Consider the following 72,089-nt stretch of genomic DNA (forward strand, 5'->3'; position numbering starts at 1 on the left):
ATATATATATTTATTTGTAATTGTTTTAAGACTGAGGGATAGGAAAGAAATAACAATAATAAAGATTAGAATTGGTGTGATGGATTAGAATTAACGATCGAATAACACACAAAGATAAAGAAGACTAGGTTACATCAACAAACATAATAGTTCACCATCAACATGTTGACTATATTAAGAGACATAAATGGAGAACATATTTTATTGAGGAGTACTAGGTTACATATGACGGAGCCGAGCCGCTTGACCGGTTGTTAGAATGGAAATACATGCCTATTTATAGCATAAACTTGTACCAATGATATCCAAATCTTATCTCTATATCTATGATATAATATTTAATATCCAAATCATATCTCTATATTTAAGGCATATCAATAAATCTCGATCTAGATTTGAATTCTACTTCCAGATGCATCATTAAAATATCAGATAAACAGGTAACAAACTAGTTTCAAGGCATATTAAGAAGAATTTATCTTCTTCCTCCCCCATAGCTATGAATTATTTTTGATCTAATTTGATTTTTTATTTGATATTGATTATAGTTTCTGTTAATCTAAATTACACTTGAATTTAAATTGGATTAAAAATGTTGTAAGACTTGATATATGATTTGCATTTAAATAGCTTTTGTTTTTGTTATTATCGCTCTATTCTCTCAATACCATTTTGCAGTTACGATTTCTAACAAATAATAAAAAATACAATATTTTATAAAAAAAATCAAAAAGTCAAAATATTCATCATAAAAAATAAAAAAATTATTACAAGAAATAAGTCAAATATTCAATTTAAAATAATAAATTTTATATTTTTGACACAATTTTTCGTACCTCAAACCAATAAGAACGGAGCCTATATTTTTATATTGTTTGAATTTTCTCCTACCCCAAACTGATAACATATGATAAACAATAAAAAAAATTCATTAAATTCTTTTTGTTTTTCACATTAATATGTATGAATTTATTTTAAATTTATCTTAACTTTTATTCTTATACGGACTATAATTATTTATTTTTAATTCAACTTAAGTTTAAATTTCAATTGGGATATAGATTTTATGAGATTTTTTATTTATGTTTGACATTACTTGATATTTTATATTCTTTTTCTTTTTTTTGTTATTCTATTATTTTATGTTAGATATTATTTGTATATTTGTAAAATGGTAGATGATAGGGAAAATTGATGATGATATATATATGAATTCTTCTTTCTCATCTATAGTAATGAATTCATTCAAATTTATTTTGATTCCTAATTTAATATGAATTGTAAAGAATTATTTTTAATCTAAATTAAGTTTAAATATAAATTAGAATATGAGTTTGTGAGACCTATTTATATTTGAATTAATTAATAGTTTATATTTGCTTTTATTTTGGTTAAAATAAACAAACTTAAAATGAAAGTATTGTCAATATTTTTTATAAAATATTTTAAAGCAAATATTATATGTTAATCGTACAAAAATTAAAATTACAATATAAAATAAAATATTTTATTATAATTGTATATAAACTTGTCTTGCAAGGTTCTCCACAAGTTAATATATATATATATATATATACATATGAATATGTATTTGAACATATGTTATCTATGTATATAAAACCATCAAAAAACACATTACACCATATTACTGCTACCAATCATACTTCTTTTGAAGGCTATTGCCATTCTCAAGAAAGAAACCATTCGGCCTCACATGCCAAAAGCAATTTCCATTTTTTCCACAATCCGAATACACCAAATTTTCATTATAAACTTCGAAAGCACGAGTTTTCGACCCCCACCAGAAGCGGCAAAAGAATAGTGTTCTGCCAAAAATATTATCACAAAATGACCAATGCCAACTGTAGGTATGGTTGCCAAGATCATTATCGCCGGAGGCACAATGATATACGACTCTTTTGGGATCTGCAAGTTCAAGATGTATCTCAACAGTATGTTTAGAACTTGATGAACAACATCTTGATTTAGGAATGTAGCTAAGAGAAAGTAATGTAATGATTATAAGTGATTTTATTGCTACTATATTGTCCATAATGTTTTGTGATTTTGTCCGGTGGAAAATGGTATTATATATAATGTACAAAGTTTTTTCGTAGCATACACCTAATGTAAATTAGAATTACATAATTAAACAACGAGAATCAAATTTTACAAGGATTTGTTACTTTCTTAAATAATCTATTTTTATTATTTTCTCTTTTTTTTTTCCTTCTTTTGCGAATTTTTCACATCTATTTTAATAATACTTCCTTCTATTTTGTGGTATATAAAGTGTATTATTATCTTTATAACAAAATTTCAATCAACTGTAAATATTATTAGCCCCTTTTCATGTCTTTTTCTTGTGGTTTTGTGCTTTAAAATGTTTTAAATAGAAAATTTTTTAATGGGAAATAACTATTTGATATAATATAAAAAGATGATTATTGGAATATTTTCAATAGAAAAATTAATTTTAAACATAATATATTGAATAAAAAGTAGGTGCTGTATGAATAATATTAAGAGGAGAAGAAAAAGATAGATCTTGTAAATGAAATAGTGAAAATATTATTATATAAAAAGCATATACACAAAAAAATAAAATAAAATAACCTTTTCCAAATCTAAAAGAATAATGTTTAAGACCATTTGATGATAAATAATAGAAAAATAGATTTAAAAATAGTTTTAATGTAAATTTGTCATGTTAAATATCAATAGTCCATGTCTATTTAAGACGGTGCAAATAGGACCCTTCTTATTGAGAGGCAAGAGTTATAACTTGCAATTTCCACTTCAATGGCTTTGGCTCATTTCTCAACCTTCTCTTGAAGTATTTTTCCTTCCCTTGTTATGTGTCCCCCCCCCCCCCCCCCCCCCCCCCCCCCCCATCTTGCACATGCGGGTCCAATCACATTCGAGGTTGTGGGAATGGTGTATGGATATCCTTCGTTTACTTATATATGATTCGTGTTCTGTGTCATACTTTTCAAGTTAAATATAGATCCACACGAAATAAAATATATTGTTTTTTCGGGGTTGTGGGAATGGTTTATGGATATCCTTCATGTACTTATATATATGATGCATCACTATTATTCGACTGTTACTTTTTTGTGTCATACTTCTCAAGTTAAATATAGATTCTACTCAAAATAAAATATATTGCTTTTTCAATGTTGTGGGAATGGGTTATGGATATCCTTTGTGTACATATACATGATGCATAACTATTATTCGACAGGTTCGATTGTTATGTCATACTTTTCAAGTTGATCCTACTTGAAATAAAGTATATTGCTTTTTAATTAAATATTTTACTGATAATTTTATTAACATAAAATATATATGGTTGCGTTGAGCATCACAAGAACTTACCAGGCGAGGATGAGTTCTTCGATATGTCTATGTTAAAATTATTGCAGTTAACCTTATCAGGATCCCTTGCAATTTTTCATAATGAGATTCTTATGTTGATTGTTTTCATGGATCTTGTTTGACAATTTGATTTTCAGACCTTTTTGGTATGGGATATATTAGCCACGGTGACAAGAAACTTGTTAAGTAGTTTTTAGTTTTGTTAATTATTTTAGGACTTCATTATTTATTTATTGGTATACCATGTGAGATTTTTGGAAAAATATATTTGTATTATTGAGACATAAGTCATTTTATCGGATCAAGATATCATAGAGTACTAGATGAACTATATACATATATATATTGAAATCCCATATTTCATACTAACTTATTATTGATCAACATGATAACTCCAATGTTTTTTGGATGCAAGTAGTATCTATTGTATTGGAAAAAACATGTAAGCATCGATTTGTTTCATATGTATATCAAGAGGTATATGCCTGCGATATTTTCTGCGCTAATATCATATTTTTTGCCCTGAGTTTGTAGTGACCTTATGGTCACAAATCCAACCCCTACACCACCAGACCATCCTTTACGGGACCACTAGGTTAAATTTTGGTTATTGGTATTGGTGAGGGAGCTTGTGATAGAGAGTTACATAAATATATATCTATGGCACGATTTGGGCCTGTTATATTCAAGTTGCCAATTTTCCAAGATATTCAATGAGCTAGTTTCAGGGTTTCCATTAGATGGCTAACTAAGCATTGCATAACCTGCGACATCCGAAAAAACTGTCTTCTTGATCCACATTGGGCACTTTATGTTCCTAATGATCATGAGAAGTAATAATTTAAACAGTTATGTCAAGTAAATTAATTAAACAATTAACCAAATGCAATATAAATTCATGTATAAGCAACACTTTCACTAATTTTGTGAATCCAAATCTTTTTCACCAATATGCAAATTCAATTAATTAGTGATTGATCTCAATTCAAAAACCATTACAAGGTAAACTCAATGGCAGTGCGATTGAAAATTTACCCACATTGCCTAGAATTGGGAGCGATGGGCAGACAAACGGTTTGTCTGAACATGAAGAAGAAGAAGAAAATACAATGCAAGAAAGAAAATTGATATATAAAAAAAAAAAAAGCAAAAAATAATCACTACAAAAAGAATTACAAATTACTACGGAAAAATTCGGTCACAACTGACAAAATTTCTGTCATAATTTTCAATTACAACGAAATTTGCCACCAAGTGGAAGTTGTAGTAAATATTATTGTAGTAATCCAATGTGAATTAAAATTTTCCGTGCAGAGAAGTCATTTCTATAGCAATTTTTTGTTATGGAATTTTACTACAGAAATATATTGTTATCATAGTGCAATGTAATGAAAAAGATCTGTGGCTAATTCTGTTACAAGTTTTTGCGACGCATATTTAAAAAGAATATATATGTTGCAAGATCCGTTGCAAATAGAATAGCAAATTTCGAGAGAATATAACTATTGCTAATTCCGTCGCAATTTTTACAATTTCTTTTTCAATATCTATCTTAAAAATATTAATTCAATCCTCCATAATCAATAAATTTAATGATTTGATTAATATATATTCTCAAAGATACAAGAACTAGTTGAAATCATATAAAATTTTCAAATTTAAACACTATCAATAGACAAAAACACAATGTATTTAGTATGAGTACCGCAAGTAGCACATATCAGAAAAATGTATAAATCTAATTCAAGTTACCATAATATCATACCAAAACAACTAAGGTCGTAACTAAAATATTTGTAATAATAAAATATCATAATATCGGAGCACTATCACCATATGAATCGGGTTCGGACCTATGAATGGATGGTGCTCCCATACGTCGTAATTGCTCCATAATGGTCAAGTTCAAATCGTATATGGCTCGTTGTTGGTTCTCCATATTTGTGACACGTTGTTGCATCACTTCCCATTGATTACGTCCCTCGGCAAGATCTGTCCTCAACTCACCCAACTCACACTCCATCTTTGTCAATCGTTCCTCAAGAATAAATGTCCCCGGAGTATAACCATCGCTGCAGAAGGATGATGGTCGAGGAGGAACAGTCGCACCTAATGACCCCAACCCATAAATGCGATTTTTCTTGTCACGGGGTACTACGGTGAGGAACACATTATCCGGATTATATAACATATTTCCTTGTTGAGTCAGGTGTGCTTCAACAGCATCCACCTCATCCTGAAAATAATTTAGATGAATACCATGTTAGTTTTCCAAAACTCTTTCAGACATGTGCCATACATAATACATGAGCCTCAACCCATGTAGATGAGACAAGAAAGATATTGCAGTTCAAAGAGACATACCAGGAAGAATACTATCCGTCCAGGAACGTACACACTAATGTTGTTCACTTGTTTTAGAAAATGACATTTCATTTATCAGATAACCATTCCATATTCAGAGACGTGTAAATATAAAGTATGGAGTGCATTCAGAGAAGAATTTAGATCGGTAAGATAAACCACATTTAAACTACGGCTAGTATTCGATACATCCAAATGCTAGGAATATAAATCAACATTTTCAAACCTATGATGTTTCCTAGAGTTCCTCGATTGAGATGAAATTGCAGGAAAGGCAAATCGATTTAACTGCAATGCTTGGCAAATCAGCTTAACTGCATTGATAGAGTTCCTTTCACAATCGTTACATGTTTATGCAAAATAAGCAAAGATATGTTGAATGTAAAACAAACCACATCATCTAAATAAATAAATACAGAGTCATCCATACCTACCAAACAAATGTCAGATATGCCTCTTTGAACCACGCAGAAAAGGATTTCCAGCCTCAAGTCGAGTTTTGTGCTACCTGGAAGGGCGACGTCAGAGCAGATGATCGGCGGCGAGCATCGGGGAGTTCGATTTGGAGAAATTAAAATGTCTATGTGGTGAAAAATGTGAGAAGCTCAAGGCTTGTTTGCGAGTGAGTAGCGTCGAGTGAGAATTAGGGAGTGAGTATCGCGAGTGAGAATTAGGGCAGATTTGGTAAAAAATCAAAATTAATAAAAATATATAAAAACAAATTTAAAAATTAAAAATATTTAATAAATAAATAAAATTAATTATTAAAAATTAAAATTTTAAAAATTAAATTAAAAATTTATAAAATAATAATTATTAAATTATTTATAAAATTAAAAAATTAATTTTTTTTATTTGAACTCTGCAACAAATTTAATTTGTTGTTATTTCTGTCGCAATTTTGCAACGAAATATTATATTTGTTGCATAATTTTTGGAAAATCTGCAACAAATTTAATCTATTGCTATTTCCATAGTAATTTTGCAACGGAATATTTTATTAGTTGCATAATTTTTGGGAAATCTGCAACAAATTTAATATGTTGCTATTTCCGTCGCAATTTTGCAACGAAATATTATATTCCTTGTGTAATTTCAAAAATATTTGTGACAAATCTATTATATTATTCTGTCACAACATATCGCAATTGGGACTATTTCTTTGTTGCCTAGCAAATTCCGTTGCAATTTTGTAATAGATTGTATTCCGTAGCAATATTCCATTGCAATTTCTAATTTTTTTTTTGTAGTGAATATCAAGTGTAAATATCAGAAAATGTATATATTATTAATATATACATATATGTATATATACTTATATGTATATTTATTTTAAGAGCCATTTAAGTGTGAAGGAGGTTGGGGTAAGTAAAAGAGATTCTCATAATCAATTTCTTAATTTTCTTCGTGTTCTTCGTCATAGAAAACATATTAATAGTTAAAGAACAAATTCATCTATAGTATCAAGTAAGACAACTAAATATTTATTAGATTATTTTGAATCGTGTAAATTTTACTATGTTAATTAGAACAAATCCAAATTTGTTGTGAATTGTATTGCATGAATAAATACATAACACTAAAAAAAAACAGTATCTTTGTAACGGAATTCCGTTCTTAAAGTTCACGTAGCTAACATAATTTCATCTCTAATATCATTAGTAATTGTTGAGATATTTTAGATATTCAGATTTAGTAGATTTATATCTAGATTTGATCTTATTCATAGATTAGATTACTTAGATTTGAGTCTATCGAGTTTATTTTGTATGGCCTATTTATAGGCTCCTTATTTTGCGATAAAAATACAATCTCATTATTTTCTCCCAAAATTTCTAACATGATATCAGAGCCTATTTTTCTCATGCCGTAGATATAGCCTACCAACCCGTGTTTCTCCGGGTACATTCAACCTGGATTGTACCCGGAAGTCTTGTGATTTTGAGATCATGTCTTTGCAAGTTGTCTTTTTGCAAATCTGTCTCGCCTCGTCTGCGCTGATCTGTCCGATGTTTGCGATTTGTCTGTTTTCGGCTCCGGTGGAGTCATGTCGTTTTCGGCTTCAGTGGAGTCCTGTCGTTTTAGGCTCCGGTGGAGTCATCTCGTTTTTTTGACTCCGGTGGAGTCATCTTATTTTCAGCTCCGGTGGAGTCATATCGTTTTCGTCTCCGGTGGAGTTATGTGGTTTTTTGCTCCGGTGGAGTCATGTGATTTTCGACTCAAGTAAAGTCATGTCGTTTTCGGCTCCGGTGGAGTCATGTCGTTTTCGGCTCCGGTGGAGTCATCTCATTTTCGGCTTGTTTTCGGCTCCAGTGGAGAGTCATCTCGTGTTCGGCTTCCATGGAGTCATGTCGTTTTCGGCTCCGGTGGGGTCATATTGTTTTCGGCTCCGGTGGAGTCATCTCGTTTTTTGCTCCGGTGAGTGGAGAGTCAACTGCTAATTTTATTTATGTTTTCTTTTTATGTTTATATTCAAATTTCTCATCAAACTCAAGTTGGTTTCTGTTATACCACTTGAGTTTGAGGGGGGATGTTGAGATATTTTAGATATTCAGATTTAGTAGATTTATATCTAGATTTGATCTTATTAATAGATTATATTACTTAGATTTGAGTCTATCGAGTCTATTTTGTATGGCATATATATGGGCTCCTTATTTTGACGATAAAAACACAATCTCATTATTTTTCCTCAAAATTTCTAACAGTAACAAAAAAAATAAATTTAAGAACGAAAAAATCTCGTTACAAAATTAATAATTTATTGTGCGAAGATATACTCTATCTATGTTTGGATTGAAATCCTTGAAACTTAGATGATGGCCGAATTAAATAAAGCAAATAAAATGTGTGTAATATTTTCAATCTTTGTTGACATGTAACACAATCTAATTTTTATATATAATTTTTCAATTTTCATGTTGACATGTAACACAATCTAATTTATATATATATTGTTGAAAGTGTATTATAGTCTACTGCAGTTTTATTCAAAATTGAATTTTTTATATTATATTATTTTTCACGTTTTAAATTGCTGAGTGTTTCAAATAACTAAAGGGCGAGGTAGATTTTGTGAATAAAAATTTATTTTTCTGTTACAAAATATCACATCATCATGTATATTTTAATATTAAATCAAAACTAATTTTTCTTAAACCCACCCAAATGAACCATACTTGCTAGTCATGTACTCTCTCCATTTTGATCGTATCTTTTTATTATTTTCTACATCCCATTTAAACATATTCATTTTCAATTATAGTTAAAATAATCATATATAAATACCAAAATAATTTTTCACTTTTACAAAAATATTCATTGTTTTGTAATTTTAAGGCCAAAAAAATCAAAATCATCGTATATATTTGACGGTCCCACAAGATATATTTCTACACCTTAAACTCCAATCCTGATCACTCTTGAACCATGCAGCGGAATGGAATGCAAACTCAAAATATTTGCTGTGTTCAAAGTGATGTTGTCTGCTTGAGATTCGAACAACAAACAAACAGCAAAAAGTGCAGTGCAGAGTGAATCGAAACAAACAACACACTAGCGTTTGTTGACCCAGCTCGGCCCTCAACCGGCCTACGTATGGGGAGTACCAACCCAGGGCAATTCCACTATGAGTAAGGCAGGAACAAGATACAAAAGCTCCTCACACACACTCCACAAATCAACAGCCACAAACCCAACTTAAATGCATTGGTTTCCCTACCACATACAAGTGCATCTTCCTTTCAAAAGGCAAACATGCAAGACCTCGACCTCCATTGGTTGTGCTATGAAATGGGACATTGTTGTAGGCAGCATGTTACCTCCCCCTCATTCGACTTTTCTTGGAATCCCCTTTGAACCAAAAAAACACTCGGCAGTTTGTCGACACAGCAGACTGCTGTAATTCCTTCAAGATGTGATTTTGGCTTCAAATCTCAGCAACTTCGACATGGTTCAGACCCAATGTAATAGATAAAGATCCTCCCAGATCTTTCTACTCAAAATATGGTCTAACCTCCCACAAAAATCCCTCAAAATAAAAGAGAACACTTCCCTCAACTAGAAGTGAAACTCAACTATTACACCATGAGATTTGGGCTTTCCTTTTGGTAAAGATAAGCAGAACTCTTCAAGTTCTCACTATCTAATTAGAACATGAAAGATATTACACTTTCTCTCTTAGAAAATTATGAAAGCTTCCTCTCCACAATTCCATGGAAAGTATATATATACACATACACAAACCCATTTCTTCCGATCAAAACTCGACAGCACAAGGACACCAAATGGTCAAATATGCCAACATACATCTCATGTCACATATTAGACCATATGACATGAAATTGACTTGACACAACTCTTATAAATGACATAGAAAAGAGAGAGTCAAAAGTTACCATTTTTTGTTTTGTGATTACGAGGCTTTTTCTTGCTTCCTCTTTTACCATCCATTTTGATGCAAGCACGATGGACAATGTTTTTTGTCTTTGACTACAGTCAAGCATTGAGATAAACAATTTATCTCATGTTGGAGTTTTTCAAAGACCACTATACCAGGCCATGAACCGAGCATCAAGAACAGATTTGAAGACATGCAGGCAGCAGCTTGGTCTCTGATATGTCTGCGGATCCAAAAGGGGTAAAGTATCCCTTCCTCTTTCTTCGTCTCTTTTTTTACTTTCCAAGTCAATGCTTGCACATTTTTCTTGGTGCATTTTGTCAATAAAATAAATAGAATTCCAATTGTCTTTTTATCTCTTAAATTTTTTTTTTCCAACTCAAAAAATATATGAAAAAATATTCAACATCAGCAGCTAACGTGAAAAATTTAACAGCCACACATACACTAGTTGATTGTTTGAATATTCTGCGGATATATGATACATCAAACAAAATTGAATACCAACAATTTTTACTAATCAATAAATTACTATTTTTCTTAATCTATTTAAAAAGAACAAAATAATTACGTTGGGAGAGAGAAGTATTTCATTTAACATAAACATATGATACTTGCGCAGAAAATTATTCGTATTATTTTTCTTCTATTGCTAAAAATAAAAACTTAAATTCAATATTATTCTATTTCCATTAATCACTCTAACCACATATTTCATTTCCACTTTTGACGAAAACAGGACCTATTCGCAATTTCTAACAACTATCGTACTACTTAACATGTTTCGGCAATAATAAAACATCAATATATATATATATATATATATTTATAGAGCAATGGTGTTTTTTGATTATAATATATAGTATTCCCTCTAACACCCTACAATATTTTTTAATTTAAAAATAATTAATAATATTTATATACATATATTAATATACATTCCATTTTATTCTATCACATCATTGAAATAAAAAAAAAAAAAATAATCATTTTTTTTTTCCAATCATATAACTTAATATTCAAATTATCTCAAATTACCATACCTAATACTCCATATCTAAATTTTTGTGCCAAACACAAATGTTATACGATATTTGGGACGGAGGGAGTATTATTTTAATAGATTATTGTATAAAATTTTTAATATTTTTCTAAAATATTTTTAATTCTATGATATAAATTAATATTAAAAGTTAATTATTAATAAAAACAAGTTTTTTTTAGCATTAGTAATATTCAGTGTTCTCTGGTTCATCAAATTGTGTGCTCATTTGACTATGCACAGATTTTAAAAAACAGTTAAAAATAAAAATATTTATTTTAGGGTAGAGAAAAAGTAGAAAAAATAATATTTTTTCATTCAAAAATAAAACGTGATAAATTTAGATGATCATAAAAAAAAAAGTAAAAAAGAATTTGAATGACAGATCAAATATTATTGAATCCTACTTATAAAAATAATGATTAATAATCTTTAATTATGCTATTATTATACCCAATTTTACTTAATTACGGACTATAATAATATAGGATAGGATAAACTGTTTTTTTAGTCCCGTAACTGACCCCTTATCATTTTAGTCTCGTAAGTGGAGCCTGTCGCAAACTAGTTCCATAAGTAAAAACTTTTCGCTGTTTTAGTCCTCCGGCGCCGGAGACGCCCGCGTGGCTCGCCGGAGATGACGTGTCCGCCAGGTGTCCCGCCAGGTCAGCGACACCTGGCGGACACGTTGATTTATTTATTTATTTTCATTTTTTTTAATTTTTTTAATTTTTTTATTGGACCAAATAAAAAATAAAAAATGCAAATAAATTAAAAATAATTTTTAAAAAAATTTTAAAAAATGAAATAAAAAATAAAAAAATCCATGTGTCCACCGGGTGTTGCTGATCTAGCGGGACACCTGGCGGACATGTCACCTCCGGTGAGCCACGCGGGCGTCTTCGGCGCTTGAGGATTAAAACAACAAAAATTTTTCACTTATGGAACTAATTTGCGACAGACTCCATTTACAGGACTAAAATGATAAAGAGGTCCATTAGACTACAAAACAGTTTAGCCTAATAGGATAATAGGATAAGCATATGGTTAGATCTCATAAAATAACATTATCCACTAATCATCCAAAATAACTCCTAACTTAATAGAATATATTATCTAAAGAAGTATATATACTTATGGCAAGCATATAAATGACTTCAAGTGAAAATAAGTAACGATAATTAATCAATGTGCTATTTATATATATGATTATTATATAATAATGTATATTTGTAGCGAGTTTTCATCCGCAATAAATATTTTATTGTAAAAATTATTTTTTGTACCAAATATTTTTGTATCAATTTTTTTTTTATTTGTTTGGTCAACCATTTCTTTAGTTGTTGCGGTATTTTTTCGTAATTACTATAATTATTAAAAAATATAGTCCTATTTATATTTGTTATATCCGCTGAACGATTACAAAATAATAAAAATTAAATTAAAGAGAATATTTTTGTATTTATTATAAATTAAAATTTTAAAAATTATATAAAATATTTTGAAATATAACAAATTAAAATAAAAAAGAAGTATGATTAAAAAAATAATATATAAAAAATATTTTTTTATTCAAAAAATTAGTCAAAATTAAAAATAAAAAAAAAATTAATTAAAATTTATTTACTAAAATAATAATTTTTAAAAATTTTAATTATAAATATATTATTAAAATTTTTATAACTTTAATTAGGGCATTGACAGTCGCTTGTCACGGTCGGACTTTCAAGCGGTCGTATGGCGGTGGTTTTTCCATACTTAAAACTTTTTTATTATGCCAAAGATTTCACTCAAACTCACTAGCATCTTCTAGAAGGTTCCGGAAGGTGGTAGAACTTGGCATTAATGTGGTAGTTGGAAAGTTGATGGTTGATTGTTGGTAAATTGCATTTAATTCGGTAGTTGGAGAGATAACATTTACTCATTTGGCTTGTATAAATAGGTGCTTGCACCTCACTTGTAAATCATCCAAGTCTTAGCAATCAAAAGCATTTCTCTCCCCACGTTCTCTCTCTAGTTTCTCTCTCTAGAAAGCCTTTGGCTTTTGTGGTGCTTGGCCGAGTTGGGAAGCCTGCCTTAGTAGCCGACGGGAGTGAGTTGCTAAGGGGCACATGGTTACTTCGAGTGAAGGAAGTTAGCCCGTGACACGTGGTATCAGAGCAATGATTTTGGCAAGCGGCGGGAATGTCGGGAGAACACGACGGGTACGTGTCGGACGGAAATGCTACGGTCTTGGATGGACGCAAGGAGAGACGGAGTAGGTCTTGGGAATTCATTACACAGTTTGAGACACGGACGGTCAAGCTGGAGCTTGCCGTGGGGGAGTCCATAGAGCGGTTGGACACCTTGGAGACGAACGTGGGCGAAGTCGAGAACAACGCCTTGGCGGGACTCCACGAGTTGAGGAGTTTTGTGTTGGAATCTATCAACGCATTGAAGGGTACCATGACGATGTCCCTTAACGAGTTGAGGGTGGAATTCAAAGCCATGACCGTGGTGGAGTTAGGCGAGTTGCGGGAACACACGGCTTTGAGGTTGGAGCGCCTTGAGGAGGATCGAGTCTTGTTCAAGGCGGCCTTGGAGAATGGAGGCGGCACCAAGGTGCGGGAAGGTTCACGGGTTAGAGCTCCGGAACCTCCGAAGTATTCGGGTAAGCGTATTCCTAAGGAAATTGATAATTTCTTTTGGTCCATCGAGCATTATATGGATGCAGAGAGAATACGCGATGATGAGGACAAAATCAAGACGGCGGTCTTGTACTTGTCGGATGATGCGGGTTTGTGGTGGAGGAGGCGCCACAATGATATTGCCCGAGGGGTAGCCCGAATCGATACGTGGGAAAAATTCAAGTCCGACTTGAAGGATCAATTCTACCCGAAGAATGCCGAGGAGATGGCCAAGAAGAAGTTGCGCGACCTCAAACATACGAGGAGCATTAGGGAGTACATCAATGAATACACATCGTTGATGCTTGATCTTCCCGAGATGGTCGAGAAGGATTGTTTGTTTAACTTCATAGAGGGGTTACAAACATGGGTGGCGATCGAGTTGAGGCGCCAAAAGGTCCAAACATTACAAGAAGCCATATCGGCGGCCGAGGATCTTTTGGAGATCCGACGGGACTTCGTGCCCAAGAAGGTGATCAAGTACAAAGGTGGGGGAGTGAAGCCCTACAAGCTGGTGAACAAACCTTTCTTTAAGGGTCGGGAAAGAGCACCCGAGACCGGTGCGAAGGACCGGAGTTGTTTCACGTGTGGAGAATCACACTTTGTTAGGGATTGTCCGAAAAGGAAAGCTCTCAATGCTACCACCGTAGTCCACGAGGAGCGGGAGAAGCCCGAAGAGGCGAGATTGGGAGCAATGAGAGTCCTCAATGCCGTAAAGGCAAGCGATGAAATGTTCACGGTGCCTACGGAGGAATGACCCGAGGATGAACTTATATATTGCGAGGCCAAGGTAAACGGGGTACCTACGAAGGTCTTGATGGATTCGGGAGCGTCTCGAAACTTCTTGTCCGAAGACAAGGTGACGGAAATGGGTGTAAAGGTGACGAAGGGAATCGGGTGGATGAAACCGGCGGATTCGGAGTCAAAACCAATCACCGGCATGGCCAAACAAGTCCCGGTTCAAATTGGTGGATGGCACGGAAAATTGGACTTCATGGTGCTACTGATGAGCGATTACAAAGTCATATTTGGTGTAAAGTTCATGAGAGAAATGACGGTGATCTTCCACAAGACCAAGTCAATGAGCTTCACGGAAGGTGACGTAAGTGTTCATGTTCCTTTACACGTTCAAAAGGTTAAATCGCATGTTTTATCGGCTATGCAAGTTTCGAAGGGATTCAAGCGAGGGTATGAGACGTACTTCTTGGCTCTCAAGGAGGATGACCCATCAAAAGGCAAAGATGTCCCGACGGAGATCAAAGGCGTGCTAGACGAGTTTGAGGACGTGATGCCCCCCGAATTACCAAAGAAGTTGCCCCGAGACGAGAAGTCGATCACGAGATCGAATTGGAGAAAGGGGCGAAACCTCTGGCAATGGGTCCATACCAGATGGCCCCGCCCGAATTGGAGGAACTTCGAAGACAACTAAAAGAGTTGTTGGATGCTGGCTACATCCGACCGTCAAAAGCTCCTTATGGCGCACCGGTACTATTCCAAAAGAAGCAAGACGGGAGACTTCGAATGTGCATTGACTACTGGGCGCTCAACAATGTGACAATCAAGAACAAGTACCCGATACCGTTGGTGGCGGACTTGTTCGACCGCTTAGGGAAGGCCAAGTCGTTTTCGAAGTTGGACTTGCGATCGGGGTATTGGCAAGTTCGGATTGCGGAAGGCGACGAGCCAAAGACCACTTGCGTAATGAGGTATGGCTCCTACGAGTTTTTGGTTATGCCCTTCGGCTTAACTAACGCCCCCGCTACATTTTTCACTTTGATGAATATGATATTTCACCCATTTTTGGACAAGTTTGTTGTTGTGTACTTGGATGACATAGTCATCTATAGTGAGTCCCTAGACAAGCACGCGGAGCACTTGCGATTGGTGTTCCGGGCCTTGCGGGAGAACGAGTTGTATGTGAAATTGGAGAAATGCTTGTTCGCCAATCAGAGGTGATGTTCCTCGGACACAAAGTGAAGTAAGGCGAGATCTTGATGGATACAAAGAAAGTGCGGGCAATTGTCGAGTGGGAACCGCCTAAGAACGTTTTCGAACTTCGGTCGTTCCTTGGGTTGGTGAACTATTACATACGATTCATTGCGGGATATTCGGCGAGGGCCACGTCATTGACGAATTTGTTGAAGAAGAACGTTGCTTGGGAGTGGGGTGATGAGTGCCAAACATCTTTCGAGAACTTGAAGATGATGGTCGTGAAGGACCCGGTACTTAGCCTCCCGGATTACTCGAAGCCGTTCGAGCTTCACACGGATGCCTCGGACTATGCCATTGGAGGAGTAGTGATGCAAGATGGGCATCCCGTGGCATGCGAGTCTCAGAAACTCAACGACACGGAGTGGAGGTACCCGGTCCACGACAAGGAAATGTTGGCAATCATCCATTGCCTTCGGACGTGGAGGCACTACTTGCTCGGGAGTCACTTTGTGATCAAGACGGATAATGTGGCAAGACTTTTTGGCGGAGTTCGACTACACATTGGTGTACAAGCCGGGCAAAGCCAACGTCTTGGCGGATGCGCTTAGTCGGAAGGCTTCCTTTGCGGTGATTACTCAAGTGCAAGGAGACCTTGCCGACCGGATCAAGGAGGGATTAGCCGAGGATTCCTTAGCCACGAACTTGATAGAAATGGCTAAGAACGGCACGACGAGGAAGTTTTGGGAGGAGAATGGCCTACTCTTCACGGTCGGGGATCGACTATTTGTGCCTCGGTGGGATAATCTTTGGCGGGATATCCTTAAGGAGTGCCACGACTCGAAATGGGCGGGACACCCAGGTATTCATCGTACTAAGGCGTTGGTCGAGCAATCGTTTTATTGGCCTAACGTGCAGGATGATATCAATGCCTATGTGCGGACGTGCTTGGTTTGCCAACAAGACAAGTTTGAGCAAGCCAAACCGGTGGGGCTTTTGGAGCCATTTCCGATTGCCGAGCGGCCGTAGGATAGTGTGACGATGGATTTCATCTCAGCATTAACAAAGTCGGACGGATGCGGACCGATCATGGTGGTGATCGATAGGTTTTCCAAGTATGGGACGTTAATACCGGCGACAAAAGATTGCAAAGCTGAGGAAGCCGCCCGACTATTCTTGAAGCACGTAGTCAAGTATTGGGGAGTGCCGAAATATATCATTAGCGACCGTGACCCGCGCTTCACCGGGAAGTTTTGGAGGGAGCTTTTCAAGCTCTTGGGGTCGAGTCTCCACTTCTCGACGAGCTTTCACCCGCAAACCGACAGCCAAACCAAGCGGGCAAATCACTTGTTGGAGATATACCTTCGACACTTTGTAAGTGCCAACCAAACCGATTGGACTCGTTTACTTGATGTTGCATAATTCTCGTATAACTTGCCTCGTAGCGAGTCTACCAATCGGAGTCCTTTCGAGTTGGTGACGGGGCAACAACCAACAACCCTTCACGAGTTGGCACGAAGATACGAAGGAGCGAGTCCGGCGGCGTATAAACTTGCTAAAGGATGGAATGAGGAGCACGACATAGCAAGGGCGTACTTGGCGAAGGCCGCGAAACAAATGAAGAAGTAGGCGGACAACAAGCGACGTCCACGGGACTTCGAGGTCGGGGACCAAGTGTTGGTCTGAATGTTGGGGAGAAATGTAAAGGCGATCCGTCAAGTGCACAAAGGCTTGACACGGAAGTACGAAGGACCGTTCGAAGTGGTGAAGAAGGTTGGCACACGATCCTACCGACTCCTACCCGACAACTTCAAGATCCACCCAGTCTTTCACGTGAGCTTGTTGAAGCCGTATCACAAGGATGAGGAGGATCCGTCCCGGAACGAGTCACACCGCGCTCCACCGACGATGACGGTGTCCTACTAGAAAGACATTGCACGTGAGCTTGTTGAAGCCGTATAACAAGGATGAGGAGGATCCGTCCCGGAACGAGTCACACCGCGCTCCACCGACGATGACGGTGTCCTACTAGAAAGACATTGCGAAGATCATGGCGGATCGTGTGATGGGCAAACGGGGGACACCCCGTTGGACCGAGTACTTAGTCCAGTGGAAGGGCGAGCCGGATAGCGAGGCGTCATGGGAGAAAGAACAAGACCTATGGCAATTCAAGAACCACATCGAGGCGTACCGAGTGAGCACTTGATGAGGACGTCAAGGTTTAGGTGGGGGAGAGTTTTCACGGTCGGACTTTCCAGCGGTCGCATGGCGGTGGTTTTTCCATACTTAACACTTTTTCATTATGCCAAAGACTTCACTCAAACTCACTAGCATCTTCTAGAAGGTTCCAGAAGGTGGTAGAACTTGGCATTAATGAGATAGTTGGGAGTTGATGATTGATTGTTGATAGATTGCATTTAATTCGGTAGTTGGGGAGATAACATTTACTCATTTGCCTTGTATAAATAGGTGATTGCATCTCACTTGTAAATCATCCAAGTCTTAGCAATCAAAAGTATTTCTCTCCAGACTTTCTCTCTCTAGAAAGCCTTTAGCTTTTGTGGTGTTTGGCCGAGTTGGGAAGCCTGCCTTAGTAGCCGACGGGAGTGAGTTGTTAAGGGGCGCACGGTTACTTCGAGTGAAGGAAGTTAGCCCGTGACACGCTGCCCACATGTTAGTTTCTCCAATTTTTTTATTTCTTCCTCTTTCTTCTAAAACCCTAAATCATGTCTCAACTCTAGAGTTATTAAATGAATCTAATCGTTGGTGACCAGGACTCAATTCAACTCAGTTAAAACTCGTTTGCGAACATTAATGAGTCAAATCGAATAGAATAAACAAACTCATTTAAATAACAAATAAGCCCGAACTTTATTACTAAATATTCGTTAAAATAATATATTTAATATAAATATTATATAAAAAAATTAGAATATATAAATAAATAAATAAAGTATTAATTTAAAATAAATAAATAAAATAATTCCAAATTTTAATTTCAATTTATATATAAATTAAATATATATAAAGATTAAAAAATAATTTCAAATTGACAATAATTTTAAATTTCAATTTCAATTAAAAATAATTTTAAATTTCTACCTAAATTATTGTGTATATATATATTATATATTAAAAGTAAAATAATATTCAAATTATTAAGTATTTACAATTCATTTATTTCTAATTTTCAATTCCTCTAAATCCCTAATTTACTCATTTCTTCCCACGACCAGCCCGCCACTCACACCCGTAACCCCTTCCTCTCTCATTCCCTCGCTCATCCCTAGTATCCGACCCTCGCCGCCGTCCTCCTCCATCACGCGCCGCCACTGTCTTCCTCCACCGTGCGCCGCCTCTCCTTCACCATTCGACCGCCCGCCTCCTCTGAGTCCGAGCTCCACCCAGTAAGTTTTGTTTTTATTTTCACATTTTTGAATTTATCAATTTAGTAGCTCGTTTGGGCAGATAAATAGATTTATGATTTATTTTCGCTCGCCTCCTCCCACTAAATTTTCTGATTTTCCGATTGTTAGAGAATGACAAACAAACCAAGCACTTGGAATGGAAGGCACGCAATCCCGCCTCTGTCTTTTCCAGATGGATTTTCTCGACTGCGCCTCCATTTCCGCTACAGTGAAGGGTGCGGCCGGTGTTTCCACCTCACATCTCCGTGCAATGTCGACCGAGTTGATGATACACAAGTGAATTCCCTAAATAATAGATCCCCAAATTCTCTAAGTTTTGAGCAAGTATCAAATCTAGTTGTACTTGTGAAACCAGTGGCAAATTTTAGATCCTTCCGTTAAGGGACCCATTAAAGTGCAGACTCTGGCCAAAGAGCTTCGGATTTGCTGCTTTGTCTATCAATTCCTCAATTTCGGCCACCATTCCAAACCCTGATTGGCCGTCTGATAGGTTAAGAATGAAGAGTGTTGGACTGATGAGGAATACTACAAGCAAAATGAGGTTAAAAATTTCTTAAATCACTCGTATCTTTTGTTTTTTCTTGAATAGTTGATAGATTCACATTTATATATATATATTTAAATGTGTTGGATGTTTAAGATGCAAAATTAGTTATTCTATCCACAATTAGATTTATATATAAGAGATATTTTGGGGGTTTTAGTTCAACATGTTGCACTTTCAATTAAGACGATAGTATCGAATGTCTAAACATACTTGTAGCTGGATGGAAACTTTACTCCTTATCATATTAGCACATATTTTGTTGTTTCAATCACTGGGCTAACTTTTTAAAACTAATCTATGTTCAATGATATGCCTCATCTAGTTGTTAGTGAGGATGTTATTCAAGTTTGAAATGATGTAAGCTTGTGTGATGAGTTTTCTTATCTGAATTATGATAATTGTATTACTAAGCATGTCTGATTGTAAGCCAAAAATCTAAATTGTGCAGTGAATTGATGTTGGAATATATGGGTATTGCGAAAATAAACGTGAAACCGAGTCGAGGATGGATCCTCTTTCCGAAAATTAGATACGCCCCGGTAGTGCCTCTGGTGGGTGGCGTTTTAATCCAAGGATAAAACAGTTTCCCTCTCCAATGAGAGTGGCACCTCTAATCGTTGGAGCTCCGGCGAACAAAACGAGAGAGAAACTGAGCTGGAGAGGCTGTCGGAAAGCTAGAAGAGATGAGAGAAGGACGAGAGGATTGTTTGTGTTGTGTTGGATCTTAGAATGAAGGGGGAAGCCCTTTATATAGGCGTCTCCACTCAGCCAAAATGGCAGGGGATCAATTACGATCATAATTACGACCTTAATAATCGATGTAATTAATCATAAATTCAAACCTTCCGTTTGAAGCAGTCGTAATTGATTCTAATTACAAACCTTCCGTTTGTGACGATCGTAATTTATTCTAATTTCAAACCTTCCGTTTGAAACGATTGTAATTTATTTTAATTTCAAACCTTCCGTTTGAAATTATAATAAATCTATCCAACGGATAATATTTTATCCAAATAATATTGTGACTTAGGCCATATACTTGGATTTAATTTGGGGTTGCACAATTTGGTTTGTCTCGAGACAGGCAAAATAGCCAAAATATTAACAAACCCCATACACAATAAATAAATAGTATTTATTTATTTCTTCCAAATTAATAATTAATTTGGTACACCGGCCCATCGCATTTTCACTCACAAAATAATCGATTGCAAAATAACCGATTATCCAACAACTGGTGCATGTTTACAAAATCTAAATTTTTATTCAAGAATTATATTTCTTAATTAAACTTGAGCGTGGTCTTCAAATTAATATGTAACTGGTGCATGTTTACCAAATCTATGCAGCGGTGATTACATAATCATATTCTTGGAATAAACTTTTAATAGTTCACATGGGCACCGCTGGTTGTATAGTGTGGCATGCAATTTTAAATTTTCCTCATGGTGAACTCATTTCATATTATTACATCGTTGAACAAGTCAACTAAGTAATTAATTAAGATAAACTCTTCATTGCTCTAATATGGAAGCTCTGAGTTTCATTATGATGAATAGAGAAGTAAGGCGATTTGCCAGAATAACATGACTAATTTGTTTTGGTACTGAACTATAGATGTTGACTGTGATTACTCCTCAGAATCCTCTAACACATGAACCTGTTTCTTATCATATTGTGGATGATTGTAATTATATATTATCGTTTTTTTTTACTCCTATTTAAGGTTGGATTGTAGGTGTGCAGAAACACAAGTGGGCTTAAAATCACTTCTAACATTGCAATAGAAAACTAAAGATAATTAGGTGTAACTTCTCTTTTGAAGTAATCTTAATGATGTATTATGTTGTCAAAATTAGATATTACAATCTTGTAGTTTAAATTTTCGCTTTTCTCCTTCATCTTTGGACCAAACTTAATCAATGAATATTTTTGCATCTCATTGTGCTGCTTTTTCCTATGGCACTATGTAGTGGCTGGAATCACATACTATGCGGTTAAGCTATCTCCGAGATCGAACCAGTGATTAAGGATGTTGGATGGAATATCTTTTTCTTACTACATCTTGGTTTTATTTTTCAAATTTATGTTCACTTTTTCTTCTTCTTTCTTTTTTAATTTTTTTCTTATCCTTCCCGTCTTTCTTCTTTTTTTTTTCTTCCAAGTTGTGCTGCCATCTCTGAGATATAGCCAGTGATTAAGGATATCAGCTTTGCTTTAACTTTTATCGAAGTAGTGAGCAGCGCCTAGTTAGATCATTTGGCTTATATTCTAGTTATATATAGTGCTTGCCTTTGGTAAAGTCTTGATTGATAAATTTTCTCATGTTTTGGTTGCTTGACATGAAAGAAGATTAACTATTGTAGTTGTTGCACTTTGATACAATTTGATTGCAAGTTCATAATATATATGCTTTGTTAGTTTGTTACTAAGTGTGAGGAGAGATCTTTGCTATTCCAAATTTTGTTGCTAACTTGAGAATTTTTCAGGAGCTTAGGATGTTATCAATATGGTTGTTGTTATGGAGCCAGGGAAGTTCGCCTTATTGAATTTTTTGATTCCTTAACTTGATATCTTGTTGGTTTGTATTCTTCACAATTATCCTAATGAGTCTTTGAAATTTTTTGACATGCATTTTGAATTGTTGTGTAATATATTGGTTGCAAGCTTGTTCTTATTTGCGATTAGTGTAGATTGTGCTAGGCCTAACGATTGAGATGTGCTTTACTTAAGTTAATGTTGGAATTAACTTTAGCCGCTGTCTTGCGCTGATTTTTTTTTTCTCTTTCCGTTTAATGACCTTTTGGTTGCTGGTGGTTGCGTTTCTTTGGGAAGAACTAAAATCTAGTAACGATTTGTTGTTCAAGTTAATTGTAGCTCCTCCTTGATGCTGGGCGAAGTTGTTTGAGATGAACAAACATGTAAATGAAAGTTTTTTGTGATTTCATAATTGATTTTATTTAAGTTAATTTGTTTCCGGGCTGCTTTTTTTAGTGTAATGTGAATTCCTGCTAGCGCTAGCATTGTAATACGGAATTAGATTACTATTGTAAATGTTAAAGATAAGTTTAATTTAGATTATCTTACCTGTTGTTTTCTTAGTATATTACGATTTAGCTTTATCATTTTAGCTTCAATTTTAATCCTTAGCCTAGCTTAGCTATCTGTTTAATCTATACGATAATTGTCATGATGTATGTTGATGTACTTTATGCAATTAATTGTTCAATGCATTGTAGGGAATTAGCCGCACCGAAAGAAGGTTAGAGATTCCGAGGACTAAGTTCAATGAACCACTTATGATTAGTTTACATGAATATGTGATGGGGTTTTAAAGTAATATCTAAAGTTATGTAAATTAACATTGTCTCTTGTTCATAGTTGCAAACACTTTTATGTAGATTGGGTTTCGTGGCTTGAAAACACATGTTGGTGAGAGATCATGCTTTCGTCCCTAACCTAGATTCGTTTGCAATTTTGAATACGTAATAGCCATGAAATTTAAGTTTTTGCATAATCCTTAATGTGTATTGTTGTTTGTATAATTGTGGGGCATAACACATATTTATCTACTGTATTTAGATTTTTTCCGTTACCCTTTGTTTGTATGTTTATTTTATGCTTGCGTTCTATGATTGTCTTGTTTATATGTTCGTAATTTCTATTTCATAATTAAATTCTTATAGAACTTATTTATTAATTGCAGCTAGTTCAGCATACCCGAGTTCCTTCCATGTACTTTTGTCACTGCATAAGCATCCGCATATCATGTATATGTTTGGACATGGATTGATGTCTTGCATATTTTCTATACTACGCCTTTTGGGCTTACTAGATTGATCATTTTGTGTATAAGTAAGTTTTGCCTTGTTAGCATTTTATGTAGTCCTATGTGTAGTTGACAAGATTGTTAGTGTAACTGATTATGAGATATCTTCGAATGTGGTTGGATCATTCACGTTTTATAGGTTTAATAATGATTTTCAGAGCGAATATGGAAAAACAAATTGTATATTAATTGCCATGAAATAGATGTTGTAACAAAAAATTATGATAACTAACATGCGGTATATTTTTTGTTGCAGAAAGATGTTACAAATATCATTACAGAAAAAATTGTGAATATTAGAAAATATTTGCACTGCATCATTTGTCGCTTATGTTTTGTTACAAATAGAATTTTATTTTTTGTCTCATACAAGAAACCATAACAAATACCGTTACAAAAAGATAATCTGATTGTCAGAAAATATTTACACCGCATTATTTGTTACGGCTATTTTTCGTTACAAAAAGAATTCTATTTTTTGTCATGTATAAAAACCCGCAACAAAAAATCTCATCACTCGCGTTGCCCACCAATTTCTTGTTTCGACATTTGTTGCGAGATAGAATTTTTGTTTCTCGAGTAAACATACCGGAAAAAATCCACAACAAAATCGTCACAAATAGCTTTTTGTTACGAAAAATTGGCATTTGTAGCAAATTCAAACCCGTTAGAAATAGTGTATCTTGATTTTTTTTTTCCCTCCATTTTTTAGCATCTATTATTTTTATTTAAAATATCCTATTGGTATTAATTTTCCAACATCTTATATAACAAACCGTTTTGGTTAGGATATTTGAGAATTTCTCAGCATTATGCTGATTGTTCCAATCAGTCTGTGAAAATTAGAATAGATACAACATAATAATATAATAGGCAATACATGTGATATAAAATATTAGTATGTGTTTGTCAGGTTAATTTTATGTGTATTGTAAATTTATATGTAATATGTTGCATGTCGGCACAATGCTGACTCATTTTCATTTCAAAAAATAAACAATAAAAACCAACATTGTTATAGGGCGCGGATCTAGTGCTCATACTCAATTAACATATAATCCATCATTTTTCAATTCAAAGTATCATTCTTATTATTTTCGTCGGTTCCATTTTATAATATCTGTTTCATATTTTAGAAAAAGTATTGATATATTAATAATAAAATACCCTTAACTTTTACTTAAATTATACTCATATTATTATATAGACAATTAATTTAGACATAACGTCAAAGGACAAAAATGTCAAAATATTATTATTATTTTTTTAATTTACTACAAAACATAAATAGGCCGATTTGATTTGGAACAGAGTAAATATAATAAAACATGCATCATATGCTTGTACAAAGCACAACATATACTGTGTTATAACAAAATATATGTTGCATTATAAATATTCTATATGTACAAAATACTAGTAGCTAACCGGTGCTACACGGATATTTAATATACTAAATTATACTCATTTTGTCCCACATAATTTGTTTTTATTTTTTATTTTCGTCCGTCCCACATAATTTGTCCTTTTTTTTTTTTTGGAAAATTGATTATCCACTTTAATTATATTTTGAACTTTAAAATTTAAATTTTTTTAATCTTAATTAAACTATTTAGTTATCTTAATCTTAATCTATAATAATTTTTACTAAATAATAATTATTTTTACTGATACACTTGTTAATTATTTACTAATTATACTTTACCCAAATTCTCATATCTACACTAATGCGCCCATCTTATTTAGGACGAAGAGAGTGCGTATTCGAATCATTATATATTTAAAATAATAAATTATATCCGTAAGAGAATTACAATTACAAATAAAATATTCTAAAAAAGTTATAATAATAGTTAAATATAAAATTTTAAAAATTGAATTTTAATCAAAATAATTAATTTAAAATTATTTAAATAGTTGACTCAAATCAAATATTAAATTAATGTTATTATTATCATAGTCAAAAAAAAGAACAAATATGAGTTAATAGATGGAGTGCCGTATTTATAACAATAACTATAATTTATTTTGTTATTGAAAGTAATGTGAGACATATCATAATTTTATAAATAATTATTAGTATAAACAATTTTTGAGTTGGGATTTGAATAGTAAAAATTTTGAATTTGAATAGTTGTATGATATGATATAAATAGGTGTTGATGTGATGTTTTGAATGTATAATTGATTTTTAATATAATATAAAAATAAAAAATAAAAAATAAGCATTTAATTTGATGTTTTGAGAGAAAAAATGAAATAAATAACGTATTTAAAATTTAAACCCCCAAACAAACACACCTATTACTCTTTAGTCCAATTCATTATTAATGGCTATATAGGCAAAAAAATAAAAAATAAAAAATATTTCAACTCACAATTATGTTGAACAATTATTAATATGTATAGAAACTCATATAATATTCTAACTAATCAAAACTTTAAAAAATAAAAATTCAAAAATTTAAAACATTAATATGGTGCAGGATGAGTTATGCAGCCTTCATATATATATATATATATATATATATATATGAACAAATCTGTTGAATCTATCAAGAGGAAATCTGCTCCCATTGTTATATATTAGGCGGCAAATTTTGTACTAATCCGGCCAACATATATGATAGGGATGACCAATATATATATTTATTCATATAATATGAAGAAAAAAAAGATATTAAATGTAACTGTCAATTACTTTCCAATTGAAAAATACAAGGTGAAGTGTGATAAACAAACACACTTTACGCCAGGTTGGACTGATTCTCATCGAAGGTCCATTCTCGTTTTGGGTTCTTCATAACAATAGGAAAATTACCTTATACTTGAATGGTTTTTGTGGGATGAGCCCATGAATACTCAATAGCTTCAGAGATATATTCTTCTTAAGATCTTAGGAATGATTCTATCTTATTCTTCCAACTTCTATAGTTTTTTCCATCGAATAATGGAGGTCGAGCTGTTGATGTGACACCCTGGCCAGCAAGCCATGCAAAGCCAAGCATATCGGGATTGCAGGCTGGCTCCATAGGTCAACACGAGTCATTCCAGCGCACTTCTGGAGTCATTTCAACGCGCTTCTGTCCTCACTCACATACACCTTGGAAGACTTCTCATGGGGTCACCCATCCTCAAATTACTCCAGGCAAGCACGCTAACTGTAAAATTCTTTCAGTAGGGCTCTCAAAAAAAATTGTGCATAATGTTGATATGAGTAGTCTATTTAATCTATTTAACCTCTATTCACTTTTGAATGACCTAGCACCGTCTCATCCGCGGGAGTTGGCCAAGCAACGGCCCAACTCCAGGGGATATCACATACCACCTTCATTACTCATTTTTAGAATTGTGAGATGGTCAACTCAATGATTTAGAGAACACTGCTATGGTATCAGATGTTAGATAATAGTTCTCGACGAAAACTTCTTCGTACACCAAAAAAGGGGCCAAATCCCCGAAGCATAATTAACTCACAATAATAAGAACACATTGTCAATGAAATAAATATTGGAACACCAAAACAATAAATTAGACAAGTGTTTGTTAATCAAGTTCACTTATAAATCAACCTACATCTTAGGGATCCAATTCAGGAGTAGATCAATTATAATTAGTGTTGATTACAGAACAAAAAAACTATAAACTCCTTCAATTCTTTTTCTCTACAGGGACTAACCTTGGAATACCTCCATAGATAACGGTTGTTACAAGCTCATTTTGGCATTAGTCACAGAGTAAGGCAGTTCAAAGCTGGTCATCTCCTTTGATTGGATCTCCATTACTCTGTCCTTCAGCAACTCTTTCAGCAAGTTTAAATATTAAACACAAGTTCAAAATATAGAGATTGAGTAAAACAAGAGTTAGAGCAGTAACAAAAATATTTCTCTCTAAATTTTGTCTCTCAAATATGCTCACAACCAAGAGCATTTGTCCCATTATGATTTAGAACCACCTTTTTGACTTAGTAGAATAGAAAAAATTAATTTTCCTTAGCAATGATAAAGACTGAGACGTTACACAATGCACCTAACAATGTTTCTGACCTTCCCAATTCGTCTAATTTGTCTTTTGTATGAATTTGTACAGATTGGACAAAGTGGACAAACACAAATGCAAAGACTCAGATGTTGCAGTCTCAGTCCGTCTGCAACCAGATTGAGACCGATGTTGTATTTGGAATCTGATCACGACCGCTCCAGGTGGATGAGTTTTGTACATATGTCAAAACACGTAATTGGGGTATTTTTCATTTAACACTATCCATTTTTAGGCTCAATAGAATATGAATAAACCTTATTAAAGGTCTCAACACTATATACTTCGTCAATAAAGTCTGTTGGATTTAATTTCTATCCATATATGACACTCATCTCATGGTGACAATAGAGTCCACATAAATCTCATGTTCTACAACCATACAACTTATTCAGAATGTCAATTATGAACATACTTAATTGGTACAAAAGATAAGATTTCCATATATATATATATATTTCATAATCTTTACTATTTTTGGGACAACCGTATATTCTTTTATTTTTAAAACGCCATGCTCCTTTGTTTGAAATCCATGAAAACAAATACGTTCTGATCTACTCCAACAAAGATAGTATTGGAAATTCTTTAGTTTCTGATATAATATTGATAAAAAATTGCCACAGATGGTTCAAAATCATATCAGACTTTGAAAATGTGACAAAGTATGACCTCAACCATTGGGAAGACGGTTTGTTGGCAAACGAATCAATGAATTTGCCATTCAACTGTTGGATCTTTTACATAGCATCCTTGCTTCAGGAATAGTTATTGCATCTACAACCATCCAAATAACTCATTTGTATGAAAGTCCCTTAAACCCAATATTTTTCATATTACCATATAGGTACACAAAACTTTTTTTTTCCGATCTGGGAAATAACATTTTCCGTAGCAGACACGAGTTTTTATTGTTTGTCTGATATTAAGGTATTCGTCTGATCATTTTTTATATTTTTAAGCCTCTTTCAACAGTATAAAAAATCATTCTCATGACGCACACACTACAAGAAAATATCATTTTTGTAACGAGATTTTTTCGTCATTAAATTCACTTTTTCCGTTACTAATGATATTAGAGACGGAATTAATGATGAAATTACGTTAGCTACGTGATCTTTAGTGACAGAATTCCGTTACAAATATACTATTTTTTTTGTAGTGGCATGTCTCACTGCCAACGACATAGACCAAATACACTACAAGAAATTATAAATTTTGTAACTAAGGTTTTTTCGTTCCTAAATTCACTTTTTCCGTTACTAATGATATTAGAGACGGAATTAGAGATGGAATTACGTTAGCTACGTGAACTTTAGGAACAGAATTCCGTTACAAATATACTAGTTTTTTTTTTTTTTTTGTAGTGAGAAAATAATTCATTATGAGATCAATACAATGACTTATACTCATTGGCATATTTTGTAGGGTCTTAAACCAAATTATATATTGAATCAATAATTTAGAAAGATAACATAATCATTAATTGGTAAGGACGTATGAATTAAAAGTTAAATTTAAATAGATAATAATATTTTAAAAGTGTTCACGAGTTTTCCATCTTATATATAGCTACATACATGTATATAAAATTTTATTACCTATATTAATAAAAGTCGAATGATATTTTATGTAGTTCGAGTTTTATAAAAATAAATTAAAAGTTATATTTATTTATTTGTAAATAAATGAATTAAAAAATTATGGCTTTAAACCAGTTGCCGGCTCTAGGCGTGGGTAATTATCGCTTGAAATCAGTGCCGGCCTTTAGCATGGGTCCCTCTATACCAGAGTCCAGGGATACAAAAATGGACCAAAGTTTTTTGGGTCCTTTAGAGGGCAATTTTGATAATATATATATATAATATTAAAATTTTTATGTTAAAATTTATTTCATTGTATTTAATTTAAAATTTTTATTAAATATATTTGAATATGATTTTTTTAAAAGAAATAATATGTTTTTATTTGTAATAGAAATAAGCAAACTCAAAAAACATTAAAAAGTAATTAATATTTTATTCTTTATATATAAAATAATTAAATAAAAGCCTCATTTTAATTAATTTTTTTTTTTTTTTGGGGGGGGGGGTGTTGGTTTCCTTAACGCTCAGGAACAATCCTGCTTAGAACGAAAGAGTGGTATCTATTAAGATTTATAACTTCTTAAATTACACTGCTAAAGTCCTAAAATTCTCCATTCTCAACTGTTCTAATTGAGACAGTCTAAGTCCACCCTTCACCCCACAAAGGTTAAAGCCAAGGCGGGAGGGTAGTTTCTTCCTTACACAATTTTGTGTCTATTTTATCTTATCGGAACAGATTTTAGCTGAATGTTTTCAGCCTTCTGGTGTGTTAATGGCATTGATAGGCTCTCGGTTCTACAAATTTTGGCAAGTGATAATGCAATAACTGTCTGAACGCTTTTTGATCTTCCGAGTATGTCTTGCGTATTTGTTCTTTATTCTTTCGGTATTAATATACCTCTTTAATCTTTCCGATAAAAGAAAGGAAAAAAGTTAACCCCAAGAGAGTGCAGCGTGAGAATGGATCCCAATTACTCAAATATGACCCAAAATTTGGGATGATTAATGGTAAATTGATAATTATTGGATGGCGAGTGCACGTATCATCGGAGACTTGGGTTCTTAACCTGTGTGGCCCCAAATTAAAAAGAAATATCCGTTGATATGCTTTGAATCTAGGAATATGATATAGATATTATTGGCGGCCCAAGCTGCTCAAATCAGTAACATGTAATCTAGCCGTCCCACAATAAATCTGTTGTCTGTTTCTGCCCATGGACGTAGCCAACATGTTGTTGGTGAACTACATAAATGTGTGTCTTCTTTATATTTTCTGTTTGTTATTCGATCATTATCCATAATCCGTCGTCACAAAACTATTTTACATAGAGATAAAGGAGAAAGGCTACCAAACCTTCAAGGGTGATGAAGCTGAGGTTAAGAGGGCTAGTGAGCAACCATCCAAGATCCAGGCAATTCAAGACAGTGAAAGTCACTTAGGCGACCATATATGAGAACCACTGAACCAGTTCTCTGTATCATCTAATCACTTAGCAGCTATACATCCGAGAAAGATGAGGAAACCCGCTTCTGCCACCTCCAAGAAGGAAGAGAATCCAAGGTGTTAGAATATGTTTTTGGCTAACGTATATTATTGGATGAAATAATTGCATATATTTTTTTGATTGAATTTCTGATATGATCTGAGATGTATACGGATAGATTTGTGGATGAAAGTATGAAGATTTTTATGGAAATATTGTACGGTTAATTTTGGGATTTATCGAGTAAATTATCAAGTCAAAATATAAGTGACTTTTTTTTCCATATTTGATGCTTTATCAACATAAAGATTTTTTTGTGGTGAGATTGACTTATGGGGGATTTGGAGACATGAAAAAAGAAAGTGGTGTTGAGAATTAGAATTTAGACATAAAATATTTTGAGAAAAAAAGGAGAGAAGAACTCAACACAATTCTTGAGAGAATTGTTGATTTTCATGGGTAAATTATGATGAGTTTTTCTTCCGCATGTTCTTGGTTTTCTTGAGAAATATTCATGCATATTTGAAGAAATTTAATGGTGGAATGTTGGAGAACAAGTTAAGATAGGTTCTAGACTTTATTGGATTCGTACAAAAAGATTATTAGGTGAAGACGCAATCAACATCAGAAGCTGATAACGGATGCATCCTGAGTGATTCATGTCCGGTGTAGGCGACGCTCCAACACTGGTGACAGATTGGTCATGGTGCTTAACCATAATTTTCTGTGATTGTTGTTTTGATATTTTTTATTTCCTAAACAATTGTTCTGAAATCTTTGTTGACAGTGAATGAATTCTGGATTGGTATCTCCTGGTGTAAGTCACGGTTGAGCCAAACTGGAAGAACAAATTGTGTGTTCCCTTTGTTTTTCTGTGGTATGTATGATTATTTTCTAATTGTCTGGACGATGTATAAACCACCTGCTCTAGTGGGTACACTAACTTTAAGGTATCTTCTGTTGTGCGCCAAATTTGCTTTTTCGGCACGTTTCACAAGAAATAAAGGGTCTGTTTAATTGTAGTTTCAAATTGATTTAAAATGAAATATTATTTGAATTTTTGTTTAAATAATATTTTGTAATATAACATAATTTATTTCTAATGAAAATTATATAGATTAAATAATATTGATTTAAGTTTGAAATAAAATAAAAAAAAAAAGCCTTACACGTAACGGAAGGAAAAATACTTCAAGATAAGGTTAATAAAAAGAGCCATAGGAAATTGCCAGCTAGAAAGGTTCCTACTAGGACCGCCTTAAATAAACATGGGTTATTGATATTTAACATGACAATTTTACAAAAAAAAAAAATCTATGTAATTTATTTATATTCGATCTCTCTCCCATAAAATGTCAATTTTTTTTTTTTATTTTTGTTCGTCCTAGTTCTTTTTTTTTTTCAAAAAAATAATTATACACTTCAATCACATTTTAAATTTTAAATTTTAATTTTTTTAATTTTATTTAAACTATTTAGTTATTTTTATAATAATTAGTTTTATTAATACATTTTTTAATTATTTATTAATTATACTTCTCTTAAAATTCTATGTCTACGGTAACGTAGACAATTTTCATGGGATGGAAGGAGTATTATTTTTCATGAAATGGTCCTAACATTCTTCTTTAGATTTGGAAAATATTTTTTTGTTGTGTTTTATAATAATATTTTCCCAATTTCATTTACAAGATCTGTCTTTTTCTCTTTTTTTTTTCCCGGAATATCATTCATTGAGCACCCATTTTTATTCAAGATATTATATTTAAAATTTATTTTTTATTTAAAGCATCTCATTTCCTCTATTTATATGTTCTATCAAAAAAGTTATTTCAATTACCTTTTTTTTTGCTATTTCGAACATTTGAAAGTACAAAAACACAAGAAAAAGACATGAAAAGGTACTAGTCTTTAGGGTTAGTTGAAATTTTGTTATAGAGATAATAATACACGTTATATACCAAAAAAAATATAAGGAAGCATTGTTAAAATATATGTGAAAAATATTCACAAAAGAAAGAACAAAAAAAAGAAAATGATTGAAATAAATTATCCAAGAAAGTAACTAATCCTTATTTCTAGAATTTGATTCTTGCTATTTAATTATATAATTCTAATTTATTTTAAGAGTATGCTATACGAAAATGTTTTGTACATTATATAAAGCACAACACCTCCCACAGGACAAGAACAAAAAACATCATGGACAATATAGTAGCAACAAAAGCACTTATAACCATTACATTACTTGCTCTTAGTTGCATTCCCAAATCATCATGTTGTCCACCAACTCTTAAACGTAGTGTTGACATACACATTGAAATTACAGATCCCAAAAGAGTCATTTATCATTGTGCCTCCGGGGATGATGATCTTGGCAACCATACAAACAGTTGGCATTGGTCATTTTGTGAAGGTATAACTGGTAGAACACTCTTCTTTTGCCGCTTCTGGTGGGGATCGAGAACTCGTGCTTTTGAAGTTTATAATGAAAAATGGGCGTATTCGGCTTGTGGAAAATATGGAAACTGCATATGGCATGTGCGGCCGGACGGTTTCTTTCTTGAGTTTGACAAAATCCTTCAAAAAAAGTATGATTGGTAGCGATATAATGTGTTGTCCGAAGCAATTATATCTTTTTATATACATCGATAACAAATATTTATAGATGTATTCATATCTATACATATATGTTTAAAAATATATTATATTTATTAGAAGGAATACTTAATCAAAGAGATCTGAATAATAAAGAATGAAGCGTATAAACGATTTAGTTAAGAGAATATGGTTTGATACCCACAGCGCCACATTATTTTCTTTACATCGTGAATACATATAATTGACACCATAATTTTGGCCATAACTTTCGCTAATTTTAACACGACAGTTATTACAATTATTTTTTATACATTATTTAACTATTACAAGTTTAGTATTTCAAAAATATTTGCTTCTTAATGCGACTTATTTTTTTAGTATTAAATTATTAAACATTGACCAATTTGTGAAGGGCTTATTAAATATAGTAATATATAAGAATAATTATATATTTTTATATTTGTTTGTTTTATATGAATTTGGCCAAAAGTAATAAAACAAATAATATAAACACAAGCAAACATACAAATGCAGCGGCAGGGTAGAGGTTCAACATCAGCCCTATCAGCCGGTACACATCTTTCTCCTCTCGCCCCCGTCACCCTCTTAACGATACTCATTATCTCACTACAAAAAAATATCAATTTTTTAACAAAATTTTTTTGTTGTTAAATCCACTTTTTTCGTTACTAATGATATTAGAGACGGAGTTAGAGATGGAATTACGTTAGCTACGTGAACTTTAGGAATGAAATTCCGTTACAAATATACTATTTTTTTGTAGTGTCTGTAGCATCCGAAAACCACAAGGAATCATGAAACAACATATCCTCATGGTTTAGCTCTACACATTTCTTTTTATTAATCACTATATCATTTGCTCTAGATTATTTTGTTTACGATGTATTCATTTTTACAAACAGTATATTTTGTTTACCTACAAAAATTAAAATAGCATAATGTAGCAAAAAAAAAAAAAAATCGATAATAATATATTTATTACAACTTATACATGCTATGTAGATATATATATCATTTTCAAGGGAGGTAAATAGTTAAACATATAAAATACAAGATACAAATAGTATATGTAAAAAAATAAAAGATTAAACTTCTCTTAAAATATAACACACAGAAAAAACCCTAAAATTGTATAATATAGAAAAGCATACCATGTTAGAGGATAGACGATACATGCTACACTTCTCTTGCAATGTACGGAGACAAAAAAATATAGGCTTTGTTGTACTAAAAGAGTAGGAAAATAAGCTTAAAAATATAAAAGAAATACCATGGGTGAATTGGGGAAGAAGAGTTCTCTACACAAAAAATGCTATAGAACACAGCCGGGGATAAACATAACACGGCCGTGTTACAAGAAAAAAGGCCATGCTTTGATACGACAGACCTAAGCCATGTTTCAGTGAATACGCTTGTGTGTGAGCACCAGTAAATATACGGCAATTTTCTAGGACATGACCGTGTAAATTTTGAACATGGCCATGTGTGTTTGGTCAGCCCATTATTGGTTACGCAAACATGACCATGCTTTGATGAACACAATCGTGTTCGGTCTAGGTCAGCTGCGATATCGGATCTCGTTACGTCCATATTAATATTTTTCGTTAGTTTTCAATGATATAATAAAAATTGATTAAAATTTTATATAATCATGCTAAAATTGAAGATTTTTTTTTTTTTTTTTTTTATATTATGGCCGAAATTAATGATTTATGTTGTATTGGAACCAATTTTGATTTTTTTTTTTTTTTTTTTTCTATAGAGAAATCTTACCGTTCTTCCATGGAAGCTAAAACAAGAAGAAAATTGTTAGGGATTTACTCGCCTAAAGGTGAGATGAATTTGAAGAAGCGGATCGAAACAAAATTGAAGTACAAATAAAATTTTGTAAAATACGAAAAGAAAAACACAAGATTTAGGTGGAAAATCCAAAATAGAAAAAATCCACGAACAATGAAGAATTCATTAGATGAATCGAATGTTTACAACGTTACAAATAGATGATTTACTTCTATCAAATCCCAAAAATGTCCCCCCCTGCCCCCTTAGTATCTATGCAAAGGGGACGGCAAAAAGGTTGAAGTTTTATCTGATGCCTCGTCCAAACCTGCGTTGGATGTCTTGCGTACATATTCGATTTCCAGCCTTATTGTGATCATTCTGGTGATCGGATGCTTGATTGTCCTTTAGTATTGGTCTGTCTTTGAAATGCTTTAATATTTTGCATCTAACTTGGTTCTGGACAAGGCTGCCGATTGTTGATTATCTTGCTCCTACAGGGTTAGGCTTAGAACAAGACCCATCGGTGGATAAGATCACCTCAAAATCTTCTAGGTATGTTGTTGATTGGACTAATTAGGCTGGTTAAATAGGATGCTTCAAATTTTAGACTGTAAATTGATGTTGTTGGTGAGTTTTGGTGATGGTTGGCCGTTGTGGCCTGCCAATCTTTTAGGTTGTCTCAATACTATACAAGGGAGGCTCAGTTCTTGTAGATGAATTGCCATTTATTTTGGTTTTGTGTTAGTTTTTATTGTATTCTCTCAAAACAGATTTTAACCTGATTTTATTATTTCAAACATTATTTTCCCTCCAAAAATATCAAATCAAACATCCAATTTAATTTTACATTCAGGGTGTGTTTGTTTGGGGATTTGAATTTTGAGTTGGGATTTGAATAGTAAATATTTTGAATTTGAATAGTTGTATGATGTGATATAAATAGGTGTTGATCTGATGTTTTGAATGTAAAATTGATTTTTATTATAATATAAAAAATAAAAAATAGGTGTTTGATTTGATATTTTTGGGGGAAAAATGGGATGAATAGTATATTTTAAATCCAATCTCCCAAACAAACACACCAGTTATCACATCAATACATATTTATATCACATCAAACAACTATTTCAATTCAAAATTTTATTAGTTAAAATCAAAACCTCTCAAGTAAACACACTCTTGGGAATCGGATGGTTGGCGGTTCGGTTCGATTGTTGAAGCCTCTCAGGTTCGGTTCCTTGTCCAACGTTGCTCGAGGTTGTTTGAGATGTGGATTCTTGGTGTGGTTAATTTTATTTCTCAATGATTTAATGAAACTTGGATTTATTATTATTTTTTTTTGGCTCGTCAATTTTTATTTAATGAAAAGGAATTCCGATTAGGCATATTTCGGAAAGTTCCTACCCAATGCTCAACGTGACTAAATGAACCGATTTTTTGTATATTTTTATCCGTAACAATTATATTTATTAAAGACTAAATTATTAATGTACTCCGATATTTTCTATTCAATTGTTTTGGAATCTTCAAATACTCCGCAATATCAAAATATGTAAGTCCGCAACATAGTACGGACAAAGAGCACTAATATGTATACATACAAGATTAAGAAGAAAAGAAATATAATAATGCATGTGTTTTCTCATTATTTAAAAATAGCATGTGCCGTCTTTATATTTTAGATAATATTGCATATAATTCTTTAAATATTATGAATTCGAGCGAATCTCATACAATTTTTAAATCACATAGAAGAATGGTGTAGAAATTTTAAATGACCTGTGACGTTATAAGAATTTTATATCATGAGATTTTAGGAAATTTTTCTTTTAATTCGCTTTACTTACTATTCTATCACTACAGAAAAATAGTATATTAGTAACGAAATTCCGTCTCTAAAGTTCAAGTAGTTAACGTAATTTTCTCTCTAATTTCATTAGTAATGAAAAAAGTGTATTTAAAGACGAAAAAAATTTGTTACAAAATTGATATTTTCTTGTAGTGTATATTTCGTTTTATTTTTGTTATTGTATTTTTTGTATATTATTTGTATTATTTACAAATCGTAGATGCTATAGAAAAAATGATGATGAATAGGTTAAAATTTATTTTTTTCCTCTCTGATAGGTATGAATTTCTTTTTTAAAATATATTTTATTTTTTCAATATAATATGAATTATGAATATTTTTTTTTAATTTAAATTAGATTTTTATTTAAATTAAGAAATGAATTTTGTGAGACTTAATTTATGATTCACATTACTTAATATTCTATGTTTGCTTTTTTTTTTTAATTACTAAATTATATTTGTATTTTTTGAACTTTTTCCGACTGCAACTCACAACATAATAAAAACAATAATAAGAAAATTAATGATTTCTCTTTCTTCATATTGATAAATATTGATTTCTTTTAAATTTATTTTTATTTTAAATTTTATAAGGATTATGAAGAATTGTTTCTAATCTAAATTTAAATTGTGAGTTTTTTAATTTTTTTAATTATTATTTGCATAACTTAATATTTTATCTTTGTTTTTGTTTTAGTTATTGTATATTTTATTTATTTGTAATTTTTTAAGACTGGCGGATATAAATAAAATGGCACTAATAAGACTAAGAATTTATCTTCTTCTTCGCCTCGATAGCTATGAATTTCTGTTTTCTATTTTGATTTTTTATTTAATATTGGTTTTTTTAATATAAATTATACTTGAATTAAAATTGGAATAATCATATTGTGAAACTTGATTTATGATTTACAATTACATTATTAGATTGCTTTTGTTTGGTTACTATATTTTTTTATATTGTTTGAAGTTTGTCTATTGCAAATCTTATATTTTATCTTATCTTATATATCTATGTATTTGAGCTCTGTTGTGGGCTCCACTTGAGCAAAAAGCATGAATTTTCATTGGTTCTAATTTGATTGATGTGTTGTATATGTGAAGCCTATTTTATTGATTGTACAATTGTATTGATTATAATTATTTTAAATGAATTTTGAATGTATTTTTAGTTATTTTTTGTTAGAAGTAGTCATTTTATATTATTTATATATTATTATATTCGTATTTAATGTTAATAGATAATGTCTTTATTAAAATTCATTATATGAATATTTTATGCAATTTAGATACAAATACAAAGTTTTTAATGACTATTTGGTAGAATAATTTTATTAATTTAGTTTTTAAATATTTTTTAAATTGATTTTGTTATTGATCAAAACATAGTTTTATTTATGTGGATTATTTCACTTTTTTCTCCTTATTTTTCTCTCCACTTTGGACAACCGTTTAGAAAAATACGAATAGGCTGTTCAAATCGCCAGAACTGATATGATTAGTTTAGAAAAACGAGTCTTACATATGTAAAGATCATCATTAAAACTTGAAATAATAATTGAAGGATCGTAATTAATAGTTGCAAAATGCGGGTTGCGGTAATCAAGGAGACACTACTCTAACTCTCTCTCTCTATTGTCACATACTAGTCTATATTTTTTTCTATATATACTATACGTTTGGGACATAAGGGGTGTGGCTTGCAACCGTGGATGCATTGTAGTTGCAGGATAGGGCAAATTTTTCGTACTGCTCTATGTATTGATGTTGATGGCATTCATATGTATTTTTCAATGGCTAGAGATATTGGGATCTACCAGTGAAGAAATGGTAAACGAAGGGTTGTCTGCGATGACGCGGGGGTAAAGATGATGAAGGAAAATAATGGAAAGATATAGGAAGAATGAGAAGAATGAGCGAAAGGAACGAAAACGAAGACGAAGAGGTTGGAGCTGCTAGAGGGACGGCGGCTGCTGAAGGATTATATATAATCTTTCCTTCACCCCGCTGTAAATCTCTTATATATATATGTTGAATTTAAATGTCCGATCCTTATAGCGGAAGCGTACCTGAAGATGAAGCTATATACGAATCTTGGGTGATTAAAAGTTTGGTCTTCCAAGATCAGGGTGCCGGCTTCCTTTCTGTCCTTGATGGGTGAGAAGCAGAAACTGCATGGAGAATCAGATCTCTTTTACGGCGCACTGATCCCGGGGACCTAACCTTAGCCTATTTATAATAGGGCAAACATAATTGTAATTACAATTATGCCCTTAATTAATATTATTAATTTGTCACGTCACCAAAATAATAATATTATACGGTTAGCTGCATTTTCATTTCATAACAATCAAGTCTATCAGTCAATAATTAATTAGACCACTTAAAATAATATGACTGAATAAAATAATGACTTTAACAATATATTCGATACACATATTTGATCCCAAATCCAACAATCTCCCACTGGATCTAGTATGTGTCTAAATGAACATATTATTCCTTATGAGCTCAGTTTTCAGTCATTATAAAACAAGGCTAGCAATAATCAGATTCATCAATCACAGTAATATAGGACTAAAGAAGCATTCGCCGTACCAACAACTAAACTTACAGTAATCACGAATATTAGTGTAATCAAATGACATAGATCAATCATGGAACGTGCAGAGAGAAAATTACATAAGTGTGATCTGAATATGTCAATTTTCTACTGATCCAAACTGAATGAGATCGTAAATTACTTAAACATAATGTCCAAAACATCATAACTAAAATAATGATCAAAAGAGTATAAAACAAATATCAAGTGAATGACAAAAGAATATAAATGCATACTTCTACTACAGTGAAACTTCCTTAAATTGTAACATTTAGTTAGGGGGTCTGCTAACATGGATTTTGTTCCTAAGTGCTCGATCGAAATATGATGATCTTTCACTCTCTCCTTCACAACTAGGAACTTAGTTTCAATATGCTTTGACCTGGACGAGCTCCTATTGTTATTGGAGTATTTCAACGGTTGAATTGTTGTCAGAGAAAATCTTGATGGGTTTTTCAACCATCGGAATGATTCGCAGCCCAGCGACAAAGTTCTTTAGCCAAATCGTTTGCTGTGATGCCTCAAAACACGTCACAAACTCAGCTTTCATAGTGGAACTGGTAACAAGTGTCTGTTTGGCCCTGCGCCAAGCGATGGCCCCGCCAGCCAACATATAAATATACATAAATATAGATTTCCTACTATCTTGGCATCCTGCAAAGTCGGAGTCAGAGTATCCAACGATCTCCAATTAGTCTGGCCTCATATATATGAGCAAGTGATTATTAGTTTTCTTCAGGTATCTCATCACCCTCTTGGCTACCTTCCAGTGATCCAATCCAGGATTACTGAGGTATCTGCCTAACACACCGACTATGTACGCAATATCTGGATGCGTACATACTTCTGCATACATGAGGCTCCCAACTGCCGAGGCATGGGTGATCTTTTTCATCTCCTCAATTTCCAGATTTACTTTAGGGCATTGGCTGAGACTTAATTTCTCTCATTTAGCTATAAGGGTATCTCCCGGCTTGCATTTCTGCATGCTGAATCGCTCAAGTATTTTATCAATATAGCTCTTTTGAAATAATCCAAGAATACACCGAGATCTATCACGATATATTTGGATCCCTAATACAAAAATGCTTCACCAAGATCTTTTATTTCAAAGTTACTCGAGAGAAATTTCTTAGTTTCGTGCAACATTCTCACATTATTTGTGGCAAGCAAAATGTCATCCACATACAAAACCAAGAAAATAAACTTGCTCCCACTGAACTTGTGATAAACACAATCATCAACCACATTCATCTCAAAACCGTATGAGAGAATTACTTGATGAAACTTGTGATACCACTGTCGAAACGCTTGTTTGAGCCCATAAATGGATTTTCTTAATTTACAAACCATTTTATTTGGGTCACCGACCTCAAAAGCTTCTGGTTGTACCATGTAGATCATTTCATCAATGTCACCATTTAGAAACGCAGTCTTAACATCCATTTGATGAAGCTCTAAATCAAAGTATGCCACAAGAGCCATGATTGTTCTAAAAGAGTCTTTCGAAGAAACCGGAGAGAAAGTCTCTTTATAGTCAATCCCCTTTTTCTGAGTATAGCCTTTAGCTACAAGACGTGCCTTATACCTCTCCACATTACCATTTGCATCTCATTTGGTTTTAAAGATCCACTTGCAACCTACGGGTTTTGCAGCTTCTGGCAATGGGACAAGTTCCCAAAGTTTATTGTCTTGCATTGACTTGTACTCATCACGCATTGCATCGATCTATTTATTTGAATAAGGACCCTTCATGGCATGATAAATATTAATTGGATCCTCTGTCATGCCATCATTGTCCTCACTTTCTTGAAGAAATGTTACATAATCATCTAGAATGGCATTTCTTCGTTTTCTAGTGGATTTACGCAATTGCGTTGGCTCTTGAACTGTATGTTCTTGAGTTTGTTGGGTTTGTTCCATAGGCATAGATTTCGTCTCTATACGAACGGGTTCCTCAGTCGCACTTTGAAACTCTATGAGATATGAGAGCTGGAATGACTGCTAACTCATGAGGTGTTTGAGGTGTTTGATGAATCACATCAGTGATTTCTTGATCCTCAAAAGTAAAGTCTAAAACTGTATTTCTCCCCCTAAACTCAACATTCTCAAAGAACTTGGCAGTCGCAATCTCAAAAATAGTTCTTGATGTGGGATCATAAAATTTATACCCCCTTGACTGTTCCGAATAGCCAATAAAATAACTGCTCACTGTATGAGGTACTAGCATTGGTTCATTTGGCCTATAGGCCTTCGCCTCAACTAGACTACCCCACACCCTAAGATGATTTAAGCTAGGCTTGCGCCCAATCCAGAGTTCATAGGGTGTTTTGGCAGTCGCCTTAGTTGGTGCTTGATTAAGAATGTAGACTGATGTCTTTAATGCTTCTCCCCATAATGATGGTGGCAAAGTAGATTGACTAATCATACTTCGAACCATATCCTTCAATGTGCGGTTTCGTCTCTCAGCAACACCGTTCATGTTAGGTGAACCGGACATGGTGTATTGAGGGATGATTCCACACTCTTTAAGGAAGTCAGCAAAAGGACCTGGACGTTGTTCACCCGAGCCATCATTTCTGCCGTAATATTCTCTTCCACGGTCAGATCTAATAGTCTTAATTCGTTTGCTCAGTTGATTTTCAACTTTAGCCTTAAATGTTTTGAACATGTCCAGTGCCTCAGATTTTTCCTTAATAAGGTACAAATGACCATATCGAGAATAATCGTCTATGAATGACACAAAATATTGTTGACCGTTCCACAAAGGAGTGGAAAAAGGCCCACAAATGTCTGTATGTATCAATTCTAAGACATCCGTAGCCCGATAAGCACTTATCCTTTTCACCTTGGTTTGTTTACCCTTAATGCAATCGACACAAACATCAAAGTCTGAAAAATTTATGGAATCAAGGATTCCATCCTTAATGAGTTTTTCAACTCTATTTCTTGAAATATGACCTAAACGTTTGTGCCACAATAAACTAGAGTCATGCAATTGTCGCTTAGTACCTTTTGATTCCGTATTAAGTGCCTCATTATAGGAAACCAAAATATTGAGCATATATAAATTTTCATTCATCATAAAAGTACCAAAACCAACCAAACATGAATTAAAAGACAAGTGAACTTTATTCTTTCCAAAAGAACAATGATAACCGAATTTGTCCAAATAAGAAACATAAATCAAATTCTGTCTAAATGACGGTATAATAAAAGTGTCTTGCAATTCAAAAAAATGTTCAGTACTCAATAACAACTAGAAAATGCCCACGGCTTCCACCTCTACTTAATCCCCATTTCCAAAGTAAATGCGTCTTTCAGCATCAGTTGGGTTTCGGTAGCTCAGGCAACCCTGCATTGAAAGGCTGATGTTAGTAGTTGATCCAGAGTCTAACCACCAAGTGTTTCGAGGTACTGAAGCTAAATTAACCTCAGAACAAACCAAAGCAAGAAACGTACCCTTCTTCACGCGCCAAGTGTGAAACTTAGTACAATTCTTCTTCTCATGTCCAGGTTTCTTGCAAAAGAAGCAAGTCTTTTCAGGACGAGCTCGAGGAGCTGGAGTTGGAACATGAGCCTTAGCAGTCTCAACCTTAACGACCTTATATTTTCTCTTCTTGCCGCCTGCATCCTTTGAGGTACTGACCACATGTACCTCTTCAGTCTTATTACACTTCATCATTTTTTCTTCTCAACACAGTGAAAGATGAGCTCATTAAGAGTCCACTTATCCTTTTGACAGTTATAACTGACTTTGAACTGATCGTATTGAGTAGGAAGTGAGAGCAAAACCAACATGTCCTCCGAAAGGTCTAACTTAAATGCTCTCAACTTAGAAGTAGTATTAGACATGTTTAGGATGTAGTGGAATCCTAACTTCGGTTGAAGATTTCAATATATGCAAGCAAACACGTACAATTTATGCATTATAAAATGAAACTTCAATCAATTTTATTGCATTAAACATGCACACAAATGACAATGTAAAATACATACCAATATATGTACAGACATACCCGAAGTCAAACTAAAGATTTCTAATGATAATTATTAATAAATAATTAGCAACCAAATATACACACGAATTCCAAGGGAATAATAAAGGACATTTAGGCATACATCTGAAGATGTTCAATATTCAGATTAATCGGAAGATTAATAAATTGATTTGGGTGATAGAGATCAGATAAGTCGATCAACATACCAGCAACAAAGAAATTTTCCAAGAATAAGAAAATTTAATAAAATCCTGATTAAATACCGATTAATCCAATAGCACAAAAAAAAATAATTCAACATGCTCTGATACCAATAGTTAAATTTAAATGCCCGATCCTTAAAGCGGAAGCATACTTGAAGATGAAGCCATATATGAATCTTGGGTGATTAAAGGTTTGGTCTTCCAAGATCAGGGTGCCGGCTTCCTTTCTGCCCTTAACGGGTGAGGAGCAGAAACTGCAGGGAGAATCAGATCTCTTTTACGGCGCACTGATACCGGGGATCTAACCCTAGCCTATTTATAATAGGGCAAACATAATTGTAATTACAATTATGCCCTTAATTAATATTATTAATTTGTCACGTCACCAAAATAATAATATTATACGGATAGCTGCATTTTCATTCCATAACAATCAAGTCTATCAGTCAATAATTAATTATATTAATTAGACCACTTAAAATAAAGCGACTGAATAAAATAATGACTTTAACAATATATTCGATACACATATTTGATCCCAAATCCAACAATATAATCTTCTCTTTATCTTGTTGTAGTGCCTGTGCCCGGGAAAGATCCTAGAGATGAAGACGACTTGGCTATCGACTGAGTTGCGTTGATTTGAGAATTGTTGAAGTTATCGTGCGGGATGAAACATCTCTTTAATCTTTTTGTTGTTTGTTGTTTGATCTTTCGGGTGGAGTTTAGGGTATATCTCTTTGTAATATGATGTGTTTTCCCTTAATCTAACAGTTTTGTAGAATCAATTCTGATGTATATACATATTGTTTCGTTATTATAGCATTGAAGATTTCTAGTTATTAAATAGTTAGTTCTTTTGTCTTCTCGGTACAGGATGTTTGACAATTTAATGTCAAAGATAATAGTTGTGACTGTATTTTCTCCCATTCAGATTAATTCTTGGGTCATGCTTGGTTGATTTAACTGCTCTTGTGTTTTTATGTGTTAAGTCTAACTTTTATAACAAACGAATTGATGGTGCTCTTTTATCCTTTGCTTGTTGCATTTGTGTGTTTTAATGTTTGTAAAAGAAGATATGCCAAAAAAATAACGGTGTATAAAAGAATTCAATTTCAATTTAAAATTAATACTAAAGATGTTTGATATATTCTTAAATTAATTTTAGTATGCATATATTTTTTTATATAAAAAAATTAATTATTATAATTATAGAACAATCAATTTTTATAAATTACATAAATAATAACTTTCGAAGAAATACTTTTCATAATATTATATATACAAAAAAAAAAAAATCATTATGCATGTTATATACACACAAAATATATAATTTGTATACAGATTAATTAATTGGATATTATCACTTATGATAAGAACGCAACCTAATCATTTTTGCTAATAATCAATGTTGTGTAGGATAAATGAATAGATTTTATTTTTTAGAAGTCATATATAGGTATATATATGTATATATATTATGTATCATAATAACTACGATTTAAAAATAATTATATGGATATTGAAGAGTCTAAAAACTAATATTGTTGTTAGTTCATACTAGAATCGAAGAGTCAAAAAATGCCTATAGACGCATTGCATTAATTTTTTGCTTATTAATTATTTTTTCATCTCTTCAATCTTTATAATTAAAGTTTGAATATATTATTAGACATAAGATTCCTTCTAATTTATGTTAATTATAAATAAATAAAAATATGTTTTTTATAATTGTATTATATATTTTTTTATTCTTTAAAAAATAATATACACATTATATATATTTTTTATTGATAAAATAGTGTTTAAAATATTTAGATATATATTCTAATTTTTTAAAAGTATATAGTAGTATTAATTTTTGTATCTACACTTAAAACCCTTTATTTTATTTTTTTTGTAAAATTAGTTTATATTAATTATAGATAAATACATAATTTATTTATTTATTTGTATTATATAAAATTTTATTGCAAAACAATCAATCTTGGTCTCAATATAACAAAAAATTATTAATGTTAGTCTCGATATAGAAAACTCATCAACTTTAGTATTATTATAAAAAAAATTAATCTATTTTGGTCCACAATTAAAAAATTAATGAAAATTGCTGACGTGGACATATCGCGATTAACATGGCAGCTAACTTGAAAACTAGACGTTCATGTTGTCACACGAATGTGTATAATTCAGTGTACAATTATACAGAATCATATTTCCACACGGTGATGTTTAATTCTATAAGGTTGTGTACCTTTTCTATTTTGGTTTAAATTTTTATTTTTTTATTATATTTTTAATATTATAATTAATTACACCGTGTGTAGCACGGACCTTTCCGCTAGTAGACAATATAAGAGAAAAAATAACAAAAAAATCCATTAATTTCTCTTTTATGTATCAATTTCTTTCAAATGTATTTTGATTTTTAATTTTATACAGATTACAATTATTTATTTTTAATCCAACTTATGTTTCAATTAAAATTGGGACAAATGTTATGAGATTTGATTTATGTTTGAAATTACTTTGATATTTTATACTAATTTTTTTATTATATTATATTGTTCAATATATTATTTGTATTTTTCTAAAGTGTTAGATAATAGGAGAAAAATGATGATAAGAATAAGAAAAAAAAAAAAAAATACAAATTCTTCTTTCTAATCAATAGCTATGAATTTATTTCAAATTTATTTTGATTTTTTCATTTAATATGAATTGTAAAGTAATTTTTAATTCAAATTTAATTTGATTTTAAATTAGAATATAAATTTACGAGACTTATTTATATTGAAACTAGTTAATATTCTATATTAGCTTTTATTTTGGTTCAAATATACAAATTTAAAATTAATATTAAAGTATTGTAAATATTTCTTATAAAATATTTTAAAACAAATATTATACGTTAATTATATAAAAATTAAAATTACGATATAAAATAAAATATTATGTTATAATTTTATATAAACTTGTGTTGGGTAACAGGAATTCTCCTCAAGTTGAAATATATATATATATATATATTTAAACATTTGTTATCTATGTAAATAAAACGATCAGATAATACATTACATTATATTCAATTCCTCTACTATTACCAATTATACTTCTTTCGAAGGCTATTGCCATTCTCAAGAAAGAAACCATTCGGCCTCACATGCCAAAAGCAATTTCCATCTTTTCCGCAATCCGAATACGCCCATTTCTCATTATAAACTCCGAAAGCACGAGTTTTCGATCCCCACCAGAAGCGGCAAAAAAACAATGTTCTGCCAAAAATATTTCCACAAAATGACCAATGCCAACTGTAGGTATGGTTGCCAAGATCATCATAGCCCGAGGCACAATGATATACGACTCTTTTGCGATCGGCAAGTTCAAGATGTATCTCAACAGTATGTTCAGAACTTGATGAACAACATGTTGATTTGGGAATGCAGCTAAGAGCAAGTAATGTAATGATTATAAGTGATTTTATTACGACTATATTGTCCATAATGTTTTGTGTTTTTGTCCGGTGGGAAGTGGTATGCTATATATAATGTACAAAGTTTTTTACGTTGCATACATCTAAAGTAAGTTAGAATTACATAATTAAATAACAAGAATTAAATTTTACAAGGATTCATTACTTTCTTATATAATCTATTTCGATTATTTTTTTCTTCTCTTGCAAAATTGTCACATGTATTTTAGTAACACTTCCTTCTATTTTGTAGTATATAACGTGTATTATTATCTTTATAACAAAATTTCAATTAATCCTAAAGATTAGCTCCTCTTTTTCTTGTGTTTTTGTGCTTTAAAATGTTTAATTGAAGTAACTAATTGATATAATATAAAAAGATGATTGATGGAATATTTTCAATAAAAAAATAAATTTTAAACATAATATATTGAATAAGAAATGGGTGGTCGATGAATAATATTGTGAGAAAAAAAAAGAAGATAGATCTTGAAATGAAATAGTGAAAATATTGTTATATATTAAACATAGACACACAGAAAACCTTTTCCAAATCTAAAAGAATAATGTTTAAGACCATTTGATGAGAAATAATAGAAAATATATTTAAAGATAGTTTTAATGGTAATATGGCATGTTAAATATCAATAGTCCATGTCTATTTAAGATAGTGCAAATAGGAGCCTCCTTACAGAAAGGCAAGAGTTATAACTTGCAATTTCCTCTTCAATGGCTCTGGCTCATTTCTCAACCTTCTCTTGAAGGTGGAAGAAGAGGGTTTTCTCATCTTTCTCGGATGTTTCGCTAAGTGATTCGATGATTTGGAGAACTGATTCGGTGGTTCTTGTCGTCTCCTCAGTGAGTCTTGTTAAGATTTGATTAAAAAATAATTAAAATATATTTTATATTTATTATTTACTATATTCAATTTTAGAAGGTGGATTTGATTAATAATTATTCCATGTTTATCTTAGAATGTAATCTCAATATATTGGGATGTTTTCCATTGAATAAAATAATATCTTTGAAGTTTATTCACAAGAAAATACGCCCAGCATGTCATTTCCTCTCTTCTATGTTCTTCTTCATCGTCTAAAACCTAGTTTGGTGGCAATTTCTCTCTTGATTCGCAACAGCCTCACTGTCTTGGATTGCTTGGATGGTTTCTCCCCAGCCCCCTTAGCTTTATCACAATTAAATGTTTGGTAGCCTTTTTCCTTTTTCTCTATGTCGGATATGTTTTTTCGATTGTGTCCATGCAGGTTAAGAACCCAAGTCTCCAAGGACACGCTCGCCATCCAATTATCATTGAACTTAATTAGGTACTCTCCCTACTTGTTCTTCTATTCAAGAAACCCTCATTTCTTTGGTACACATTGCACGGGACTAATCCATTTGTTGCCAATGATAGGGTAAGCAATAGCTGCATCAAGAAGTTTTAAGACATATTTCTTCCCCCCATATCTTGCACATGTGGGTTCAATCACGTCGAGGCTGTGGGAATGGTTTATGGAGGTCCTTCGTGTACTTATATATGATGCATGACTATTATTTGATTGGTTCCTTTGTTGTGTCATACTTTTCAAGTTATTATTGATCCTACTCGAAATAAAATTTATTGCTTTTTCGAGGTTGCGGGAATGGTTTATGGATATATTCTTCATGTATATATATATGATTCATGACTATTATTTGATTTGTTCCTTTGTTGTGTAATACTTTTCAAGTTAAATCTAGATCCTACTCGAAATATTTATTGACATATATGTGATTCATGACTATTATTCGACTGGTTCCTTTGTTGTGTCATAGTTTTCAAGTTAACTATAGATCCTACTTGAAATACAATATATTGGTTTTTAATTGAATATTTTACTGCTAATTTTATTAACATAAAATGTATACGGTTGCTTTGGTGCATCACAAGAACTTACCTGGATAGGAGTTCTTCCATATGTCTATGCGAAGATATTGTAGTTTCACCTTATCAACATCACTTGCAATTTTCATAATGAGATTCCTATGTTGATTGTTCTCATGGATCTTGTTGGACAATTTGATTTTCAAACCTTTTTTCCTAAGGAATATATTTGCCATGGTGATAAGAAATTTGTTAACTTTTTTAAAGTTGGTAATTATTTTAGGACTTGATTATTTATTTATTGGTATACCATGTAAGATTTTTCGGAAAAATTATTTAGTACTATAGCGACATAAGTCATTTTATCGGATCAAGAACACTAGATGAATTATATGTATATATATTGAAATCCCATAATTCATACAAACTTATTATCGATCAACAAGATAACTCCAACTTTGTTGAGATGCAAGTATTATATATTGTATTCGAAAAAACATGCAAGCATCTATTGCATATGTATATGAAGAGGTATATGCCCCGAAAAATACATTGCATTCCTCAATTCGTTTATCACCACCAATCATACTTGTTGTGAAGGCCATTGCCAGTCTCTAGAAAGAAACCATTCGATCTCACATGCCAAAAGCAATTACCGTCTTTGCAGTCCTTATTCGCCCATTTCCCATTATAAACTTGGAAAGCGCGTGTTCTTGATCCCCACCAGAAGCGGCAGAAGAAGAGTGTTCTACCAAAAATATCTCCACAAAATGACCAATGCCAACTATAGGTATGGTTGCCAAGATCATCGTCACCGGAGGCAAAATGATATCCGAGTCTTTTGGGATCTCTAAGTTCATTGTGTATCTGAACACTACGTTCAATACTGAATACACATGATGTTGATTTGGGAATGCTAAGAACAAGCAATGTAGTGACTATCAATAATTTTATTGCTATGTTGTTGTCCATAATGTTTTGTGTTTTTCTCTTAAGGAATTCAGGAGGGTATGCTATATATAATGGCGCAAATGCCTTTTACAACAAACTTTAAATATAATGCAGATAATAAGATTGCATAATTAAATAACAAGAATGGGATTTTATAAATTATATATGATATATGACTTTCATATACAATCTATTTCAACGATTAAAATACATTATATTAGGAGGCAGATCCAGTGCTGATGGGGCACCATGCTGATCCAATCTGAACCGTTCATCATAATTAGATTATGATGAACGGTTTAGATTACACAGGAGTAATATAGTAATTTTTATTTTAAAGATTTACAGGCGTATAGGAATTCTTCGTTTTCAAATCATTAATCTTCTCCATTCCGTCTTCAAATCGCCTTCTTCAACGAAACCCTTCCCTCGCGCGTCATCTCCAATTCGTCTTTTTCAACTCTCTGTACCGTATAGGGATCCTTCGTTTTCAAATCATTAATCTTCTCCATTCCGTCTTCAAATCGCATTCTTCAACGAAACCCTTCCCTCGCGCGTCATCTCCATTTCGTCTTCTTCAACTCTCTGTACCGTACTTCAAATCGACGACACTGGGTGCGTCCATGGAGGCGATTTTCGGTAAGTTCTGTTTTTTCTATTGTGTAGTTTAGGATAAATGTTCATCTTCTTCTATTTTACCTATTTTGAGTTATGTTTTTTCCATTGTGCAGTTTATAATAAATGTTCATCTTCTTCTGTGTTACCTATTTTGAGTTTTTTTTTTTTTTTTTTTTTTTTTTTTTCCATTGTGCAGTTTAGGGTAAATGTTTGGAGCGAGGACGAGGTCGTGGACAAGACAAAAATTAAGTGTGATGATTGATTTGTTGATTTTGATGAATTGAATTTGAAGGGATTGTTGGTATTGATCGATTGATTTAACTTGAATAGATTGTTGGTGTTGATCGATGGATTGAATTTTAATTGGTGATTGATCTGTTGATTATATTTTCGTAACAATTACTGCTTAATAATCATGCTGCTTGTTAAAACACAAGATGCTGACCGGTACATAGTAAAATGCTTGACTTAGTATATATAAACGCTGACAGGTTTAGAATGAATGCTGCATGTTTCTAGCGGAAACAAGATCTATTTTCGCGAGTTAGCAGAAACATACATCGTTTCCGCTATAAACAGATTTTTTTTGTAAAAGTTGGTTGCTCTCCGCAGAAACAAGTTTTGTTTCCACGAATTCGCGGAAACAAGTTAGAATTTTTTCTTAAAAAAAGTTGCATGATTTCAGTAACAATTTTTAAAATTGACAATTAGTTTTGCAGCATTTTCTGGAATAACATTCATATCATTTGATAGTTCATTGACATCCTAAACACTTGTGGAAATTGCTTATTGGTACTCAATAAAATGTTTATTGGTATTCGAAAAAATGCTTGGTCTTATATATGTAAGTACTTAATATCAATTATTCACAATACTTTGCAGCTAAATCATATATGAATTGACAAAAAATCATTTTTTCTTGGATTTATCCTGCTGGTTATCTCTCTTATTCATCATTCGATATTTCTTTTGTCTCTTAGAGTTGCTGATTGACATATTTCTTTTAATTATTCTTTTTGGATTGTCTCTTGGGCTTCAATATTAAATGGTTTGCAGTGGTTATATTATGTACTTCTCTTGTAGCATGAAGAATCGATTAATTTAATATCATATATATTTCAATTAATATAAAATATATACCAAACATAACTTTTATTTTCATCCGTCAGCATTCCTCCATACAGATTTGGGCATGTAACTATGTTGTGAAGCAATTTTCCAAATATTGCACGTGCACTCAATTGAAGATTCTTCTCAAAGGATCTTTGGTGTTGCTTCTGAAACTATTGAAAGACATTCGGTGTGTAGAACATAGCTGCAGATTTCATCAATGGATTGAACATATGATTTGCAGTCAACCGTCTATCCCGTGCGAAAAAATCCTGTTCATTTTTTTTTCTCTATGATTCTCCACCACTCATTGAAATTGATAAAGAAATTGAACAATATTACTGTCTAGCTGTAAAAACCTGCTCAGCATATTCACGTTCATTCAACAGCATATATGAAGAATACATTCAGCATAATAAGCTATTAATTTGAGCAGCGGGCCAAATAAAGAAGCATATTCACATTTTTCTTTCCTCCAGCAATTATTTTTACAAATCATACGATGATCTAATTGGTAGTCCAGCTTCTTAATTTGTATTCGCAATGATTAAATGTGATGTATTAATCCTACGATTGGATACAAACATGTGCTTGTATTTTGTAGGATGTAGATTGTGGTTGTGGTTTTCTTTAAAGTATGTCACTTGTACTTTGCGTTCTCCTTGTCAAACTGAAGTCGTATCTTTGAATTATAGTTTGTTCTCGTTTCATGACTAGGATGTATGGTTTTGATCCTTCCTAACTCACTGTATTATTTTGGATGAATCTCAGGATTGTTTCGTTTCACATTGCTACCATCTTTGAACTCTGCTTTGTTGCAACGATACTCCATTAATTGTATCTGGTGCGGTCTTTTTTGAAATTTTTCTGCATTTCTATCCTCACTGAAAAGCCCACATTGTGTGCATATTTACAATTGAAACTGTATGCATCATCCGGTTTTGTAAATTCCATTGCATGTCAATCTATGGACTCTGCACATATGGAATGCTAGATTATTTTAATCAAAATGCTGACCACCATATTTCAATATGCTTTCAGATAAATTGCAAGATGTTGATATCTGTATCAAATACAATCACATATAATACTGGTAATTAACGCTCTGATTGAATTGCGAATGCTAAAGTATATTTACGAAATTCCAATCCGCTGAACATAATGACATAATTTGAATGAAATCGATCACATAACGTACAATGATCACTTGTACTTGTATATATATATATATATATATCTATATATGTGTAAAGTTATGTTAACTTTGTTTTTTCTTTCCTATGAAATATGTTTTCCAATTATTGTAGATAAAATATAAATTATGTGATACCTAATTTTATTTTGTATTTTCTTTCACCAGTCAATATGTTCTTAGCACTCATTGAATTGCAAAAAATACTATTACTTCTTCAACCCAGTAAAAATAGTCTATGAAGATATATATATATATATATATATTGAAAAGTGAGAAAAATAAAAATATGATTAGAAGTATTATTGAAAATTTTATTAATAATTAAAAACAATGAGGAGATAATATAATAAAATTAACAATAGTCTGAATGTAAATAAATATTGAATTAAGAGTAAGAATTAAATATTGATTTATTAATTTTGTCAAATATAATAATAAAATAAATTTAATGGATCGATGAAAAAAAAATTAAACAAATTTGGGGGCAAAGAGAGTACTTTTTCTTCGCATTTTTAAATTGAAGTGGTTTTGGGATATAATATTTTGTACCCCAAAAAAATCTATTCTTTGGCAAGTGTTTTAGTGAATGAGTAATAATTTACATCTTTCTTATTTATAATAAAAGTGACTATAATTTTTTAATAATAATAATAATAAATAAAAAAAACCCTTTTGAATGACATACTATAAAAGAAGGAAATTGACTTATTTTTTATGACATGAGAATATAGTAAAAATAATTGATAATTGAATAATAATTATAATAATAGTATATATAAAAAAAAAGAGTGAAATAATAGTTTTATGCTTAAGATGTTTTTTTGTTAATTTTAAGTTACAATAATTGATTGTTGAGTATGATCTTTTGTACTAAAAAATCAATAAAAATCGAAATGTAACCAAGCAGTCAATAATCATATCAATGAGACGTATTAGTATTATTAAAATGCCTAATTTCATTTCCAATCATACATTTTAACCAAAGTATTTTCCTCAATATTCTTGAGATAAAACCCATCAGGCCTCACTCTCCATATGCAATCAAATCCTCCACATTTTTCCTCGTTCCACCTGGCGCTAAAAACATCGAAGGATTGTTGCCTCGATCCCCAATGGAAAGTACAAAAGAATAGTGTTCTTCCGAAAATATCTAAACAAAATTCCCAATCCCAATTGCCGTAATGAATGCCTAGATCATCATCACCCGAAGCACAATGATAGCTTACGGATTTAGGATCTGGAAGATCGCTGAATATTTGAACAGTATGCTTAGGGCCCGAAAAATGACAACGTCCTCTATCTTGTGCTAAGGCACAAGAAACTAATAGAATGATAAGTAATGCCTTCAAAAATATTGCTCTATCCATAATGTTGTGTTATTTTTTTCACAATAAAAATCGATATGACATATATATATATATATATATATGCATATTGAATTAGTTGCTCATAATGGTAAGATATTACAAATAGATTGTTCTATAAACCTCATGATTCATTTCCTAAAATTCTAAAATCATTTCCAATGGCGAATAAGTTATTCATTTATTTTTTATTCTAAGTGATCAGATTTATACTAAAAATCAGGATCATAATGTGGATTAGAAAATAATAGTAAAGTCACTTTGATTACATTTCTGTTTTTCTTATTGAAGGTATTTATAATTTGAGATATTTAAGTACATGATTTTTTAGGACTATATTCTTATATATTTTTCATAACCATATATATTGCTGAATTTTTAGATCGATACTTTTTAAGTTAGAATCAATTTTTTAGGGCAATAATGCATAATCAATATTTTCTTATGGGATCATATCAAGGGGGTTTCTAAAATTTGCCAATGAGTTTTTATGGTCAACAATTGAAATGAAATAATATATGAGGTTTGTTTGTTTGTTTTTTTGAACGCAAAATAATACTATTACTTAGCCAATACGGTTAGTCATAAAAATGAAGTATATATATATATTTTTTTTATGTGAACTATATAAAATTGTGTAAATAATATAAAAATAAAGTTTATATTGCATATTGATTTTTTTGTGAGATAATAAAATATAGTATCATATATTATATCATATATCATATATCATATATATATATATATGACTAGATATTTTAATTTATGCGTTCTCATAATTTTAAAGTTTTATTTTATTTTTTAAATATTTAGTTTAGATAATAAATTAAAATTTGTTAGAATAACTAATCATCCAATAAAATTAAGATTTATTAGATAATAATAACAAAAATATGTATAAAATTAGGATTTTATTATGTATATATACTTCACTTTTAATTCTACAAAAGTTTCAAGCAGCATTTATGACTTTCAATCTAACGGTGAGATTTGCAATTGGATGTTTGTAGTTCGACCAAAATTTTGCATAGCGTGACTGATAATTCTTGATTTTGCTATATTTTATAGCTTTATTTATTTAATTAATTATTTATTTATATCGAATTTTGGTATTATTTATGTTAATCTACTCTAATAATTATATTTATTTCATCTTATGTGTATAATATTAATTTATTAGTTTTTAGGTGTAATTTATAATTATTTTGATGTATAATTTAAATTAATTGATGTGTTTCTTGAATAATATTTTTAATAATTATTTATATGCTATTTAAGTATTTAATTTTTTCTAAATTAGTTTTATTTATTATTTATTTAAATAAATATTTATAAGGTGTTTATTATTTATACAAGTGAGATAATGCTTGAAAACTTGTTTGGAAGTTCAAAATTGGCTTTAAAAAACGAAAATGGCGGCTGGCGCGGACTCCATGAGCGGCGGCTGCACGGAAATGTGAGCGGAGCGGAAATCTCTGCATGAAAGTGAGCGATGACGACTATGCGGAAAACAAGCGGCGGCTGCATTAAATACGCCCAACCTCTCTCGGCTCCTGCATTTATTCCAGTCACCATGCATTTATTCATGCACTCTCCCAACTCCCATATTTAATTTCTGCATCATCACTTAGCCAATTTTTGACTATTTTTGTAATATTTATTCTAGAACCTTCCAGAACATAGGTAGTTTTTAATAAGTTATTAGTAGTTAGATTAGTTGCTATTTTCAGAAGTAGTTAGTAGCTATTTTTAGAGGTAGTTATTTATGGTTATTTTTAGAGGTAGTTAATAGTTATTTTTAGAGATAGCTAGTAATTATTTTTAGAAGTAGTTATTTATGGACGGTTATAACCGCGAAGCTTTTAGAAGTTTTTCCCCCAGTAAATATCCCTCTAAACACACATATATACACCATAATATACATTCAATACACTCCATTTTCTCCATTTCTTTTCTCCCATATTTTTATCTAGTTTGATAATACGAGATTTTCGGTTTTGTGTCACAAGCAAACTGAGTTTCTCCTCCTTTTCTTTTAATTCCTGCATATTATTTTTAGCTAGTAAAATTCATATCATATTTCTCCACCTCACCTTCACCCAAAAATTTCATGTTCGATTTGAATTGTTCAAGTTGGATTTCCACAAGGTTGCGGAAGGGCGATAGAAGAATCGACTATTTCAGCCTTGTTTCGTGTCACAAACAGATTCCGGGTAGTTCAACGTAGCTAAGTACGCGAGAGTCTTGTCGACCTGCTTAGTTGCAGTTCTGAATTTGATTCTGATTAAAGAGAGGTATCAGAGGGGTAGAGTCACTAGCGGAACGGTTGGAAGAATAATTCATGGGGCATAGACGGTGGTCTATTGGGTCACAGAAATTTCTAGTGACAGTAGAGTTTCTTGCTTATAATGTTCTTCATCGGGTGTCGCTGAAGCCTCGTTGTAAATCCTCTAAGGTCAAGTACCAACCGAGTCGGCTTAAGCGAGCAAATGTGATCACGCTCATTTCTCCAAGCCGCCCTACAATTATACATATATTTTTCGCTATCACGCTATCGTCATCCCGCTCATTTCATACATGAAAATTTAGCCATTAAGGAACGCAAAAGTCAGACACAAATGCCTCGCTTCATTCTTTTCGAGATACTTATATTTTATTATTTTTTAGTCAGATTTATTTTCTGTAATTTATATTTTCAGTTCTTCGATTGCATTAACTAATTGCACTAAATATAGGATATTCGTATATTCCCTGAGTTCGACTCGGACAGTCACCGGTTAAAATTTTTTTTTATTTTTGACGATGTTTTTGGAGTTACTACACGAACACGCACGAAACTATTTTCATTTTATATATATATATATATCATTTTTTTGTATCTTAAAAAATATTTTTAAATCTTTCCAAAAATTTTTGATCAAATTTTGGCACCGTTTCCGGGGAATAAGCCTAGTATCTTAGTTTTAATTGAAAAATATTGAGTTTAATGCTAATTTAATTTTAATATTGAATTTTATTTTATTTTAAACCTTTAATCCATCGGCGGTATGCTTTGTAGGTTTCGAGAGTGCGATATCCTTCAAGGATCAAACCCGCACGGCAATGTATCTATCGGAGAAAATCAGAAAAATTCAAAAAAAAAAAAAATCCTGAAAATTTCCAGAAAACCGTTTGCGGCAGCGGTTCCTGTTTTTCCTTTCTATTTTTTTTTTGTTTAATATGTTTCTCTATATTCATATAATAATACTAAGCATAATAATGATAATAATAATAATAATATTAATAATATTAATAACCGTACTGTATAAATAATAATAATATTAGTTTTCGTTGTTAATTCGGGAAATTAAAGATGATCCGTTCGTCGGTTCATAGTGAATTTTGAAGTAGAAAAAGCGAACATCTATCCTTGTGAACCAATGCATGAATCGCTTACAAGAGATGAATCCACTGCCCGCTGATCCTTGATCAAAATGAAGCGCCGCTACACCTGAATCGGCCGGTCAGCCCTAACCAAGCGGCTGCCAATCCTGCACCGAACAGGCGGTCTGCCCAAGCCAAGCGGCCAATACTGCAAGTGAACCTATGGACTCCAAAGCAGATGCAGCAATGAGCGATGGCCAGTACTTCAGCCGGATACAAGCGAGCAAAAACTTCGGCGAGCGATGGCACCGATCAAGCCCTGTCTCACCGCTCTTTTTAAGCAACGGTCATGAACGGCGATTGTCCAAGCGGGAATTAGCAATGCCATTTGTAATCAGTCAGTTAGCATGCGAAGTGATGGACAATCTCAATAGATTTTTTTGGTTCATTTTTTATCTTAATTTTTTTTTTAAGTTTGTGGTTTTTTTGGTTGATATAGTTGTGATTTGGTCATGTTTACACGCATTTTTCAAAGACTCTTGTATACACTTTGATCATATTAGATTTTCTTATTTGGTCTGACTAACCCGTAATTTTTTTTTTATCTTAAAAGATTTTTCATATTAAAATTTATGGTATTTCTTCATATTTTATTTGCAAATATAATTTTTTATCGTTTTTCATGTTATTGCAAGGGATTGTGTTTTTTTTTTTTCTTTAATATGTATAGTGAAATTCTTACAATAATTTTTTTTGTTTACTTTTAAAAATTTTAAATTTAATATGTATTTGATACAGAGAAATGAAGCCAAAAATAGAAATAGTCTCATTTATCTTAAAAATATTAAATTAATAATATATAATTTAATATAAAAATTAACTCGTGTGTAGCACCGATTATAAGCTAGTATTATATAATAAGAATTGTGCCCAAAAAAATAGTTGGAAGAACAAACATATATTTATTATTTTTTAAAAATATCATATTACATTATTACTCCGTCCGTCCTACTTATCATGTCTATTTTTTGATTTCCGTCCCTTTCATTTATTTTGTTAATTTTTTTTTTTGAAAAAATTTATACACTTTAATCTTATTTTAAAATTTTAAATTTAGAATTTTTTTAGTTTTAGTTAGTCTAATTAGTTAGCTTTAATTTATAATTATTTTTATTATATCCTAATTATTTTTACTAATACATTTTTAATTATTTACTAATTATACACTTTTTAAATTCTCGTGTCTATATTAACGTGGACATAATATATGGGCCGAAGGGGGTATATTTTATCCAAAATATACAATAGTTAGTTTTGCATATAATTTATTGATTTTTTATAAATATCTATACTTTTTATACTTACATAATTTAAAATTGCTAACATATATGTAATTTTAATATTATTGTATGTATATAATTATTTAACTAATAATATTACCAATTTTTCATAATACCCACTTTACTTTGTAAAGTATTTTTTTTAATATTAAAATATTATTATTGTTAGCAAAAATTTTGCAATTTCTTTTTTTTTTTTGGATTTGAACCATGACCTCATAGTCACAAGTCTAACCCCTACACCACCCTACCATCCTTTACAGGACTAAAATGTAAGTAGTTTTTTGTTTGTATGTTTAAATAGTAATTTAATTATTTAGCATTTTGCTAGAAAAAAAATGTATTTTGATATATAATTTGGGGTGAATAGCAAGAGAAAAAAAAAAAGACCATGTAATTTTTATTTGTTTTCTAAAAACGACTCACCGAAGCTCCATATAACATTTTGAAAAAAAAAATAATAATAAATTTATGGGTTTGTTTTGTTTGTATTTGACATTGTATTTATGTTTTGTTTGCTTACTTTAAATTTATATAATTTTCAATGCACAAATATATTTTTTTTAAATACATATATCTTTCAAACACAAAACATTTAAAAATAACAATTTAAAATTTTTCAAGAACTAAAAAAACAAGAAAAAAAAATTCAAACACTTTTAATTTGTTGGGGTTTCGTTTTATTTTGTTTTTTCTTATGACGTAAAAATCCATAGCCGCTACCGAAATTTGGATTTGTTTAAACAGTTATTTAATTGATATAAATATATATATATGAATTTGTTTTTTTAATATTTTAAATCAAAATTAATACTATTAATTTGACACAATTTTCAATAAAATTACACTATTTTTTTTACAAATATCACAGTCAAAATACCATTTAAACAAAAAATTAAACAAATACTTTATTTCAAATAAATTTGAAATCACAACCAAACAAATCAGATATATCGAGTTTGTTTGGTTGTACTCTAAAATTAATTTAAAATGAAGTATTGATTTGAATATTTGTTTAAATAGTATTTTTGACGTAATATTTTATAAAAAAAAATATAAAAAATAAATAATATTGATTTCAATTTAAAATAAAAAAGTCATATTAATTTAATAATTTGAATATAAAGCTAATGTAAAATATATAAAAGAATATGTCATGATTAGAAATTCTTTATAAGATTTTTGAAAGATTTTTTTTTTTTTTTTTTAAAAAAAATATGAATAATAAGAATGTAGATATATATACAAACAAACCAGAACTAAAAGTTGTGTTAGAGTTATTAGTTAAAATATTCATTTGAGAAAAGAAATAAACATAATTTTAGGAATAATCATGATGTTTGCATAATAAAGTAAGAAAAAATTAAAAAATAAAGATATAATAATTATAATATAATACTATATAAAAGTCCTCATTGCGTTTGTTATATAAGAATATTATAATATAATATTATACTAAATTTTTATACTAAATTTTTTTTATTATTTCTCAATTAAAGTAATTGTTGAATATCAAATTTACTACTACAAAAAATAATAAATTTCAATTAGAAACAATTATATACTATGCTAGAAGAAAATAAACTAAAATATAATATAATATAAACAAACTTTAAATAATCATATCAATTGACAATTTAATAATAACTATTATTATTTTAAGACGTAGTTCGAAATAATTTTTTGAAATGCCTTATTTTATTTCCAATCATATATTTTATCGAAAGTATTTTTTCCAATATTTTCGAGATAAAATCCGTCCGGCTTCACACTCCATATGCAATCAAGTCCTCCACATCTATCCTCGTACCACTTTCCATTAAAAACTTCGAATGATTGTTGCCTCGACTCCCACTGAAAAGTACAAAAATATAGTGTTTTTCCGAAAAACTGTAAACAGAACTCCCAATCCCAACTACCGTAATGAATGCCAAGATCATCATCACCCGAAGCACAATGATAGCTTACTGATTTAGGATCCGGAAGATCGCTAAATATCTGAACCTTGTGTTTAGGTCGAAATATATAACAATGGCCTCTATCTTGTGATGCTAAGGCATAAGAGAATACTAAAATGATAAGTATTGCCTTCAGAGATGTTACATTATCCATAATGTTTGTGTTATTTTTCATAAGATCTCAATATGATCGATATATAAATTGAATTAGATGCTTATAATGGTAAGGTTTTAAAAATATATTGTTCTTGATTGCTCATAACTCGTTTGTTAAATTTCTAAAATATTGACCTACACAATCCTTGCCCAAAATATTTATGTTATGATGAAAAAGTTATTTTGTATTTAATATTAGGATGGTAATACAGATTTAAAAAATACTTTGATTATTCTTTCTATTTTTTACATTAATATTGAAGGTATTTAATAGGTTAACATATTTAAGTAGTATAGGATCTTTTAGATAATATTCTGTTTTTTCAAAACTGTATTTGTTGCTGGTTTTTTAAGCTAGAATCAATTTTTAGGCCAATAATATGGAATCAATGTTTTATCATGGGAGCATATCAAGGAGGGGTGCTAAAATTTTCCAATGGTTTTATACTTTCAACAAACTGGAAATGACATAATATATGATTAGTTGGATAAAAAATATCTATATAAATTTAGGTGGCGGTAAATTGCTGAATTATCGTGTTTACAACACATTATATGTTAACAAATAATATACGATATTACTATAGACAATACGTCATATATATATATGTATTAGTATAATACTAATACAGGATACATAAATTAACAACATATGATACAGTTTGAAACAACACATGCAACAGTTGTTTTAACACATAGCACACACAACATATGTTATTTGAGATAAAGACATGCATTGTCCGGAGCTTTTGTCGATGGTGATTGAAAAAATCACCAAGGTGCTGATTTCTTCAAATCAGTATAGTAGTCCTCCCATATAAGTATTGAAAGAAGAATGTATACTTTTGTTGGCTACATTTATTGATGTACAAGACGTGGTCAAGCAAAATAAAATAAAATACGGTTCCAATATGGTCTCATCCTGAATGAATGTTATATAGATTAAGGGTTGAGATCATTTCTAGGGATTGATTAGTAAATTATTTTATATAATAAACAAGACAAACATAAAATCATGCATAATTTAAGGAGAGAGATACAAATATACATACGTAATTTTTTTTAATTGTGAAACTAGTTAGAAAAAAAATTATATGCTCTCCGCCGACGTTGATCGATCTGAGAAAATAAACTAGTAAAGTTCTAACTTGGAAAAAGATGGATCAAAATGATGTTTGTTCCCGTAAGTGTCGGTACCCTACGGACGAACCAGAGACTCAAGAAAGTCACCAACATAGTAAGTTTTAATTATTCACATTTATCGTGAAATTACCGTACGACGGATCTTTTTTTCACATCATATGTGTATTCATTGAACATCAATTATGCATATACATACATCATACTTTTATTAGTTATCCAGCACATCAATGGTCGTATTTCATGGTATTGAATCATAACCAAAGTCTATAAAAACGTATACAGATAAGGGGGGTGGGGACTAAAATATTAAATCTTGAGACCGATTTTAGATTTAATTAAGTTTTTCATGGGTAAAATATTACCTAAAAAATCACGATTAATGTGATTGTTAAACTCTATAAATAAATCCGTTAATTGCGATTAATCATGATTTATGTGTAAATTTTGAATTTTAGAAAATACAGAAGTTAAACTCATTTAATATAATAAAAACTCACTTAATATAATGATTATTTTACTGTTTAAAAGAGAATGACATCATATTGAGAGTTTGTGAACATCAATTTAGAATAATATGTATTTTGATTACTTTACCTTAATACATCATACCAGTGATATTATAAAAGCATAGTGGAAAGGCTGATTTAGTATTTACGAAGACAATGATTAGAATGAATTAATATTATAATTTTAAACTACATACAATTATTCTTGGAACTAAGTATATCAAATTTTACAACGTTGATTATCATTCACTTCTCCAAACGCCAATAATTGGGAGAACGCAACATTTTCAAGCCCTGATGATGCCTATACATCATATTGTAATTACGCACACAGACGGGATTTTGTTATGCGAAAACAAATGCAAAAAAAGTCAAAGGTGGATCCTCAGAAAGTGCACTACATCCACTTTTATTTCAACAAAGAGGGGTACAAAAAAAGAAGTAGGGTTGATCCCAGAAATGAACATCACTATTTAGAAGGTATCTCAGGTCCATCTAATACACCCGTGATAAGAATAAGATACGAAACACGTATTGGGTTTGCAGCAAGGGTGAAGTTGCAATTCAACAAGGAAATCCAAAGATGCACGGTCACAGAATATATGGACGAGCACAACCATGAACTGCATCCTCCAGCCCATGCACACATGCTTGTTTCAAATAGGACTTTCTTTAAGATCGTCATATGATGGTATTGAGAATAGCGGCGGACAACAAGGAGACACTTCGCTTCCTTAAGTCTGCTCTAAACAATCAAATTAAGAAAAAGAGGAATACAAGTCTAAAGTTTAGTGAGGCCGGGGCTATATTAAAGCATTTTAGCTAGAAATCAATTGAAAATCCATTCTTCTTCTACGAAGTGGACGTTGATGAGGAAGACAAGATTGCAAACATATTTTGGGCCAATGCAAAAATGAGGTCTGATTATGCTATATATGGAGATTCTATTACTTTTGACACTAGATATCAAACAAACAAAAACTACTGGCCGTTGAGTGAGTGTGCAATATACATATGCTTTTTTTCAATAATATTCTATAACTAGTTTAGGTAATGCCAATTAAATAGCGTGCATACATCAACGTATATCTATTCGTATCGTTCTGATGTTGCATTACATTTTTTAGATTTTGTAGGGGTCTTTGTGGGGTTTAACTACCACCACCAGATGTGTGCCTTTGGCTCAGTATTATTGTTTGAAGTACATGTCCAGAAAGGAACAAAAAAAAATATTCACAGATCAAGACCTTGCAATGGCTCCTGCCATTAGTCAGACAATGCTAAATTCTTTTCAGACACTCTATACATGGCCTATCCTGCAAAACGTCAAAAAGAATTTGAGTGCATTACTCATAGCGCAATATGATGTTGCGAATTTTATGTTATAATGTAATAAGAGGTATAATCTACTGTTGTATTTATTGATGAATGATGTATATACATGCAGTTTCTCTAAATCATTCCAAAGACTCTTGTATGGCGTTCACGATGAATATCAATTCGAACAAGAGTGGTAAATAATGGTGCAGACATACTTCCTCAAAGGACCGTATATGTGGTTGAAGGGTGATGACTCCAAATATGAGCATATTCTTAGCTTGACAAAAATGTGTGTTACTTGAATTTCTGCATAAGAACCATCAAAATAATTCGTAATCGGCATACAATATTGATTTATATCACCATGCATGATCCAAAATTCGTTGTTGAGACTATTAACGATTTTTGCCCTCTTAAGCGGTATTCTGGAGCCAGAAAAGCTAAGGCAGACGCCGCAAGCGACAGCCGCCTTCGCCCGCAAGCGCCCAAAACACACCTTGAAAACACTAAGGCATGAGAGGCAAGCGGCCACCTTCATAGCCGCAAGCGATAGTCTCTCCCGCTTGCAAGCGACAGTCCAGATACCCGCCACTGCAGACTATCACCAGATTTCAACTAAGTACTTCAAATGCAGCGGTACAGCCATTCCAATTCCAGCTAGCTCAAGCGAGCCGTGCTACGCTGATGCCCTCCTGTTCTCCAGCAAGCGAGGAAGATCTGTGCCATCAACGCAAGCGAAGCGGACACCCTGGGAGTTATGGCCAGCAACCGCTTCAACAGAATAACCACCTGCAACCGCCTAACTGCCCAGCGGTTGGAACTGCCCAACAGCTTCTTGTAACCGTCTCGTTACACCTGCTATAAATAGGGCCAGATATCTGTATGTAGAAAGAATCGAATTCTTGGACGATTTTCAGAATACACACAGCGTTCGTTGTCTTCCTATTTCCGAGAGCTCCAACCCTGTAAGGGAGTTCTCCACAGGAAAGGCCAAGGGAGTGGGCGTACTCCCCCTCCCTTGGCCACGTCTTTAATGCTTTCTTAGACTAGATTACTGCTTTCATTTACAGCTTTGTAGTCTAATCCTTTTCGCAATTTCGTAGTATATAAAGAAATATCATTCACTTCTTCAAATTAAATTCTTCCACAATTTTCCATACTTATATAAATCAATTTTAGAGAATTTCATATCACTGGTATAGAGCGAGAGACGAATTGATTAATTAAGCCTTGTGATGCGCCAAAAGCGGTCTCAAGGTAGTTCAACGTAGTTAAGTACGCGGGAGCCTTGTCGACCTACTTAACTACTGCGCTAAATTTGATTCTGATAAAAATAGTATCAACATCAGGGGGTAAAGCCACTAATGAGGCAGAAATTGGGAAAATTAACGGGACATAGACGGGGGTCTATTAGGTCACAGAAATTCCTAGTGACAGTAGGGTTTCTTTCTTATAATGTCTTAATTCTGGGTGTCATTGAAGTCTTGTTGTAAATCCCCCCCAGGCCAAAATACCAGTGTGATGAGTTCTTTATAATCGAGTTTATATAATTACAACACCTTTCCATCATCATTTTCGTAATATACATATATGCTTCCGATAACACAATTACGTCACTCGCTCGCTGCATCCAGGGAAATCTACCCATTTCGTAACGTCACTCCTCTCGCTTTCGCTTCGCTCACCCCCGTTCATTTTCTTTACTGCTTTATTTACCGCTTTCAGTAGTAGAAGATTCTCCGCTCGAAGCGGACTTCCCTTTTTTGTTTCTTCGTCGCTTCTCCAAGATTTTTACCATTGAAATTCATGACTTTAAATCCCTGTGTTCGACCTGGAAACTCACCAGTAAAAAGAGTATAAATAATTATGATAACTATCCAGGGTCTACAACCACACAATTACTATATCTGACCATTCTTCTATAAAAACTCTACTCATTGATTTTCGAATAAAATTCCCTGTGAATTGATATATAACCTAACAATAAATATATTTTTCTGTTATCAAAGGGATATATTCACTAAGGTATCAGTGGTCATCTGCATGGACAAGGAGCCAGTTTACCACTGGTATGTGGAGCACTTAGTTAAGCGAGTCATTGAATTTGTCAGTGAAAAGGTCCCTATACATATAATGTTAACATTGTTATGATATGCTTTCAATACAAAAATAATATGTTGGATTTATACTCATATTATGATGTATATATGATCATCCATAGGTTCTTGCGTTCGGAAAATAACATCGTCGAGTTCTTTGATCAGTTTGAACGGGTTCTGCAGTCTAAGAGAGATGTGGAAGAGAAGAAGATCTTTTACACACGGGATCATCACTTTGCAGCAATAAATCCTTTCAATCCAATTTTGAAATCGGCCTCAAATATTTACACAAAAAATATCTTTGAGATGTTCCAAGACCAACACCAAAGGTCTTTCGAATACATGGTCGAGTGTCTGAATCCAGGGAAAAGTACCACAGTGAACGACACAATGACCGATATATACTAGAGACAAACCTGCAGAAGTGCATGATTGAATGTACTTGTAAAATGTAGATAAATGTTGGGACATTATGCTCACATTCAATACGTGTGATAGAGCTCCTAACAACAACTGGACATCCACAATTCAAGACTATTCCCGACAAATATATCCTACGTAGGTGGACAAAGGATGTCAGTCTACCGGAAGGCTATAAAAACACCACAACGCCTGATATGGACTTCACTACAAGGTATATGTCACTTTGCCAGCATTTCATGAACTCTTACAAAACTATTGCATCAACCCAAACCGCATATGACTCCATTATAATCAGTTTGAATCAAGTTTTAGGAAGCACTACACAGAATATTGGTCCCTCCATAACTACTGGTAAGCGGTCTCTTACTCAAAAAAATCTCACATTTTTTTTATAACAACGTCATAGTGATCTCACATCTTGCATCATATTTTAATAAAACCCTATATCATCACGAACGCAAAACATACAAACGAACATATTGAGGCAAAAAATCTGTCACTGAAAGAAAATGAGACACACCGAGGCAGGACCCGTAGAACTATGTCCATCAGCAATGCAAAGAGGCGGGAAAAATGTAGACGACTAAATATAAAGAGCACAACTGTTACAATGAACACCGAAATCCGTAAAATATATTTGTTCCCACAAAACCTGTCAATGTGAATACATTGCTTAAACTGGCAATAAAACAAATAATGTTGATATAGTTACCGCCCATTGAGTTTTGAACAATATATTAAACAAACAATCGACATACATATGGGGAAAACAAAAAAGTTTCTTCATCAGTATACCATTCATATAGTATATATATATGTGCAATCGACATCATCTGGTATATTAAGATAGATCATGTAAATATAAGAGAAAAATCATTGAGTATATCAATGTAAAAGTTAGAATTTGTGCATGGAAACAATTGTATACATCATATGATTCTAAGACAATCACCATATCTAATTGAGATTTATATCACACAATGAAAATATTTTATGAAAACAAACAACCATTGTCACATTTAATATATACATCATTTATCATTTATATATATACCAGTAATATATCATACTTATCTAAAAATTGACCTTATCTAGCATATACCCCATAAAGACAAGTGTGCGCATGGGAATGATATATCCATAATATAATTCTAATATAAACACCATATTTATTCAAGACATACATTATAACTATATATTAATTTTAGGCATAAAAAACGTCACATCTAACATATATACTATTTTATTCTTACTAGAGCATACAAGTCACGTAGCATACCAATTTATGGTTGACATAAATGTAACATCTAGCATAGTCATAAATATCATTTATATCCCTAGTTAGTATAACAAAAGTACATCGTGAAAAAAGGGAAGCAATTAGGGTTTCATCTACCAGAGACAAGGATATGCAGATAAATTGTAATTATATATACCAGATAACTAACATGGACAATTTTTTCATCAAGCAAACTAAACAAAAATGCCTAATTACGGCCGAGCACATTGCAAAAAATACGCAGTCAAAACAAAAAGGCAACCAAATATGTTCACACATCAACCAACCCTGTCCCTCCCCTCCACTTACCACGTGCAACAATACCTTTTGTTGCATCATGTGATGAATATTCTTTTCTCTGCTATGCTTCTTCTGCAGCCATTTTTTTTTAGCTTTGCCATCGCACGTTCTTTCGATGCATATTCTCTTCCCTTCTCCCGAACATGCTGGCCAAGTGCATTCTCCGGCTGTAAAAGTAGCGTAGCACAAATCTTTGTTTGCTTCTGTTTATTTTTGAGAAAATTGGGGACCAATGGTTGGTATCAGAGCCTTCTCTTCAACATATTACCGAATAGTGATTTGAAGATACGTTAAATAAGATAACTAAACAGCCCATCAAGAAACCTGATCCAAAGGTATGTTAAAATAATAAAATTATTGATGCTGACGAAACAAAGATGAATTGTCAAAAATTGAAAACTCTGAAATGGTTATTGCAAAGTAGAAAATACTCATTACTCGAACTAAGAATCTCAAGGCATGTGTTGATCATTTGGAAAGAAAGAATGAAACAATTCTTTGATTGCAGGATGAAATATATATATATATAGATTCAATCCGGTTGCGAAACTTAAATTCCTAAACTAAAACTAATGTAGCAAACTTCAAACCTAACTTCCTAATCTAGGGCAAGAAAAAAAAATTATTATTATTATAATTATTCTTATTATTATTATTATTATTATTTTGTCCTGCCTGCACATTCCTTATCTTCTTTTAACTCTTACACTCCGTATTTTTTATTTTTTTTCAACCTGAAACATATGCCCCAAACCTCATAAATTTTCTATACATAAATCGAGACATAGCAAAGGTTTTAATATAAAAGACATCCATGGTCAAATATATGCATAATTAACTAAATATTCTACAAGCTATGATATTAAACTTAAATTAAAAAAAAAAAGCTACAAGTATAACATATTTACGTAAAATAGAAGAACTTAAGTCTAAATAGACACACTTTTCAATGTAGATGATGACTAAAAGATAGCGTCCAATGGATGCTATCAAACATCCTTGCTCGTCCCTTGAGCAACAAAAATGAACATAGACCCAACATTTAAATTTCATATCTCCATTCAGAGAAGAATAAATGTCTTCACAATATAGAAGCAAGGGGTTTTATGCAACATAAATGACTAAAGGCTGAAATTTAATAAACTTGATGACTTGAATATCGCATACTTAGTCACACAAAATCCATTGGTGAGAAATTAACATCAAGACATTTATCCATACATGAGAGCTTCTAAATGAGGTATGCTACAATTTTTCATTCATTTCATCAAGTGATTGATGATTCGGTTTCACAATGTAAGGGAACCCCACTATCCTTATCATGGACGAGGCTTCAATCTTTTTGTTCATGACACTTTCACTGAGTCGCGACAGTTGAATTCCAAAAAGCTACTTGTGTCAGTTGAACAACGTGCCAATCATCATAGCCAAATCTAATCATTCTATATATTCTTTTCAATTTTTTTTAATGATAATCACTCAATAATTAAGATGATTTATTTTTTTTCTTTTTGCATACCTTTATGATATTCTACTGTATAATCAATTCATGTAGATTACAATTTCGATGCAACTTCTAACTAAGATTATATACAACTTCCTATGCAGAAACTCAAGCATGATCTTTTTTAAAAGTAATATTCCATCATTTTAGTCATGTTAGCAACACAAAACATTACTCGATATTCATCATTGTGAAGGCTGAAATTTTAATTTATTAAGTAATGGTACAGAGTGTTGAATCTTGGAAAAGTTATTTTTCAACAAAGTTGAATGAGAGTTTCAGCCGTAATCTACAGCAAAATGTATGCCATTTTGACCCAAATATTCCCGAAACTACACCATAGTAGAAACAACAGTACAACTTAATATAGTAGGATAATGAAATCCTTATTATCAACTAATCTAAGCATCCATTTCTATAAACCTTCCTAAACCTTTACTAAATGTACATATCTAACATAAATAAATTAACATCCTTACCAGAACTTAAGAAATAGACCATGAATAGATGTCACTTGATACATTGCTAGCGCCTTGCTACAAGTCGAAAATTGATTAATATATATATTACATCTCTATAATCTGTCTCTATAATCTGTCGCTTACGTGTTTTAATTCTCTAACTTTGTTTTGCTGTTTTTTTTTTCTTTTCTAACCTTCTTTTTTTGTGTGGCAATATTTAATTTAGGGTTCCAAAGCGTTTTCAGAGAAGATAGGGATGTAATCATACAAAAAAATTTACGCAGAACCTAAACCGGTGATACTTGACCTTAAGGGATTTACAATAAAACTTCAATGACGCCCAGAGTTAGACCATTATAAGCAAGAAATGCTACTGTCACTAGACATTTCTATGACCCGATAGACAAGCGTCTATGCCCTTTAATTATTCTAATTTTTGTATATTTAGCTTTACCCTTCTGTTACCTCTCTTTAATCAAAATCAAATTTAGAACAACAGTTAAGCAGGTTCACAAGGCTCCCGTATACTTAACTACATTGAACTACCTAGAATCTATTGATGAATACGACGCAAAACTAGGCTCAAATAATCGATTATTCTCTATTCTTTCTCAGCGATACATAATTCCAAATTAATCATGCTTAAATGAATATGAAGAAGGGGAAGAAACGAGAATGAAGAAATCTTGATATTTCATTACTTACTAAGGAAAACAGTAATGATTTACATAAAGAAAATACTATGAAAGCAGTAACACAAAATTATAAACTTAAACTAGAAAGCAATAAGACGAGTGGGCAGACAAGGGGAAAATCTCAACTCCTCTGGCCATTCTTATTGGACATCTTCCTTACACGGTTGGAGCTCTCGGAAGGCAGGAAGGCAGAATAAAATCGAAGAATAAAAAAATGTATACTCTTGGTGAGTTTATGTTACAAAAGAAATCTGGTCCTATTTATAGCTAAAGAAGACAACAGTTGTGAGCAATTGAGAGGTGGTTCCAACTGTTGAGCAGTTAGGCATTCTGTTGAAGCAGTTGCACTGCTCATAACTCCCAGGGAGATCGCTTCTCTTGCTCTGAATTGTAAGGGCGTAGACCTTCCTCGCTTGCCCAGATGGCTGGAGGGCATCAGCGCAGCTAAAGTGGAGCTATCATTGCTGGCTGGTATCAGAATGGCTTCACCATTGATAGCTGGACACTTAGGTGTTTCTCTGCAATGGTCCACTCTTGCTTTGCTGCGGCGGAGATCTGGTCGCTGGCGCTGGCTCGAGCGGAAAGAGCATCGCTTGCTGAGCGGAAAGCACCATCGCTTGACTTCCGAGACTTAGCTTTTTTGGACCAGAAACATTGTTTAAAGAGGCAAAAAATTTCAATAATCTCAACAGACAAGTTCTGGATCATGTCAATCGAAATTAATCAGTAAAGTTCATTTTCAAAGAAAAAATTATGGAGTTAGTCCACGAAGGGAAAATCACCCTATAATATGACAGTGCTACAACCAACACCACTTCAATAACATTTGGATCTCTCATAACAAACATATGAAGATTCCTGGATCAAGCGCAAAGTCTCATTGACTTAAGATTCATGGGACTCAAGCATCAAATAAAACTAAGAAAAATAAATTCTCTGAAGAATGCAAAAAAATTCCCTCAAGTAATGGTTGTTCTTCCTAAAATGTCTACTGAAGGGTTGAAGAATTAAAAGCTCATCACAAAACATTGCAAACTCAACAAATATTAGAGTGTTCTCAAGATTATCTATTCTGAACTTTCACAAAAAATAGAAGAAGAAGATATCAAAGCATAATGGTGATCAACTTCCAATCCATGAACAATTTTTTCCAAGGAAGATGGACCTACATCATCATAGAAGTCTACAAATTGATGACTAAAGATGAACTTCAAGTT

At 32.1% G+C, this 72,089-nt stretch overlaps 3 long non-coding RNA genes across 4 annotated transcripts; all 3 read left to right on the forward strand.

Annotated features, from left to right (window-relative positions):
* Window positions 1–19,020: 19,020 nt before the first annotated feature.
* LOC127256925 (uncharacterized) lies at window positions 19,021–23,406 on the forward strand. Of its 2 annotated transcripts, none has more exons than XR_007839920.1 (3): window positions 19,021–19,188; window positions 19,318–19,750; window positions 20,205–23,406. It is a non-coding gene; the product is annotated as an uncharacterized LOC127256925 (long non-coding RNA). The 2 variants fall into 2 exon arrangements; XR_007839921.1 differs by having other exon boundaries at window positions 22,246–23,401.
* Window positions 23,407–27,271: 3,865 nt separating this feature from the next.
* On the forward strand, window positions 27,272–28,001 carry LOC127257422 (uncharacterized). The gene is made up of 2 exons (XR_007839982.1): window positions 27,272–27,322; window positions 27,675–28,001. It is a non-coding gene; the product is annotated as an uncharacterized LOC127257422 (long non-coding RNA).
* A 1,900-nt stretch (window positions 28,002–29,901) lies between these two features.
* On the forward strand, window positions 29,902–33,328 carry LOC127257374 (uncharacterized). The gene is made up of 3 exons (XR_007839968.1): window positions 29,902–31,399; window positions 31,481–31,570; window positions 33,023–33,328. It is a non-coding gene; the product is annotated as an uncharacterized LOC127257374 (long non-coding RNA).
* Window positions 33,329–72,089: the final 38,761 nt, after the last annotated feature.

Source organism: Andrographis paniculata, unplaced genomic scaffold (assembly GCF_009805555.1).
Source record: "Andrographis paniculata isolate CXL003 unplaced genomic scaffold, ASM980555v1 Contig57END, whole genome shotgun sequence".
NCBI lineage: Eukaryota > Viridiplantae > Streptophyta > Magnoliopsida > Lamiales > Acanthaceae > Andrographis > Andrographis paniculata.